General features: G+C 37.8%; 1 protein-coding gene across 1 annotated transcript; it reads right to left on the minus strand.

Annotated features, from left to right (window-relative positions):
* Window positions 1-2,981: 2,981 nt before the first annotated feature.
* DCN (decorin) lies at window positions 2,982-41,920 on the minus strand. Its single transcript, XM_084205610.1, has 8 exons — window positions 41,766-41,920; window positions 37,440-37,675; window positions 22,245-22,357; window positions 12,320-12,533; window positions 12,019-12,132; window positions 10,783-10,876; window positions 5,850-5,988; window positions 2,982-4,481 (listed from the first exon to the last, which is right to left on the minus strand). Exons 2-8 carry the CDS (start codon window positions 37,645-37,647, stop codon window positions 4,287-4,289), a joined length of 1,077 nt encoding a protein of 358 aa, XP_084061736.1. The 5' UTR covers window positions 37,648-37,675; window positions 41,766-41,920; the 3' UTR covers window positions 2,982-4,286.
* Between the last annotated feature and the right edge of the window lie 30,169 nt (window positions 41,921-72,089).

The raw sequence follows: 72,089 nt of genomic DNA on the forward strand, positions 1-72,089 counted from the left end.
TATAGTTAGAACAATAAAATTTCTCATAATTTTTTCCTGTTCTTTCTCCACCAGAATTAGGTCCAATTCAAGCAGGCAGTAACAGAGCATTAACATTCTTCTGGTCTGCTGACCTAAGACACCCACATTGAGGTAATCTCCAAAGCTTTCAAGCAGCATAATGTACACACTGAGAAAGAAAACTGCCTGACAAAGCAGTTATGAAGAAACCACTTCTTTAAATCTGAGAAAGGAAAGCGTGGTGTTTAACAGGCAGGGTTAACAGCCTTCAGCAGTGCCTGGATCCAGACTGATCCTCTCAGGCACTTATGGCACAGTAAGAGCCCTGAACTTCCAGAGCAGGAAGCAGGGCAGGAGGCCAAAGGCTGGTTTGTGTCACTGAAAATGCAGCCATTGATGAGTCTAGCTGCTTGAGTGTTTGTGTTGAGTGTAATCCAAACAGCTAAACAGTTTTTGTGCCTTTTCGGGACACCCGCAGAAACTTTGTTCTTTTGCAGATGGAGCTGCTGGAGCATTTTTAAGATAATGTTTTATGCTAAAAATTATCAACTATTTTTAATTTCACAATTTCATTTTGAAGATGAGGCAGTTAATATTGGAACCTCTATCTCACAGCCCATATTTCCCCTTCAGTGCTCTGCAAATTGTCACTAACATGACTCTTTAATTTATTTTCCTTTTTCTTGAATGAACTATTTTCAGCTATATTAGGGCAACTCTTAAAAAAAAAAAAGCAACCCAGAAAACATGTTTCTGAAGCAAAACTGACTTCAGAGCAATGTGTGCATCCAGAGAGAATGAGCAGAAACACATCCTTGCTCAAAGCAAGTGTACTTGATTGTGGGTGTACAAAAAGACTCTTGATTTCACAGCTCTGCACTTCTGACTCAATAAAAAAAGAAAACCAAAACAACAGAGTATGTGAATTTGAGTAGCCTCTTCTCATAAAGATTCATAAACCTTTTTCCTTTTGGTTTTCTCTAGTTAACAGTAACTTTGTTACTGTCCCTCAGTGACACTAGATGGCACTTCAGAGTAGCGGTGGGATCAGAGAGTCTCTAATCTTTTTTAGTTGTTTTGTGTATGATATTAGAAATACATTGAGTTAATGCTTGCTTTGAACAAACACAATTTTTCAGCTTTTCCTATTTTTTACACGTGAGTGAGCGTGAAGTAAAAAATTTCCTCTGTTTTCAAAAATAGCTAACATAAACAGAAATAGATTATAACAGAGAGGTTCATTAGCAGCTCACCCCACCCCCCAAAAAAAAAAAACAAAAAACCCAACCAACCTCCCCCCCAAAAAACAAAAAGCCCCCCAAAACCAAATTATGGGCCAAAGACCTATTACCAGACCCTGTGCTTAGATAATTTTAGAAACAGTTTGTGGAGGCAATTGAAAAAATGTGTGGTCTTGGAAATGAGAGCACTACACTGATACCAAGGATTTAAGAGCTGGTCCTTTCCTGGAAATGAAATTAGATTTAGTGTCATTTATACATCAGGAATTGAGTATATGATGACTGTCCATAACCTGTGCCCTGTAGGTGAAACCAGACTAAAAGATGGCCACACCCTTGTTGGCAGTCAGGGATAAGATGCTTTAGGCTACACCAGGGAACAAGGGTATTAATTATTCTCTATGTGTTTGAGTCCAGCAGTTGTGACCATTTACTGTCTTCATACTTTACAAAGAAGTTGAGGATGCACTGCAAGGCCCAAAGTCTTCCTACTTTAATTCTCTTATTTCTTTCCACCCAATTGTTTATAGATTGTTTGTGTTTGTTCTTTTTCTTTTTTTTTCCTTTTTTTTTCTTTACTTGTTTTGTTTTTAAGGGGAAGAACCATCTGTTCTTTATTTCTATGAAGGGCAGTTTTGAAAGTATTGGGCTTCCCACTGCTTCGAAGTCTCTGCAGATGCTGTGAGTGGATAGAATCCCATCAGTCAAATATTATTGGTGTGGCTGCACAACTTGTGGAAAACCAAATGTGTTTACCTTTCAAATTTGTCATGATCTTGCTTAGGTCTCTTGTTACAGGATTTGCTCATTTTGTTTCATTGAGAAAGACTGGGAATCAGGAAAGTCCTGCTATCTTTGCAGCCTTTGGTTGTTAGAAGGGAATGTATTTTATGAGAAATAACTTATGCCTTAGCAGCCAGCAGCAAGCTTGATAGGGGACATATCATGGGTATTACAGAGGAGGACCAGACTCTGATATTTTCCTCTGGACTTGTTGAAGTTTGTTCTAATTTGAAAGAAAAGCCCTAGTATGTGAGATGTTAAAACTATGGATGGAGAAATGGAGAGTTCGTGGGTATGTTCACATGATGCTTTATGTAATTGTTGTTATTTTTTGGGTGAATATCTTTCTGTAACTATGTACATACAAACTCTGTGGAATTTTTCAGGCTAAGACAATGCCTTTGTTCTTGCTTGAAATGCCAGTGCTTACTTTTCTGCATGAAGTCTCTGCTCAACAGCTGATATCCAACCAAGAACCAAAAGGAAAAAAAGCCCATAACTGATGATTTTCTGGAGTGTTTTCCCTCCTGTGACAGAAAGATATCATATACTGTTTGTTTTATTTAAAAATAACTCTCTGAAAATGTGAAATCCAGAAGAAAAACAGATAGAAAGCAGAGAAATCATAGGCTACTTTATGAAGAAGATAGCTCAGAAGAGTGCAAACATGCTTTTTTCTGTGTAGTGGTTATAGTGAGTCATAATTGTTTCCAATTATTTACTACTGAATAAATGACAGCTATAAAAAGACTATATTTGTTTGCTCCTGAAAAAATACCTATGAGAGTCAGGCGTGAAAATGTTCCTTGAGGCAAAACAATTTCACACAACTTATTCTTACTTTAGCATCACCATGACAAAGATGCTCAATTTTCAAGACTTATTTAAGGTTCTGACACACTTATGTTATTCTATCAAAACAGAAGAAGAATGACAAACACTTTGGAGTTTGCCTGTATTACATTATTCTTTAATATAAATGACATATAAGTTTTACAAATTAGAGAGATTGACTTTGGAGTATTAAGAGTCTGCAGAAGATTCTTTTCAGGTGATGTTTTTATTGAGTATATGTTTAGCTTTGAAGATTGACAGTAGATATGTGCAGCCTACCTTTGATGTGCTTGCTACCCGCTGGTATGGGTTGATGAATCCCAATTTACAGAGGGCTCCAAATCACTCTAAATAGATACATCTACAAATGATGTCCCAACAATATCCACAATAGCAGTTATTTCACTTCATATATTTCTATACTTATGGTTTTGCTTTTATAGTTGAAATTCCACAGATTTGTTGGACAGAGGAGCCTGCGTAGCTCTACTTCACAATTCCTTTTTTTAAAAACCAAAACCAGTAAAGGATGCTGATAAATGTACAATGAAGAATAAGTGAAAAGTGAACTGCTATGGGTTTTTGTTTAGATAAATACATGGACTGATAACAGTTACTAAATCCTTATACCATACACTGCAAGGCAGTACAATCATAAAAACTGCTCTTGTGACTAAGGTGAGAAGGATTTGCTCTAGAGAAATTTAGTCATTGAGCTCCAGATATAGGTTACAAGTTTTTTACTGCAGACTACTCAATATTTTATTTATTAGGATGATGTTAGGCTAATTCTGAATAGCATTGCTCTAGAAGAATGGCAAACTTTAAAGAACTATGTGTACAATACAAATTTATTTTATTTTTTCAAAAATAATGACATTAGCAACAACTTTATTTGCCTCTGCTAAATAGATACATTCAGAATTATCTTATAGTGGATATTTTTAAACCTCCAGGGCTTGAAATAAATTTAAAGGAGGTAACTCTTACCTTCTCAAGTCTCAAGATGATTTGAGAGTCTTTTTTCCCCTCTGCTATTTTTCTCTGTGTGTGGTTATAAAAATAACCTCGATCACTGTCTTTTTTTTTTTTTTTAATAAATCATAACTTGACAAATATTTACTCCGAATTTCATATACAGTGGAATCTGAAAACCTGTGGCATTCAGCAAACTGAAAAATGCCACAGAAAGCATGCTGGAAAAGAAGGCTGAAATAAGTCAGTTTAAAGCACAGTGGGCAATTCTTACTGATGGTTTGCTCGCTCTTGTACATCTGTAATGACTCATTTATTCTACATCAATGGATCATCTCCACTTAGAAGTGAAGTTTCTGGCATTTGGCGTTAACTGTTAGCAACGTTTTTTTGGACAGGCCTATGAGGACAGACACTTTAGCTGGAACACGACCGACCCCCATCCCTGGACATCTATTTGTAATTCCCAATCTGTACTGCGGAGCGTTCGTGGATACACCGGAAGGCAGAGGGCTGGATTTCCCAGTACTGCACGGGGTTGCTGAAGAGGCTCACGCCGGAATAGCTGGCCTTTTTGGTGTTGTAGCCAAGAGGGCAGAAGTCGTTGATGCCAATGGAAGCAATTTTGTTGTTGTGAAGATAGACCACCTGAAAAGCATACAAGTACTGAATGAGAAAATTGAGCTAAATTACAGCAAGTAAGAGAAATTATTTCATATTAAACGTTTCATATGCATTTTGGCAATATTTTACAAACATGTCTTCTTTCCAAACAAGTCCTTGTGTCACTATAGGACATGAAGAAACACAAGCGCAACCGCTGCTCCCAAGGTGAAGAAAAAGGGTAGTTTATTTTCTAACTTTAACACTTATACATTTCTAAAAGTGACAGTGGATTGGAGAGGGAAGGTGCCACCTCTCCAATGACACTGGACAACCTAACAGTCTATCAAATTTCTCTTCTTCTATAAAATAATGCAAAACAATGAGTTATTTACAGAAAGTGTGTGAGAAAATTTGTTACAAGAATGTAAACATCAGAAGGCTTAGAAAATCTTAAAAAATCAGGGCGACACCCTTGACTCTGTTTACCTTTTGAAATACCTAGCATACACTCAATTTACATAATTTCTACAGAAAGTGCACAAATTGTGCAAGGCAATCTAATAATGTTGCTGTCAGCTGGTGGAACTGCAACCAAAGGAGGAGCCAAAGACATGAAATTATGAATACAGCACTGTGGCTCTGGAGCATGTGCTGTATACACAGAATATATTTGATGCTAATTGGTTTCTCTCCAGCTCTAATATTTTCATTCTCATGAGTGCAACTATACAAGACTCAGAGCCAAAGTAACCACTAATGACAATTTAAAGTAGCTGATGAATATTATCTAGCTCCAGATTCACCACTTCTGGAGAATTTTTCCAAGCAACATGCAGGGAGTAATTTACATTTGGGAGTCTTCATCCTTTGGGAGCTTTCTTTCCTGTAAAATCTGGATGAAGACAAATTTGAATTGCTCCCAAGAGGCAATATTTCTAGCTATCTGGTCAAAAGGACCTCAAACATACTGGTGATGTGAAATGCCTATTTTGTCTATTTGCCCTCCTGATCGGGCTATTTTGTGAGATAACAAAGGAAAGGTTAGTGGGAAAGGTTGTAAAACTTCATTTAGTAGAAATGAAAAAAAATCAACAGAAGAAATTATTTTAGAAATTATTTTTTGAGTAAAGAGGAAAACAAAGTACACAAATAATCCCATCTTTTTTGTGGCCCTTCAGACATACAAAGACAATGAATTTACACCTCCAGATCTGTACACCTCCATAACCATTTCCACAAAAAAATCGGAATAAGAGTCTTCCTGTTGTATTCAACATTTTCTTGATAATTCAAGCATTTATGAAACTTGCATCAAGTTAAAAATACTGTGAACATTTCTGTTCAAGACTGAATAAACACACAAATACCATTAGGAACTATTTCTCTCTGAGACAGTATGGTAAACTTTACCTGTATATATTTGTGATCACCCAGTCCACTGGGTACTCTGACAAGTTCATTGTTGTTCAAGTGGAGCTCCCTCAGATGAGGCACATTGTTAAGAGAGCCATTCTCAACTGAAGAAATACTGTTGAAACTGAGACCCAGTCTGAAAAAGTTAAAAAAGAAAAAAAAACAACAAAAAAAGTGTTAAACTTGCCTACATAACTATCTTTCTTGGGCTGATTGCTACTCTACACTGCTGCTGCAGAACAGACCTGGCTAATTTTCAGAATTGTATGTGAGCTTGGTAGAGCTAGGTGAAATAAAAACAATTACGTAAGTTTGACACGTGATGTGAAAAATCACAATTATCATTGTATCATTGAACTTGTGCTTACAAAACTGCATCCTTTGATGAGCTGTGTGACTCATCCTGGTGCAGATACCCACTGAGCCCCTCCATAGGCACCAGTTTTTTGTTAGAAGCTGAAACACTGAATAAATGATATTTGTAACTTAAGGAGTACTGTTTGAAGCTTTTTGTCAAATTACATTACCCATGTTACCAAAATGGTTAAACTTAAAACTCCACCACATCCTTCTAAGATAGTTAAATAGTTACAGCCATGCTCCATGCTGGAAACAGGAGCTCTGTCATGCTTCATGATCCATTTGGTAGGACATAGAAGTGGGACTTACACATTTCTCCCAAGTTCTAATACAGAGTTTTCATCCTTCCTGCTTTACACATCCACATACTAGGTTTATAGCACAATTTAAGTTCCATTTCGACAGCCTGTTTCTATCTGTGTTTTTCTGTGTTGATAGTATTTTGGTTTGCAATTATTAAACTACAAAAATTTTTCAAGACACTGCCATAATTTACAGTGCTCTGTGTTGCAGTGAAGAAACCAGTGACAATATTTCAGGAGAAGTCATCATCAGGAGTATTGTAATTATAGGATATTTCTATAAAGGCTTAAATTAGCTAATCTATTTTGCTCTGGCTTTCTTTAAGCATTTTTTTGTTTAATATTGAGGGGGCAAATGCTCTGAGATTTCTTAATGGCTTAATCAATAAGAGAATTTAATACAGGTAATAAGAAACCTCATGTTAAAATAATTTGCTATGGAGGAGTAGTTTTAAAGAAAGCCTTCTTCACAGTTACCTAATAACCTGTAATTCTTTGTGGCTTGCAGCAGTTTCAGAAGTCAGGGCCTGAAACTAGAACAAAATCACAGGACTGAAAATCCTTACTTGATCTTTATGTCTGAGAGGTTTCCTGGTATTAATTAGTATTACTTATAATGCAAATAGTCTTATCCTACTAATTTGAATATGGCAATGCTATCAAACTATTAAACGACAAAGGAGACTTTAATGAGAGCTCCCATTTACATCAACATGAATTTACGTCACTTAGAAATCAATTCACAGAGTCCCATCTCCTAGCTAGAATTTGATAATGAAAGATTTTCATTAAAAGTTATTAGAATGAACTTTCTTTTGAATAGGGTATACAAGGATTTAGGAAAGCTTGGGGAATTGGATCCTACTCAGCAATTCAGTCTGAAGTTCTACAGAATGCTTACAATAGACTTCAGTGATGTGTACTCATAGTGAATGTCTTTGAAAAGATTGGAAAAAAAAAACCTCCATGTTTTGTCAGAGGGCTATAAATTCTTGTTTGACACCTATCTAAATATGTTCTCTCTACATATGCAGGTCTACAAGAAGATGTATCAAACCTGGGAGACCAGTACCAAGAAAACCAGTTCTGACTCTCATATTAGTCTATTGAAGAAAATAGTCCCTTTGCACAGTCTTTTAGGGAAAGAATGAAATTATAGGGTCTGTAGTGAATTGGACCTAAATCCCAGAAGGAGTGAAATGATATGTAATTACATCTCCTCTAAATGTCTTACAAAAACTCTCAGTCACTTGGGGCTATGCTTGCAGATGAAGTAAGTCAATATTATTGTGTAAAACAGAGGGTGATTTGGAAAGAATATGGTCTCCATCAGCCTTCCCATAGGAAAAGAAAGGAAGAATTCGAAAAACCATTCTTGCTTCATACATTTGATATATTACTTCCTTTTTCATTAGTGATTAAGTAACATTTTCCCAGCATCTCAGTAAATCTCATCCAAGTGTTCTAAAACATTGAAGAGCATCATCAAAAACATATCTCAAAATTGAAGACAATCTCAAATTATTTTCCCCCTTTTTTCTCTGACATTCCTGCTGAATCATTTCCGCTATGTTTTTGATAGAAACTTCATGATGCTCAACACTGTTATTGTCATTATGGGTTTAGAATCATAGAATCATTAGGGTTGGAAAAGACCTCTGAGACCACCAAGCCCAAACATTAATGCAGCCCCACCACATTCACCTCTAACCCATGTCCCCAGGTGGCACATCCACGTGTCTTTTGAACACTTGCAGGGAAGCTGATTCTATCACTTCCCTGGGTAGCCTGTTGAAGTGCCTGACTACCCTTTCAGTAAAGAATTTTTTCCTAATATCTAATCTAAAACTCCCTTTGTTTGGTTCAATTTCCACTGTATGGAGCTAGACCATTTCAGTAAGTTTTATTAGAATATAGACGTTGGTAATATCAAACGTGTAATGTGAATGTCCTCTTGGAACTGATTCCTGCATGTAATCAGCAAAGTCTTTTTTGGGTTTACTTTTAGAAGATTATTGGGTTTTCACTGAATCACTAAATGAAGGCTTTGGAAAAACTTAGGAGTAATTTTACAAGGAAAACAAACAAACAAAAAGGACATATATTGTACATCTGCTAGAATGCAAGAAAACTCAAAAGAGAATGAAAAATAGATGTACACCAAGCTCTTGCATGAAACGTTTTACAGTTTAAAATTCCTTAATACAGAAAAAAATTCCTTTAACAGCCAGAAAAATTACCTGTTTCTCAAAGTTTATCTGTGCTTTAGAGCAGCTATTAGACTGTCAAGCTTGAGTAGGCTTGAACAAGGTTATCTGACCTTGTCCTAATATCTCTGAAAACTTAGTCATATAAACAAAGCTGGGGTTCTTTATGGTAGGCTAGAGTTCTTCCATAGCTCCCTCCTTTCCTCATCTGTCTGTTTTGTTCTGTGCAATGTGCTCCTTGTTCAGCAATCCGTGCTCTTCCTTACCTCTCACCTGTGCAAAAGAGCATCTCTGACTGTGCTTAGGTTGCCTGCCTAAGCACAGGGCAGAGAGTGCTTCAAGACGTGGAGCCTGCTCTGAGCAGCTCCACATCTCCACATCTTGGTCAACAGAGTATCTTGTTGTTCCATACAGTACACAATAAAAGCAGCCCAAGCTCAGATATTTTTAGGTCTCCATTGGCACCTGCTGTTTAAAACTTTATGTCTTAAGGCAGACTTCCCACAATGTTGTCCATGTGACGCTGCCTGCGGTGTTTTCCAAGTGTGAATGAGAAAAACAGAAAAACTGTCATCTGCAGGACAGCTCACATGCCCCACAACCCCCACCTCCAGTAATAAAAACTACTCTCTACCTGAGTAGTTATCATCTTGTTTTGGTTTTGGAAGTTTTCTTAATTTCTCTGAAGAATACTATAATCTATTCTAAGCCTCTGTAACAAAAAATAAGTGTTTCATAGTCCTCTAATCCATATTTATAGTATTTTTATTTTTTCATTAAAATCTAGGACAGATTTCTTTTTGAGTCTGTGATAAAGTATTACCATGAAACATAATATGAAGTGTCTTAGTTTATAAGAACTGGAAAGGTGTTCTAAACTTTATATCTTGGAATTTTCAGATTAAAAAAAAGTATTAGGTTACTATACACTTCATTGCATTGAACTGCTGTCCAAGCAACTATAAATAGTTGTAAAGTTAACTCCCATTACTCAGTAATCTTTTTCTGATTTCTGTTTTCTACCCTCATTATGACAAGCAGAATGATGAAGATGAAAATCCATTAATCCAGTAATCTGTTTAAAAGTCTGATTATCAGTCTTTTTAAAAACCATTTTCATAGTATTTTTTTGAATATTAAATTATAAAAATTATCTGTAGTAAAGGACAATTTTTCTCTGCTACATGATTTTTGATGTGAATTCAAAAATCGTCCTTTATGATGGCTTTTTGGGAATTGTTCTTTTTATTTAGACTTAGAGAAACTTATTCAACAGCACAGTCACAGATTAGCAAAGTCACTCTGACAGTAACAATTTTCAATTAAATTTTATGATTTTTTTTTTCTTAATCATGTTCCTGGACTCATTGCAGACTTGCCTTTCTTGAGAAACAAAGGAACCACTGTTGAAAGAAGTTTTGGTTCCCATGTACTTTTTTCCTCATTTTCCAGGCAAACTGCATGAGCACTGCTGTGTTCTAAGAAAACTGGATAAACCAAAGATGAACATGAAATGAAAGCAACATGATACAATTTTAAAAGTCTAATTGTTCTTGCTTGTTTGTTTGGGTTTTTGTTTTGTTTTGTTCTGGTTTTTTTTGTGTACGTGTGTTTCATTCTCTTTTCTTTTCTTTTCTTTTCTTTTCTTTTCTTTTCTTTTCTTTTCTTTTCTTTTCTTTTCTTTTCTTTTCTTTTCTTTTCTTTTCTTTTCTTTTCTTTTCTTTTCTTTTCTTTTCTTTTCTTTTCTTTTCTTTTCTTTTCTTTTCTTTTCCTTTCTCTTCTTTTCTTTTTCTTTTCATTTTTTGTAAATCAAATAAACAGTTGTCCTGAGCATATAGCACCCATAATTGAAAACAGATGAAAAGTTTTGTCAGGCATATAAAAAAAAAGTGTTTGTTCTCTTCAATCTTTACAAAATTCCTCAGAAGCCTTTCCTACTAAGTTATGATTATTTCAATGATTCCAATACTCCTGAAGGCCAGACTTATGTTTTATAATTGTGTGTGTGGTGATTGCAATTTCAACTAATATTTTATGTGAAAAGAAGAAATTAATTCTTACTTTGCCAAGTTAGTGAGTCCAGAGAGACTTTCAGCATCAATCTTGCTGATTTTGTTGCCATCAAGGTGAAGCTCAGTAAGGGATGGAGGAAGGCCTGAAAGAGAGAACACCATTAAATTACTTTTGGTTAAACTGGATTCTTCCATTTTAAAAAATATTTGTACTATAACAAGGCTTTTTTACAGTTGACAAAATATTTTTTTCTAAACATGCCCATGAACTATTCACTAAATGAAATAAAGAACTTTCAAAATCAGGGAAACTGAAAACAGATAGTAACAATTTATTTAGCATGAAATAAGACCAAGCTCCTAGTGGAGCAGTTAACTCTTGGAAAATACCCAAATTAAATTCTTCTCATTTATTAATTCTACCCTTCATGATTATGTAAATGGGATGTAGAAAAATCTCTCATTTTAGCCAGACTTTCCATATATGCGTCAGCTAGATATTTAACAATAAACAGCAGTAAAAAACGCAGCTGTAAGTATGAGGCAAAATAATTTTAATGTCATTTTAGTTAGGGTACATATTAGTTTACAAATTCTGTTTATCAGGGAAAAAAAGAGAGTAAACACATTTTACCTATCTGAGGTCCCTCAAAAGAACATCCAAAACAGGAAATATGGGAAGAAAAGCAATAAAAATCAGTATTATCTCTCGAAAAGTTTTCAGCCATTTCAAAACAATCTATTGACTGAAGTATGAATAAATTGAATATAATTTCCTCTGCATTGGAATCACTCTTGTTTGTTTGTTTTGTTTTTAATAAATTACAATGAAATTGTTCTTATTTTGTAGGAATTTGCAATAGTACTTTGAAAAATAGCAAAGGTTTCTGTTTTGTTATAGGGACACTATTTTTGGCTTCAAACCCACAGACTTGTGGAGGGCTGATTTTATGCTTGTACAACTTCAGCTAATTCTACATGAGTTTACAGCTGTGTAATGTTAGTCAGGCTCAATAACCAGGCTTGGAGGCTGAAAATGTTCTTCCATTTTATATTTCAGCTGTGAGACGAGAAAAGCAAAATAACATAAAATGACATTTCACAGTGCACCTCTCATGAAGCTTCTTGTAACCAAAAGCCAAAGTTTTCCAAACTAATAAAAGTCATCTGGTTTAAAACCAGATACTTTAAGGAGAGACTCAAAAAGCTTCCGTAACATTTTTTCCCAACCGAGTAGAAGTTACCACATTAGACAAATGTCTGAACTACTGATGGAATTTCTTACCCTTTGGGATGCTTGTGATGTTGGTGTCTGCGATACGGATGTAGGAGAGCCTCTTCATCCCCTGGAAAGCTCCGTTCTCAATGCCTGAACTCTTGATTGGGTTGGTGCCTAGCTCTGCCAACAAAACATGGTTGTGAGCTGTGCTGCAGTGCAGGTACTTAGATTCTTCAGGTCAAAGCTAATTTGGAGGTACAATTTATTGGGGCATTTGTTGCCCTTCTACTAGAATCACTGATCAAGCTACAAATAGCATCTTGAAAAAACACTCAGTTGTGTTTGTTATAATTTCTCATGCTCATACCTAAGACAATCACTTGGTTCAGCCCGTTAAAGACAGCTTTCCTCAACTTGGAGATCTCATTCTCATGAGCCCGTATCTCCTGGAGAGACTTCGGCATGTTTTCTGGGAGTTCCTTCAGGTTGTTCTTGGACAGGTAAAGTCTTTCCAGTTTCTTCAGAGGAGCAAAAGCTAATGGGCTTATTTTGCTGATTTTATTGTTGACAAGGATCAATGCCTGTGGAGTAATAATCAAGGAGATCTCAGATGATCACAAGGGAAATTATTTTTGTGGTGAGACATTTAAAAATTATTATTATTATTATTCTCTAGTGCCTTTCGAGGTCTTCTAATGGCAAATTTGGTGAACTGAAGAAAATACAATGTAGTACTAAAAAAAATTATAAACTTCTGAAACAATGAAAAATAAGTCCTATAGAACAAATGCAAGTGTTACTATATTGCTGGGACTGCAATGCAGCTTCTGTTAGCATCCATAATTTATGTTCAAGAATAAGTACAATTGTTCCCGTTGAAAGCTGTGAAGAACAGGACAGTCACAAAAAAATACAATTTTTATTTAGGTATTTTTTTCCTGATTTTGTTTATCCTAAGGATACTGTGTTATACCTTACCCATCATCACATAACCCTTCTAACCAGTTTCTCCTGAACAGGAAATTCTATTACTCAATAGAGTGAAGGCACAGCCCAGCTTAATAAAAATATGCATAACTCCACCTCATTCCTCTTAGTTTATCAAACAGCACTTACTAGATTTCTGACAAATGGCGACTTTTAATTTGAGATATAAGCTATCTTTTTGGTAAGCAAAACTTTGTATGGAAGGGGAACAATCTGAAGCATCAGGCTCCAAATCCTGCCATTGGGAATCATGGACCATACTTACTTTGTCTTCTTTGTTAGTGCCTAATCAATCCATTGTGATATCTAGACTCAGGGTAACACTATCTCTCTATACAGCCAGGGGAGAAAGACCTCTATGAAAGCACTGTTATCTGTAACAGGTGTTCTCTGCATGCCTCTAAAATTTTACATTACTTTTGAATCTCATAGATTAATTAACTGGGACACAAAAAGGGAGAAGGTCTCATTACTGTCAGGTCATAACACAGCAATGGAGATTATTTCAGATATCATAAATACTTGAATGACTCATCATTCCATCTGTTTGCTACTGATATCTACATATCAGATTTACAGCACTTCATGATTTTGCAGTGGACTATGTAGATGGGCCATATAAATATTGATATAATATCCATTTATATTTATTAATAGGACATCTTTTTTCACCACCTCTATTGTGCTAGTTGCAGAAACAGAAGACAAAGATTGTTATAAATACTATAGAGGACATCAGAGCATTTTCATACACTCTCAATATTTTCAGAATTACACTTTAGTCTGTTTCTTGGAGGAAAATGGTGAGTCTGACTTATTCCATAATCAGTTAAGTATTAAAACAGTGACAAGACTATCAGCCTCTGTGACAGCACCTCTCCATCATGGAAACTGGGAAGAGGAGTGGGCAGATGAAAATGTGATGTGTTTTTCCCCTGATGGACTCCTTTGCAGATCAGCCTGAGGAAAGCCAGCAGTGTGTACTGGACACGGTTTCATTGGGTGCACGTAAAGCTGAACATATCTGGTTTCAATTTTGTATGCTAGCTAGAAATAACTCATATGCAAGAGGAGGTAGAAGAGGTCACCCACAGTTCAGCAGAGTATTTCCCTAACAATAAGCCCATCCCAAAGTAAATATGTTGGTCAATGGAGGCCCTGCCACCAACTCTCTTTTATTTCGGCCTGTATGATAAAATCTGATGTGAGAACACATGGATATACACTGGGAGTGGTTTTCTGATTCAGAAATTGCCAGAATTGTGATACAGATGTAGATTCTGCCCATAGTGAAATTCAGCTACCTGTAGAGTATTAGGACATGGATAACAACCCAGTTAAAAGTGGTACAGTTGAAATTATACGGATTAGTCTCTTATATTGTTTTTATTTCAATAATCAAATGTGCTAATCATTAATTTCACCATGTATTTTTTTCATACATCTCTAAGTCAACACTCAATGAGTTTGGGGTCATGTTATGAGTGTCTGAACTTTTTATCCTGTATCTTGTTTTGTACTGAGTAACCATTTGTTTCAGCTAAAAGTCTGTCTTTTTGGATTTATTTTAACTATGTTATCTTTTAAATTAAAAAAAAAAATTGGGCAACAGTAATCACAGTTGATGACTTGGTGTCAAATATTTCTTGATGGAAATAGGCAGGAATACATTCAGCTAGGCACTATAAATATTCTCTGAGTAGCTGATTGTTATATCTCTTCAGAGTGTAACTGATACCCCTGACCAAACCCAGAAGTTATCTAGGTACCTAGAATTATGCTTTTCCAATGCTTTCTCCTGAATATATTAATGTTATCTTGGAGAAACGCACAGATTTTTTTTTTTTTATTCAAACACTCAAGGAGTCTGTCACTTAGAAATGATGGCATTCTATCAAAGGTATGTATAAAGCCACTAATTTCACAGTGGGAACATGTGTTTGGTGGTGGGAAAGTAACACGAGTCAGAATTTACAACTTTTTCTGTACCAGAATATTATTTCCCACTTCAAGCCCTCTCTGCAAGTCCCTGCTCCCAGTATTTTAAACCTGCATTATTTTTCCATTGTTGCACAGCTGTAAAGAAGGAAAAATAAACCCACACACTACAGTTTGTAAGGGACATTTTACTGTCTCCCAGAGCAACAACAAGTGATGAGGATAACACACCAGTACAGCACCTGGCAAGCCATGGCCCTGGATTCTTTTCCCACTTCACAATGCCTCTATTATATCCCTTACTTAAAGAACTAAGTTGTTAGCCTTGCAGCAATGCTGTTTACTTTCCTCAGAATGTGTCCCGTATGGTTTGCATGTAACAAAAGCTAAACCAAACCAAAATAAAATAAAATTAAAATCTCAGGGGATTTAGAGGTCAATGAAAACAGGAACTAGGGGACAAAAATCTAGGGAAAACATCTGCAGGCAGTGTTACAGAGGAATGGATTCTAGGCAAAAACAGGTCACAGGACCAGCTATCCAGAATAAAGCCCAGATGGTATGATGGGACATCACATTCAGTGTGTTAAAGGTCATGAAATTTTTGTACAGGGCAAGAAGCGCTTGGAGAGAAAAATAAGGATGGTTCTGAAAGTGCTCAAGAGTGCTGGAGCCCTAGGTTGCAATGCTGCTAGTGTGAAATAATTTGGCAGAAATGACATCCTAGAAAACAAAGTCACATGAACTGATGCCCTTATTTGAAAATCTACCTTCTTCTACACTTTCACTTTTAATGGAGGAAAAAGGATATTTCATTTAGAATAAATATATTCCCTAAACTCTAACTTCCCCTGCCCCAAAAAGTTGAAGCACATCATGAATTCACAGTAAAAGAGATTGAGCAAACAAATGCACAGCTTTCAACATGACCTGGTATGCATACAAGAAATATATAGCCTTAAGTAAAAGAAAGAAAGAAAGAAAGAAAGAAAGAAAGATAAGAAAGAAAGAAAGAAAGAAAGAAAGAAAGAAAGAAAGAAAGAAAGAAAGAAAGAAAGAAAGAAAGAAAGAAAGAAAGAAAGAAAGAAAGAAAGAAAGAAAGAAAGAAAGAAAGAAAGAAAGAAAGAAAGAAAGAAAGAAAGAAAGAAAGAAGAGGCAAAAATACATCAATTATTAATACATCAGTTTGTTATGCTTAGACATTTCATAGCAATTTCCCATGGATAAGAGAAAATTCAACTTCCATCCTCATTTTTCTGAGATAAAGCTTTTTTCCTTTGTCATAATAAAGCATGTAAAATGCACAGTAAACATTGACTCAGTTATAATATTGCACCACCTTATCATGACCAGGAGTTTAAGTGGTGTTCAGAGAGGAAAAAAATTTAAGCTTTGCTCCAAAGATGACTTTCTCTTTTAGTGAAACACCTCTGGTATTTCTGTAGTCAGGAGAAAAAATAAAAACCACTGAATGGCAGGAATAGATGCTGGCTACATTAAAGTCAGTGGGAGTCTGGCCATTTAGCTCCCTCTGACCTGATTTCTACATCAAATATTTATTCCCAACACAAAAAGGAGGATTCACAATTCAGGAAAATTTTGGAACCCTTGTTGGCAGGCTTTTGTCAAAATACACCCTGACAAACTGCAGAGGCAGTGTGTGGCAGGCAGGTTGGAATTAGCATAGGGTTGTTCTTCTTGTGGTTACTAAAACTTCCAATTTTTGCCCTGTCTAGGGGTGGGGAACAGGGAATTAAATTTTCTGGTGCAATTTCATTAGATGAGAATCTCAGGAGACTGTTCTGAGGCGTTTCAATCCCCATTCATCTTAATTTAGTATAGTTAGAAGTGAGTGCCTTGCCAAAACCAGAATTAAAATGGAAAATTACCAGCAAACTTTCATCAGCCATATTACATAGTGATACACCTGTTTTGCCAGCTGGGGATGGAACTCTTATCTAACATCAATTCTTTACTGATGCATGCATCCTTCAGGGTTTAAACTGAAAAGCCAATCCCTGACCCAATGGAATTTCTTTAATTTCCTGGGTTATGTATTACATTATTACCTGGTTTTTATTACAGTTCTGCTAGGAACAGTTATATCTCAAGATTTTTAACCTCAGGAGCCAGGCATCCCAATAAAAATAATAATGAAATTCATCCCTTTTGTTTACCTTACATTTTCAGTTAAGTCATACATATAACCTGAACATAGAGGGAAGGCTTTCTTCAAAATTATTAAGGATGCATGTACATTTATGGAATAACTAAAAAACCAAATAACCCAACAACAAAACAAACAAACAAACAAAACCCCCAAAAACCAGAACTTGACATTTTTCTCTAACCATCCAAATCTAGGATCAAGAGGACATAGCTAAGAAAAGCAAGGAAAAAGGGATGAGATGGAAGCAATAGAGATGAATGAATTGTGAAGGAAGGAGGTGTCAGGGCACTGGAGAAGCAGCCTGTCAGTACACACAGCAGAAGCCTGTGGAAAGCACTTTGATCACATGCACAGGATCTATCTTCAGGATCTTGTTGAATAATCTCACAAAGCAAAGGAGCCTGCTGCAGACCTGGTTTGCCTGCCTTTGAGCTCTCACTGGTACCTCTCATGCAGCATGACTTGCACAGATGATGAGGAAACAGGAAGTTCTGCACTTTCCTTTTTCTTTCAACCCTGTTCTTGTCTACTGTGGCAAGAAGTTTTTGGTCATTCAATATATTTATTACAGCTGATCTAATTTTTTAATTGTTATATTCTATAAAAATTTCTTCTTTTTTCATTAGCCTAGAATGCTGACTCTCTCCAGAATTTTAAGGACCTCAAAATATTTGGTCCTATTTTTTTCTCACATGAAAAATTCTTTACCCATTGTACAAGAAGAATGTTTTCTGTTCCTATGATCTGTTTTGTACTTGCCTGTGTGGAAAATCTCACTGTTAAGGACAACGCAAAGATGAGCATGAGGAAATGAAAATTCTCTAAGGGAGTGCTGTATTTCAGAAAGATTAACGTTTTGTTGCCCCCCTGAATATTTTTTAGAAACCTAAAGCTGCAGCTCAGTCCTGCCACTGATGATACTAGGAACTGGGTTCAGAGGTGGAACCTGACAGAGATATCTGTCTTTGTTTTTTCACAGTAGGATGGTGATTACTGATTCTTCTTTCTGTGATTTACAGAGACTAGGTGCTCACTTCTTTTTATGCCTGGGAAAAGGGAACTGAAGCTGTAATGAGTAATCAGAAGGCTGGATTATTTAATTACATTTTTTGATCTCGGGGGTTTTCTGTATCTCTGAAAGATCTTCCTAGACTTTTCTTCAGGTTTGGTTTGTTTTGTTTGGGTGTTTTGGGGTTTTTATTTTGTTTGCTTGGTTTTTTTTTTAAAAAAAGGATGGCATGAAATTTTCTACTGCCATAAGTTATTTTTGCCATAAGTTATTTTTCCACTTGCTGTTACTACAAAGAGAGTTTCAGTTTCTCTGCCTGCACATTTTGAGTGGATATGGCCATAACTTTAAGTTCCAAGTCTAAATCTTTTATCTCTTAGATCTTTTCCTTCAGTTTAAACAAAGTTGGGTTTAGCATTTTTGTATGTACAGCCACAGCTTTGAACAGCTCTGCTAACTTCAATTAGGTAATGTTCCATTTGATTTCAGGCCAACAGTGCAGTCATCTTCTTTCACTATACTAGCACTCTGCCAATTGAAAAATTCTTGTTGGAGAAGCATGCAGTCACTATTCTGTTGTTTGTGCTGTTCTTACAGTGATCTAATACAGAGCAGCTTCTTTCACCTCTTTTTCCAGGTGCAGGCATCCTGCTGGTTTGCTTTGGCTTTGCCACACAGCCTGCAACTCCATGTGCTGTTTGTGTAGGCTCCTCCTTCACTCTGCATGAGAGCTTACTCATGCAGTATTTTGGATTCTTTATTGTGTCCATGGGGTCAAAGTACTGAACTCCATCCAGAAATGTCAGTCTGCCTGGAAAATTCTTACTGTTTCATAGAAATAGAGACTTTTTTCCTGGCTTTTCCAATAGATTTCCTGTCTGACTTTTTTGCCACAGGTCTAAGTCATAAGCAAGTTTTTTTACATAATATCAGACAGTTTTCTGAAAATGTGAAACTCAGTCCTCAGCCCATTAAAAAGTCTTCAATTTCTCCCCCATTCTCTCAATCCCTGTGCTAAATAAACAAAACCAAAACCACACAAACAAACAATCTTTCATTTTCAAATAGAGTCAATTCTCACAGAGTTTTAATAGTACAACATTAATAGCTTAGCCACTTTTTCCTGGATAATTTAAAGCTATGAAAATATCAAGCACACTGTAACTGTTGACTCTGATGTTTCTTGGCAGAACTCTATTATTTGCAGGTAAATATTCCTTTAGCTGTGTCCTCTTCTAAATGTTTGCCATATTTCCACAGCTGCAAATTTTAGCTGTGCTTGGGAAATCTACTTAGGAAAATTTTCAATACTAAGAATATTTTGGTAGGTTCTAATTTCTCTTTCATCCTCCAGTGCTGTGTACACCAGTGTGGTGCAGCATAAGCAGTTACATTTGTGCTGAAAGAGAAGCCATGAACAAGTTAGAGGTAAATCCTTTCTTTTCTTGCTACTTGTTCTGGGTTTTAATACCAGTCAAACCTTAGGTTCAACCCGGCTTGTTCATGAAAATCACTTCTAAAACCAATACACTTGTGGTAGGTGACAGCTGCAAGTATTAGGAAGGTATTTTAATGGAGTCTTTAAAAGTAACAAACTGTATAAGCTGCTCATTTTTTTTCAAGAGCTATGAAAATTGGGGGTTAAGGAATTGTTCCCTTAGGTGATCCTTCATGCAAGAGGTTAAGTCCAGTTTCCAATTTTAGATTTTGTAACAATACTGCTGTTAATTTTAGTAAATCTTCTTGTTTTAGTAGAGTACAAGAAAGTTTAATAAAGTCTAATAAATTTTTGAACTTCACACTATCAAATGTGACATTAACCCAAGCCATGTTTCTCTGGAAATAAGATTTAAAAGAACAAACATTTTTTATAAGTACCTCACACACTCATATGTCTTTAAAATAAATGAGATAATAGAGCTCTGTCAACAACAATGCTTTTGAGTTTTACTTTCTAAAAACAATACTCCCTCTGAAAAATATTTAATTGAAAGTTGGGGAATGGGAATCGTTCCCAGATATTACACAGGAATATTCCTGCTGAGAGCAAAGATGGTGCCTAGTTACATAAATATACTGCATGACTAAATTATTTTTTTGGAGAGGAGATCATAGAATCATAGAGTGGTTTGGGTTGGAAGGGGACCTTGAGAGAATCATTATTTGTTCTTGAGCAAATCCAGGAGAATTGCAGTTTTGAAGGTTACATGTTAAAATTTTTGCTAATCTATGACTTCCAGTGGTCCCTAAGCAAGTCCTGGGTACTTTTGTGAGTAAGCCAAACAAATAATTTCTTCCCTGAGGAGTTACTTATTTAATTCACTATTAAATTGTATCTGTTGTAAAAAAAGAAAAAGGAAAAACAAAACAAAAAAAAAAAATAAAGAAAACCCCTTAGAGTTAACTTCAATGAGATAAAATAAGTTCACAACAGCATAGCTCACAGCAGGATGTGTAATTGAGACCTGGACCAAATGCCAAGTGGGTAGAAGTCACTGGGAGCAGTGATTTTCATCTGCAATACCATGTTCTGACTCATTTAATACGTTGTCATGAAGAAGGATTGCCAAAAGATTAATTTCACTGATAAGAATTTTGTCTCTTTTAGCACCTCATATATAATCTTCTCTGAAAACACAGGACTTCTTTCCAAGGTGGAAGAAAACCAAAGTAAATGGGCAGGAATAGCAGTGTCAAATCTGTCCTGTAGCCAAAGAAGGGAATTGAAAAAAAAATCTTGGGAACAAATTATCTCATTCTTAAAACTAGACTACTGAAATGCTATGTGGAAGAACATGTTTTGTTGTCTTTAGAGGTTATCTATGGAGCTGGATCCACTACAGACACCTATGCTAAAATTAGATGAGATACACCTCATCAAGATTCACCCATGCAGATCCCTTCACTATGGACAGTCTGGCATTCATATTTTTTTTAAAAATTATCTTCTTGATGTTGCATTTAAGCAAATATTTAAGATGGACTTTGGAAGAAATTAAAAGAGAGTAAAATCTTATAGTTTTTTTCCAAGTATGAGAGGTTGAATGTAGATTCTTGTTTGAAAGAAACAGTGATGCTTTGGGTGATGATATTGGCAGCAGTTATGGATAAAAAATTGGGAGTTGTCTTCTTGTTTGTGGAAGGAATAGAATAGAATAGAATAGAATAGAATAGAATAGAATAGAATAGAATAGAATAGAATAGAATAGAATAGAATAGAATAGAATAGAAATAGGCTGTAAAGAGCCAGGCAAGAAAAGTCAAATAAGATGCTGTTTATATTAATAAAGGATCAAATGGAGGAATACACAGAAAAAAAAGAGTTGTTGAAAGCCCAGAAAGTAATATTTTCAGGCATATGCCTGAATTAGGATATTACTTTCAAAGAGAGAAAATAGCCTTTTTCTGCTCTATAAAGAAAAATATTCCAAAAAAGTTTAGGCAAAAGTATGAGGTGTGTATTTTAAAATGTTGATAAAACCTATAGAAAGGGAGGAGGACCTCAGACAGAGAAAAAAAATAGAAAGAGAGAGGAAGGTAGCTGTCTGATGGAAACTTGGAAAAGAAGAGGAAACCAGAAAAAAAAATAGTCACAGAAACCAGGAAGGAAAATATTTCAGCAAAGAGGAAACCAGACAGAAGTGTTAGAAGAGACTGGCAGGTAAAGAAGGATGAGGATGGAGCTTTGCTAGGAGAAGGTGATTGCAAAAACACAATTTCATTGTAGTGCAGGGGGCAGAAGAGTAATTTGGAAAGGTTCTTGAATTAAAATTAGTACAGAATGTCTGCTGGCAAACGTGGCACATAGAAATGTCTGTGAGCTCAGAGGTAGGAGGGGAAAGAGTACAGTAAGAAGTGAGTGAGGTGGCAGGGTTGAGATGGAAATAACCAAGTAACTGTGCCAAAGAGACTGAGAACATAAATAAATATGTGAGAGAAGCTATGGTGGAGATCAGGGGACTGAACGGACAGGGGACAGGTATGAAGAGGTGAAAAGAGGTGGAAACTTTGGTGTAGTTTGACAAGAAAGCTTGCAGGAGAGAAATGGGGATAGAAATCAATAGGCTGGGCTGGTGGAGGAAGATCACAAATTATTTGATCAATTTTTCATAAAAAATGCATTACCAGGCCAAAGTCACATTTTCTCCCCATTTTTGTTGGTAAATACCAGTTCATTTCCACACTTACATGAAGGTTCTTCAGGTTCTTGAAATCTCCTTCTTTAATTTCAGTGATTTTGTTGTTCTGTAAGTCCAACAGGGTTGTGTCTGGGGGAAGGTCTTTTGGCACCTTTTCCAGACCTAGTGACAGTGGAAAGAACAATTAACTTTGAAAGAAACTTTCAAAAGGGACAGTGCCTTTCTTAGCAGCATTTTTCTTTCAGTAAACACCATTTCTAGAACTAATTTCCTGAAGCAGCTTATGAAGACTTATTTGAAACTGTTTCTGTCTCCAGCCAGTCAAAGAGAGTCTTATTTTGCTAAGTTGAACCAACATTTATTTATTCACATTTCCATTATGCCTTTTCTGAGAAAATAACCGAGGTATGGCTTGAAGCAAAGGATTTAGTTTGGGGAAATAATTTCTAACATGTTTTATTCCACTGAATTGTGTGAATAAAGACTCCTTTTGGACAGAGATATAGTATTTATTATTTTCATTGGGTGTTAGCTTTTGTAGACAGAGAACCTTGCCTGCTTTTAAAAGGCACTAGGCTTTTTAAAGGAAGTAAAATAGTTGATTATAATAATTTCCAGAAAAAATACAGTATGTTTGACAGTAACTGAGTAAATTGCAGTAAAGTCCACCTTAAAAAAAACCCCAAACTACCAATCCACCTCCCCCCTTTTCTTTGAACCGAAACTATGTCCAAGTTTTCTGGAGAACAAATCTCTTGGTTTCACTACAACTGCCAAAAGAACATCAGACAGTTTAAATTAAAGACTCTCTTTGGGACTATTTTCTGAATAGCTGATATGTAAGTCTGATGAAGTCATGGAAATGAAATTATTTAGTGTTAAATAACACTTGCTTTACCCAGCTTTCCTTTCATACTGTGACTTGGAATAAAACAAACCTTTTACAGTCATTCTGATTTACCACAAAATTAAAATGTTCTTTCCTAACTAGCTGCTTTTTTTTTTTTTTTTAAGAGAATGTGAAATGCTAAATGAATAGTTGGTAGGAAAAAATTTCTGGACACTAATAATGTCTCTATATGGGCATGTATCAGAAGTGAACTTCCCTGGGTAAAATTGTCTTTTACCAGTAAATGTTTTAACTAGTATTCCTGAAGCTATATTTGAACTCTTCTGGGAAAGGTCTCTCTGCAAGTATTTCCAGTGTCTCCCCAGAACGATGGTGAACTACCCAATATTCTTCTCAGAGGAAAGATATATACCTATATATGTTATTTTTTTAAACCTGCATACTAATCCCAGCATGGCATTGCAAACACAGTGGGATATGCTTCCCAGAGATAAACTGCTTTGCCCACCATGGCTGTTGAGATTCCATGCCTGGAGATACTCCAAAGTTGTCTGGATACAGCCCCAAGCAACCCCCTAAGCAGGGGAGTGGTCTAGATGGCCTGAAGAGCTGATGCCAAAATTCAACAATTCTGTGATGCTGTGGTACTTATTGCTCATCAAAAATGTGTTCTCACTCACTGAATGTTTGTTTCTCTGTCAAAATCTTGCTGTGTGTAGCAAAACTCCTGCTCTTTCAATCCATTCTTACAATATATATATGTATATGTAAAGAGGAAAGTATGGTAAGATAAAAAAAAATTAAAATATTGTGATCAGATTTTTATTAAAACTGAGGGCAATAAAAATTTACCTGAGTTTTAAATACACCAGAATTCAAAGGTTTTAAAAAGCAGAATCATGCAGCCTGGGATGAACTAGTAAAAGCTTCATAAACTGACACCAGCCAAAACTCACATCTCATCCTGTTTACCTTACTGATGTTCAGTGCACAAATATTTGATACAGATTAAGATTGTTCATATTACTAAAATAACTTTTCCTCATTTAGGCATGGACTTGGTTCTTACTTAAACAGTTGCAAAACCCTCATTACTGCCAGAAGTGTAGTTCTAGAGTTCCAAATATATAAGAATATGATACTGTATAATTTGCATGTTGGTTGTCTTTGGACAGTTTCTGTCTTCAGTGAACAGGACTGATCTCAGCAACTAAAAAATTCTTTCCCAAAAAACACTGCTTTTTCAAGACCATATTTTTGTTATAACTTCCTACACTCTAGCAACTTGTCTAGTGTTCTTCACATATTAAAAAAAAAAAAAAAAACAACAAAAAACAAAACCAAACAAACCTGAAGGGTTTAATTGCTTATATTCAAAGTAGCATTATTATGCTCTGGTTGCCAGCATGTTTGTATTAGTAGGCTGGTACCTCTCATAGGTGTTATGCAGACAATAGGGTGCAGGAGCTATGCAGCCATGCTTTATGGGATGCCCCTGGAACACACTTTGTAAGAGCACTTGGGGAACACTTGGCTTGCCACTGAAGGGATAATTTGCCAGAGACTAAACTTTGCACTCAGTTTCCAGCTGTAATTTTCAGTTTCTAAAAGCTTAAGTGTTATTCATTAGTATGGTAGAACTGATAATTTCTCAGAGCTATAAAGTTAGACTTTCAATGTTTCATATTATAAAGATAAGACAAATATGATAATCAGAAATCCATTACTGAAAATTATTTATAACACCATTTTCCTGTCCTGTACTAGAAACTAGAAGGATGTACAATACAATAATTAACTCTGCGTGCAGATTATAATTATCATCACTTGTAGACTTGAACTTTTTATTACCTATCCCACATAGACCGTAATGCATTTCCTGAAGCTGTTTTTTAAAATGTTTTCAAAACCAGCTGTATTTCTTTTTTTTTAATTGACTTGTGTGGGTTTTGAAGAGCAAAGTGTAGGTGAGTAGAGGATGCACACCAGCTACTGAGGAGACCTTGCATTATCAGTGAAAGCAATTGAATACATCCTCCAGCTGAAGCCTACATCATCTAAAGCTCTCCAGTGGAGGAAGAGTTTATAAATGGGTGAACCTGGACACTGACCTGCAAAATCAGCATTTAAATAATTCAGGACTAAACTGCATTTGGGGTGCAAACCAGATCCACATCTACCTTGGCTTGTGCTTCAGCCTGCAGTTCCAGGTCTCCGTAAAAGTGGATGAACCTCCAGAAAGATCCATGTGGGAGGAGCATTGGTGTACTGCAAACTCATCCCTGTGCTGCAGGCTCCCAGCCTGGAGGGTAAAGCTTCAAACCTTTCTGTCAGCATCAGCCAGTTCAGATGAATGAGAGAGCCTGGACTGATGTGACAGCGTGGCAGAGTTTAAACCGAACGGAGAAAATTGTAATCCCACCGGAAGCTCAGATGGCTCCTGGGATAGAATTATCCTGTCCCAGGAAGATTGTTTTGGTTCTTCTGTCTGGGAGACAGAAGTTTAGAGGGCAATTGTGGGCTGTCCTTGCTTCTCATTTCTGAGAGTCTCAGGAGATGCCCGTGTGCTTCTGAAGCCGTGTTGGACAGTGTGATCACACACCCACCCACAGATGACTCCGGGTGAAATTTATGTGATGCCAGCCAAAAGGAAAACTGGTGTCAGAAAATATCAACTGAGTTTCCTCTCCATCATTTTAAGAACAGTATACACAGATATTCCAGCTTTTGGCTCTGATGTTTTAATACATTAAAACTTGCTGCTTGAAAAGCCATATGAAAATCTCTCATAGCAGTCTGAGTTTTTATGTCAATAATCAGTGCTACACAGTTTGGTATTCAACTCCCTGGAAGAATTTCAGGCTTCTAGTTCCTAAAATTAACTTATAACTGATTAAAAATTTAGATTCATTGCCTTTTTGACGCTAAATTGAAAATACATATATACATATATCTATGTATTTTATACCTATTTATACATATAAAATACATATATCTTCTTTTAAATTTTGGTTGAATAAATTGAAGTTATTGTGAAAGTTGATAAATGAATTTTAAAAAATTTATTCACAAGTAAGATGAAATTATATAGCTCCACCCTTCCAAAATTCTTGTTTACACTGAGATTAAGAGCTTAAAGATTCTGGAAATAAAAGATATTTAATTAACCAGTTCATGTATCTTAGTCAAAATACCCTTTTAATTTGCACTAAAATATTTCTTTGGGAGAAATCATTACTTCCTTACAGAAGCTTAACAGCCATCACTTCCTGTAGCCCAGCTCAGATCTCTAATATCCCTTATGAATCTTTTTAAGCAGAAATTTCCTACTGTTCTGCATTGTCAACCTGGAGCAAACACCCCAGTATACATTTACCTGTGTAAAAATACATGCACGTGAAGAACACAATAAGCCACAGAACTACAAAATGGCAAAAAAAATTGTGCAAGGAAGTTTGAATATTTCCTTTTCTTAGGATAAGATGAGCTTTCATTTTTCATGACAGAATTTGTACACTTCCTTGATACTCAACAGATTTTTGAGATAACATGCACCATCACAATTTGTTCAATAAAATCCAGAATAATTGGATTGTTAACCAATTTTTTTCTCACACAAGAAAGACTCATCCACAGTCACCTTTGGTGGGGAGATGTTAGATGGACCAGGAATCCCTGCTTAGTGGGAGGATGGAGAAGGCAACTTTGCAGAAATCAAGCTTGTCTCTGTAGCACCTCATCCTTGTAGCCTTTTGTCATCATTTCTTAAGCGAATGGCAGTGTCAGGCTGTTTAGCTGTGATTGCCTCACCTCCTGGAGAGGGCAGAAGGCTGGTGGGTCTGGAGATTTTATGAGATGGGAAATGAGGCAGAGAAGGGCCAAGACTGGTATAATTCACCCTTGTTGGCTAGCCATCTCCTGTGTAGCACTGCACCAGCCCAGCTAGCACAGGCTGCTCTTTAGCTGGCCAAACAGGTGTAGGAGATGCAGCAAGAACTTAGGAATAGTGTGAGGATGTTATGGGTTTTGGTGTACACAGCAGGCTTTATTATTTCTGCAGCTGAAGGAATAACTTGCTCAGCTACAGGAGCTGAGATCAAGCGCCCATGGAATCTTTCAAACCACAAAGGAGAAGGGAGAATTTTGAACCCTCCTGGCTATGCAGAGGTTTCAGTCCACTGCTCCAGCTTCTCGGCAGCGAGAGCCACAAGTCAGTCTGCATCTTGGCATGGAGCCACATTTCTGCTGAAGCCATACGACTGTGCAAAAAAGGAATGCAAGATTTATGGGGCCAGCGAGGGAGACCAAGCAAGTCTGAGTCTGCAGCCCAGAGATGAGGACGCTTTCCTGACAACTGCATCTTTCCCACACTGAGACCACAAAGTCTAAGACACAAATATGTGAACAGTGACAGTGATAAACAATTTTTACAATTTTGTGGTTTGATTTTTTTGGTGTCTTTGGGGTATTTTGGGAGATTTTTCCTCCACCTCTCCATTTTGCAAGCAGCAGGGATGGGGTTTATTCCTCTGAATAAACCTTTGCTTTCCCAGCTGGAGAGCAGGGGCCAAAAGGCAGAGAGACATCTGAAGGCTGTAGCTCAGATACATGTGTTACTACATTGCAACACTTAGGATTATTATCACAGGGGCCATAAAATGGGGCTCGTTTCAAGGCTCTCTCAGTTTCCGCAAGCAGCTGCTGCCAGCTGAGGAATTTGGACTGAGCTCTGTGTAATTCCCAGCCGTGATCATCAGTGGCTGCACTCCCAGTGGAGGCAGCCTCTCCAGCAGCTGCCTGGGCTGCCTCTGCTCTCTGCTGAGTGCTCTCCTTGCTCCTAGCCCAGCTCTGCTGCATCCTCCCAGGGGTGAATGACCTGAGCAATGCCCCGAGTGGACTCTGGGGCAAACGAGGCAAAAGACAAGTTTACAGGGTCAGGACACTTAGTCATAGAAAAATAACTGGATCCAAGGACTGCTTTCTGGAAGGATGGCAAGGAACTGCTTTGAATGCTTTGACTTAGAAAAGTTTACTGATACTTTCCCAGGCAATGTGCTACAGTATTTTCTGGAAACTTGTTCTCTATTGTGTGGGATTTGCAAATAGGAGTAATTTCATTATTTGCATCCATGAAATAAGAAACAATTGTCTTTTTCTACAGACAAGTGTCCATGGCCTCCTTCTCTCTTCCACTTTCAAACTAAAAGTTTCTTCTCTACTTTCTCCACTCTTGCTATTAAATCAGCAGTAATATTTTTTTTTTTTCTAACAGATATAAAAACCACTATGGAATGCATAAGGTTCTTAAAATATATCTTCCTGAAGATGATTCACAACCATTTTTTTAGATACTTTTCCTGTTTGGCAGTCTGAAAGTCTCATAAGATGCATTTTAGGCTTATTTTTATCAGAGATTTTTGGTTTTGTATATGTCTGACCCTTCCCATAGGAAAGAACAAGAAACCAAACTCCATTCCCTGCTGAGATGGCCTCGCACAAGGGTAGACCTACTGACCTATCACAACATGGAGTACTTTTTCCCCCCAAACACTTATAACATTTCTTCCCAGAACAGAGTGAGAAACACAGAAAAATGGAAATGAATTCACACACACTGCAATCAAATGCATAGTTCTTCACTATGATAGTGCTAATAATTATAAAAGCTGTAGCAAAGGTATAAAAGTGAATGCATGGCTTTCTCTGCTCTTTTCCACCTCCACCCACTCTGAGTAGTGAACACATATTTCAAAGCATAACGAATATTGCAAGACACAGCTGTTATGAATTATTTTTCAGTGCTAGTCACATTTTTGGTACAGATAGAGTTATTCTCCTGGCTCCAAAAGTTAATACCTAAGAGTAATGATACATTTTTGAAGCTAAAATTCACGCAACTCCTACTTCTGACTTTTAATTACAATGGTCTCAAATGTATATGCCTTCTGAAGAACACTAGAATTTTAGATAGGCAGAAAAACATTCTGAAATAATCTTTAGACTTCGGGGATTAAGACATTAAGTGAAACAAAAATCAAGCATGATGAGTTTTCTAGTTAACTCCTAGAATCATCAGCTTTACATTTCCCACTGCTGTGGCTGCAGACACAAAGCATCCCATCAGAGAGCAGCGACTGACCCGTGTGGTTCATGCAATCTGCCAGCACCGTGTGTGTAATGGCTTTACTCAAAGTGGATGCAACGCAGATGTGCTACCCACGAGTACTCATGCAGTAAGGTGAAACATTTATTCCTTCAGTAGGCATAAGAGAGCATTTCAGTGACTCTGAAAAGTGAGCATTATGTAGCAAATTGTGTTTCGAATGACCCTTTGGAGTAATGCAATTTGATGTTTACCTCTGCTGCAGTTTAAGTTAGCAACAGGGAACAGATGACAATTTGAGGATAGTTCCCCCAACTTTTACTTTGGGATTTACCAGAATTGGCCCTAACATAATGCAATAAAGAATCATTTGGGGGAGGCCTTCTCTGGTTTCAAGTAAACTTACCCCTTCCTGTTCTGACCACACGGTCATTACACAACCCTAGTTTATAACCTGAGGGCAGAGATATGTTCCTGGTTATTTCAGGTACTTCTAAACATAACACAGCCATTTTTCATAAATGTTTTAGAATTGCTGTCACGAAATTATAAAATGGAAGAAGCTGCTGTGGTCATGTCTGGACACAGTGAATAACAAATAAATTTTGGAAGAGAATTTCCTGACTGAATCAGGAAATCTACGGACCTGCTAGTTCCTTCTTTTCTACTAAAGGGTGTATATATACCCTTGACACTCTTAGACATATTTGCTTTGTAATTTCTTTTAGTTTTTCAGAAATTTAGTCATAGGGCTTCCCCAGGTCTTCTGTAACTCTACCAGTCATCTCCAGCCCTGAAGATGTAAATTCTCTGCCACTGAGTGAAAGAATAAAGAAAAGAAAGTAAATTTTATCCCCTAATTCTGAAAATAGTTTATTCAATTATTTGCCTTTGCTCCTATAGCACCAACATCTCTTAGGCAGAGATATTCAGCAATGAGTTTGATTATTGCACCACTATGGACACTTTTCTGCCATGTCTTGGATGCTCCCTCACAAGAATATGCATGCAGAGAGTATATAAATTCTTTAAATACTGCTTTTCCCCTTTTTTGATTCCTGCTGACTGCATATGAGGTTTGCAGTAGAGTTGCCTATATAGCAAATGGAACCTTACTAAAATCAGGGTAATTTGTAGAGAGCTGTTTGAATCTCATAATTGGCTCCACAAGTTGAAAAAACGGCAACACAAATCTTTTGGGTTTTTTTCCTCCCAAAAAATCCATGCAGGCATGGTCCTTGAGATCCTTGTGTTTTGGTGTTTATTTTTTCCACCTCTGTCTTTGCAGAGAAGCCCAACAGCAAATTCTACTCTTTATTCTGCCTGGGGAAGAGGAGACTGAGGGGAGACCTCATGGCAATTTACAACTTCCTCATGATGGGAAGAGGAGGGGCAGGCACTGATCTCTGCTCTGTGGTGCCCAGTGACAAGACCCAAGGGAATGGCCTGAAGTTGTGTCAGGGGAAGTTTAAATTGGATATTAGAAAAAGGTTCCTCACACAGAAGGTGTTTGAGCACTGGCACAGGCTCTGCAGAGAAGGGGCCACAGCACCAAGCCCGACAGAGCTCGAGAATAACTTGGCAATACTCTCAGGGACTTGGGGCTGTTCTGTGCCAGGCCAGGAGCTGGACTTTGATGATCCTGTTGAGTCCCTTCCAACTCAGAATATCCTGTGATTCTGTGATTATCTATCTACTTTGTTTTCATAGTGTAAAGGACAACAGTGCTCTGTGTGAGCATATTAAATACAATACAGTCAGAGACATATAATTGCAGCATTTGTCAATAATTTTTTTTTTTTTTGTCAGGGCAGACGTGGAAAACAGGATGAATAAATTTTAAAAAATGACAATATGGTTTGAAGAATACAGTTTTTGATTTGAACTTTAGGAAAAGACTAAAATACATTCAGAAAAATATTTTATTTTCCTGTAACCTAATTATCTTCTTTTGGACCACTTCCTTTTAATCAAAGTTTCAGGCCATGTGTAAAGCAAAATATAGACCACTGATTCCAAATTTTATAAGGCTGGGACACTCCAATCTGGATTTGAAACTGGTCTTTTGAAAATCTGCCTAAAATTAGATTTACAAAATACCATGGTAACTGGACTGTGTGAACAGAGTTTTTCTGGAGAGCTGGGTGCTGATACCAGAAGTTTCTTGCTGCTATCATTGGTTATCATTCACACAGGGTCTGATTTCCTAGGTCTCCTCCCTGTTGCTATGGGTTCTCAGTGTACACTGGGAAGGAGCTTTTGGACTCTTTATCTCTTCCTTGGCTGGGAACCCTCCACAATTAAATACCAGAGGCTTTTTGTTGTGAAAACACAGGTATTTTCAAAATAGCTGTATCTCTAACCAAGTAACACTCCCTACAAAGGTGTTAAGAACATAACTCACATACCTGTCACACCTGTTATTCCATAACACTAGGTCATGATGAATGATTATTTAGCATGTTTTGAGCATTATAATCACCTATAATCACTTCTAATTTACTCACATTTTACCAGCTATCTATTAGCTATTTATTATTGCAATGAGAGATTTTAGAAATGAAAATTGTGACAGAGCAAGCCAGAAAACAGTCACTTCTTGTATCACTTAGACTTGGCAGTCTGCATTTCCATTCCTGCCACCCAGCTTTCATAAATGGCATTTCCAAGTCTGAAGCAAGCAAACAAATCTAAAAAAACTTGGACCAAAAAAGAAAACATACAAAGCTCGTCACTGTTACCTTGGAGTAAGCAGTAAATAAGGAAGGGATGTACTTGGAATGGCTTAATTTTCATCTAGGATCATGTTTATCAGCTGAAACTGGAACATCAGTAATTCAGGTGGTGGTGCAAGAAGGCCTGTCTTTTACTGCCACACTGGCAAAAGATAATGGCTTTTTGTTAATATAAAGTAGTCTACATCCAGGCCAAATTTTTTTTCTTGACAATTTTTCAAGAGCATTTTCTAATTATTGGGTTCTCCATTTAATATTTTTTCAGAATGTTCTGAGCACAGGGCTTTAATTCATGTTTTTTAAATTCCAAAATTGTATCAAAGCAGAGTATATACAAAAAAAATTAATAATCCATGCCAAATTTATCACTAAACAAAGATGTCAATATGGAAACCCATTTTTCCTTGCCTGAATTTTAAAAATATTCATTTAGTTCAGATTAATTTTCATTAATCTGAAAGTAAGAGGTATAACCTCCATTGGTCATTGCCCTGTCTTGGCAGTTTGGTTCTCCAAGAAGGATGTTTCCATCACTGACATCCACCTTAGACAGGATGAACCCCTCCATGAGCAGCCTAACTCACCCTATGCCTGTGAAAGGAAAGCAGACCTCTCTTAGGTTCTTAACATTCTTAACATCCTATGATAATTCCTATAGATCCTCCAACCTGACCTCTAACAGTTTAGGAGTGTTCCAATTCACCCAGTCAGCATGTGGAATGCCCAATGGCTTGTGCTTGCTGACAGCCTAAGTTATGTTGAGCTAAAGAAGGTCAGTTTTAAGGCCAGGGTCTTGTGATGGAGATGCTATTCTCAGTATAAACTGCAGAATACTTTCCCAGATTTCATGGCTCCTTTTTTAATAATTATAACTTGGTAAATGATCCAGTTCTATGAAGCCAGGGGATTTCATGAGAGTATCAGCTTCTATTAAACATAAAAGGAGGTAGACTTTAATCTGTATTGTAAGAAGAAAAAAAAATAAAAACACATAAAAAATGAAATAACTTGTCCTAACTTGAAATAACTTGTCCACTGTCCTCAGTGACAATGTAAATTCACAAAAACTTTTTTATTTAAAAATTGTGTTTTATTTAAAAATTGTGTTTGTTGATGCCTGGCCACTTAAGGATCCGTGCTTTCTTTATTGCATATTTATTTACCTATAGGATTTTGAGCTGAACATTTAGCTTTAAAGATTATGTTTCAAACCCAGGTATATTGCAAAGATCATTTCCTTTATAGTGAAAAATGAGGTTCTCACATGAAGTCAAAATCAGAAAATGGGTGTTCAGATATTTCTGTAAGATTTCATACAGTGACATAAATTATGTTTTGCCCACAAATAAGTTGCCATGTTACGATGGTTCAAGTGTTGAAGAGCCATCAGTTGATATATTGAGACACTCTATGTGTTCAGATAAACTGCCTCATGTTACCAGATAATAATTACTGATAATACTTTACATATCTGAGAACCTTTCATCTCCTGATCTCAAAGTTCTTTTCAAACACACCCTCCAGCATCCATGCTGAGCTCTAATATACTCTTCTTTATATAAGATGAAGAAACCCTGCATTTCTGAGCTGTGGGCAAAATTTGAATTTTAGCTGTAATACCATTTGAACTTTGTTTGCTGACATGTTTCTCTCACACACCTTTAGGAAACCACAGAACCTCCATGGACACTCCCAGTGACACAGATGGAGAGACCTCCAGTATGTCCTGCAACTCTCCAAGGAGGGCAATCTCGTTGCATCCTGTATAGAGACCCTGCTCGTTTAGAAGGGGCTGCCAGACTTATCTGAAGGTGAAAGAAAGCTCTGAGTGTGCTTATGAAGCATTCTGCATCTGCTGCAGGGATGAGTAATCACACATGCATCTTCCTGCCTACCAGGGTGCTCTGGGATGAACTTTACTTGAGACTCCCTTTGGGAGGATGAGACTTTAAATGGAACTGTTAATCCTCGCTTGGCTTTCTGAGAGGTGTTTGCCTGCCCAGCTGACTGCACATCTTCCCTGTAGATATTACTTCAGAGCAGGAAAAGTGGCCTCTGGGCAGCTACATCAGTTAATAGAGCACCTGTACTGTGCTGTAATAAGGAAGATGTCTGTGATTCCTATGGAAAGCCTGGATATAGCATAGCAATGCCTCATGCTGAAGCATGATCAAAAAGTGAACCTGTGGCTCCCTTTTAACAACAGGAGGTAGATTAATAAAAGGCAGCACTCTTACAAAGATAGCACAGTGCCCTTCCTTGATAAGATCCTCCAACCTGTTTGCAAAGGTAATACATCTAATGAAATGTGGGCAATGGGGTTCTGCTTTTGGTCCATCAGTAACCAAAACTTAGAGAGAATTCTTTTTCAGGATGTGAGAAGGCAGCATTATCCTTCTTGTCAACTCAGCTCTTGGCTGGGAGGAAAAATAAATTAATTTGTAGGTGTGTGTTTAGGAGGATGTGACTGAAGTTTAAGACTATAGGAATGCAAAAATTCAGCTGACAAGAGTGTAATTGGACCACTGGGCATTTTTGTTCACTGTTTTTATTGAACTTGGATTTTATTTTTTTTGTTATTCCCATCCAGTGCTCATGAGAAAAGGAGCAAACCTGATCTCCGGACTTTGGATTCAATAGTTGTCCTGTGGTTTATTCACATAATCCTGTGTCAGATGGTTGTTTTTTCCTTATGAAGTAAGAATCTACAAATAGCAAATGCCCATTTAGGCACAAAAGAAACAGGCTGAGGAAGAGGAAACGTCTCCATATGTTGCCCAAGTTAGGGTCCTCCGGTTGCCTTGCTTGGCATGTCCACTGCATCTATGGGCTCATGGCTGTAAACACTCCTTCCATGCCAGAGAGTGAGTAGGGGAAAGAATCTTGATTCAGGTTTCAACTTTCCTTTGTGAGAATTTATTTAGGAAGGTCTTAATATGTCCTTGTAAGGACCCTTATTATTGACTGAAAATTTTCTTCAGCTAGAACCCATGGGACTAGATGACTAAATCTGATAATTTTGGAGGATGGATGTAGCTAATTTGGTTGGGTTGGAAAAGCCCAGAGCTGAAGGGAGAGTCAGGCCAGGAGCACAGGTTAATAGGGAGACAGAACTGTCCCTGCTAGTTTTGTGCCTTCTGTGTGCAAACTGTGCTCCTGATCCCTGAAACATGAGCGTCCTTCATCCCACAGCTCAGGAGCACACGAGGTCACCTCCACAGCTGGCAGCAAATGGCTAAAAAGGCTAGCAACTGCCTTTTCTCAAGTCAGGAGGTAAATATGACTTTGCCTGGGTGTGTCACACAGAAGTGAATTCAGAAGAGCAGAGGGCAGGTTTGCCTGTGAGCAGGTGACACACAGCTCTCCTGTCCCTGCTTGCAGGGCAGCCAGCACGCCTGTGTCCTCATGAGCCTCCCAGCTGGGCCATGTCCCATCAGGGGCTGGGACAAAGATGGGTGAAACTTAATGCCAAGGCTGGCACTGCTTGATAAATACTTCCTTCAGCTCTGCCAGGGAAATATTAGTTATTTATTTTCACGGCTGCATATTTTGAGCCCAGGGAGATCTCTTTTCCTTTGTACCCAAAGGCTGGATGTTATCAGCCCAGCTGATCCAAAAGCACAATCTTTTCATTGCACGATATGCAGCATGTGGGTTTAAAGAAACCTCAAAATATATCCCTTTCTTTTCACCCCACTTGAGATTATCTGGGAAACCCTGACCTGGGGCATTAATTGTTGTATTTCTGAATCTCCTTGTCAGTATGGGACTCTACTAACCCAGAAATATCTTATGCAATGTGTGTGTGAAGTGCATGACCACAGGAAGGAGCAAAGGGTCCCTGTGTGAATGTCTCTACTTTTTCACCAAGTGAAAGCTCATTACATTCTGCAGAATTGAAGCAGACTGAGAACAAGTTCTCGAAATAACTTAAATTCCATCAGCATTACTAAGTGTAACAACAATAAAACCTAAGACTTCCATGGCATGTGGGGCAACCTCCTCCCCACTCCATGTTTGTTCTCTCTGGCACCTAAATGGTGAAAAAAAACATCTTTCAAGAGGGACAGTACTGTGGCAGTTTTGTGAAACTGTGGCTAGGTTAGCCCACTCTGTTTTGTGCAGCTTGGCTTGCATTGTTCACTGGGTCTTTGCCAAACATATCCGTTGCATAATTATGTGGCTCAGTTTAATAAATTCACAGAAGTTTCTAGGGGTGTAGCTAAAGTTTCCCCTCCTTTCTGTAATTATACAACCCCCAACACAATGAGACACAGGTTCTAATTGGTGGATTTGTGCTTTGATTTACAGTAATTATCAAAGCCAACATCATAACAAGAAAATAGAAACACCCAACTATACATTTAAAGAGCTAGGAGGACTAAAAGAAAAAAGCTCTATAAAATCATGATGAGTTATTTGTCTGTTTTCTTGTGAGCAAAACCAACTCTAATTGATTTTCTGCACTGTACACTAACTAAGACTGAATTACACTGGTTTAAACTAAGAGCAGTCTCACTGAAGTCAGCTTCATTACTTGAGGCTTTTCTGCATGGAAAAGCCAAAGGATGGCAGACATGGCTTCATATCCTGCTACTCTGACTGTGCACACAAGCCCCTCCCTTACATAAGGGAGTAAAAAAGTTTGTGAGAAATATTCTCATGGTTTCAGCTCATATAGTGGCTCAGAAAGATTTTTAATAAGGAATTCCATGCTGTGTTCATTATTCTGGTGTGTTTCCAAGCTCTTTACTCCAAAGAGCTGGTTCCAGGATATATGATTCAGTTGATTATTTCATGCTCATGTATTCCTGTTGAAATGGCATGACATCTGTGTTGAGGTACTAGACAGTAAGATTGAAGGTGTTGGACATTGGACTACAAAATTTAGAACCTTTTAAAATATTTCCATTCCCACATCTGACCTCACTGCATTTATTTAGTATTAATCCAAAGGAATACTTTGAAAAGTTATTTTCTCTGCAAGAGAAATCTGTGGCCAATGAAATGCACACATTCAAAATATACATTTTAAAAAAATCAAACATTCTCCATGGTCACAAGAATGCCCATCTTGCCAGGGCTTTGTGGCCTACTTTGTAGAGTAAATTCTGGTTAAGCGCAGCTGTAGCATATTTCTTTGAAAAAAGCCAGTCAGGGAGTGACAGTCCATGGCTGTGGATGCCATGGGACAGGGAGAAAGAAACGGCAAGCGTTTGTCACAGCAGCCTGTGCAAAATTTTAGGGAGCAGGAAAGATGTGATAGCCCGTTGACTGTAAATTTGCAGATGCCGTTTTTCTACCTTATTTTTCTGTTCCTCTCAAGGACAGGGTGTGAGAAAGGTGTTTCTGTTAGTTAGCCAATAGAATAGAATCTATTGCACCACTCTACGAAACCGCGCGGTTTTTTCGAATAACGCCTTCTTCTTCGCCTTTGCTACCATCCTGCCTGTTCCTGTCCCGACCTCACATGGCACGTGGCAGCCTCCCCGTCCCAGCTGCTGGCCTGTGACCAGAGCGTGAGCACGGGGGCTCTGCAGGAGCTCTTGGGCTTACCGAGGTCGGAGCACTGCACCACGCGGAGATGGCACTGGCAGCGGAAGGGGCAGACGGGCCCGAAGCCGGAGATGACGGGATCATCCGTGGGAGCCATGTCAGCCGAGCCCTCGTCCTCCAGCATGAAGTCAAAGAGGCCCTGCTGGTGGAACGGCTTGGCCAAGCATGCTGGCAGCAGGAGCACAAGGAGCAGAGCCAGCCTCCTCATGGCTCAGTTCATGGACACCCAGCGGAACCTAGGATCCAAAGCAGCGGGTTAACAACAACAGCAGCAGTTTCCCATAGCTGCACAGTTCCTCCTGAAGGAGGTCCAGCACATCCACCAATTGCAGAACTGCTCCTTTCAATAAAAGAAACCTGAATTGTAAAAATGGGACAGTTATGTGATAGGAGTCTGGTAATTCCTTGTCAAAAGGCCTTTTTTTTTTGCCTTTTTTTTTTTTTTTTTTTTTTGCAGAGCAGTTTGAAGGCAACTGTAAACACATCTGTTTACATATTTAGAGTCATATTTTTTAGGAACAGGCAGTGTTGTCAACTTTGTTATGCAAAAGAGTCAAAGCAATAAGCCACATTTTCCATGTGCTGTTTTCTGCCAACGTAACAGTCTATTTGATTTCATTAGCATTTATTTCATAGCAATGGGTTTGACCCTGGGGACAAACCTGAGGTTCCCAAACTCACTGTAATTCAGTATTTCATGTCTTGAGAAATATTTTTAAGTGTCGACTCGCTGTGTGTTATAAATTATAGCCTAGTAAAACTGACTGAGAAAGAGTAGGCTTTAGTGACAGGGTGGAAAGTGAGGGGAAGGTCTTTAGTTGTTTAAATGCACTATACTTCTTTCCTAGTTCAAACAGCACAATAAAATGGAATACAATGTTGTGTTATATTGAATATTCTTGGCTTTCTTTCTAAACTTTGACATCCACCCTGAGAATCCTCTGCTTTGCACTGCATATGCATTGAATTGGTGCTTGCAGTGTTGTGTGCACACTTTCTAATAGGACTTCAGGGCTTCATTCTGCAGACTTTCATGGTCAGGAGCAACTTTATACAAGTAAGTATTGCCAAAGATATTAACAAGAAAAGCTGATTAAACACATGTTCTCAGGACTTAGGCCTAGATCTATTTCAACACACTCTAGCTTGTGCTACCTGTCTTGTTGTCTATTAAGAAGAAATTACACAACTGATTGCAGGTTTTGTATCAAGGCTGTAAAGAACAGTTAATTTTCTGAATATGATTTTCTTTTACTGTGTATTTTATAAAATGAAGTTCATATTTTACTGATTTTAATTGATTGTAAAAACCCACCAAAAAAACCAACAACAAAAAAAACCCAAAAAAACCCAAAAACAACCAAACAAACAAACACCCACCCCAAAAACACCAAAACCAAATCTGCCTTCAAATTGCCAAGTGACACAAAGACAAACTTGTCATCTATATAGAAGCTTTTTCTTAAAATGGATGGCATAGTCCTAAATAAAGATGCTGCTCTTTGTAATGAAAGCAAAAATGTCCACTTGCATCTTCAGGTCACCATCTTAGAAACACCTTGCCTGGGTGCTGGCTGGGATCATTTCTTTTTCTAGAAGAAGTTATCTAAGAGCTTGGGGTGTGGTAGAGCATTTTTTAGCTCCATATTCATTGTTGGATAAAAACCTGGGAGAGGCAGGAGGGGAGGACTGTCTCCCTCTCTACTTTGACATATGGAACCTACCAGCTAGATGACAAGAGTGAATAGATGTTAGGTGAGAATGGTTTACTGAAGCCTGCCTTTCTAACATACTACCACCAGGTACTCTAAGAGGAATGGTTAGTGTTAAGAAAAAAGTTAAATATATGAAAAAAGCCATGAGACTGGGTTTACATACAATTTCTATTGTGTCTGAGTTCATTTTCCTTTATGAATTTCTACCTACAGGTGCCAATAATACAGTTCTCCAGAAACCTTTAGGTCTCTTTCTTGAGAAGATGATTAGGTTGCCTAATAAAATATGCTGGTGTCTTAAAATCATAGCCTATATTCCCGTGATCTACCTGGCAGGAAGACATGTATCTACTACCTTCAGACATCCCAAAGACTTCAAAGTCAAATCCCATGGAGTAAAACACTGTTTATGTTGTCTCTTTCAGGGACATATTTGTTTTCTTAGTTGGACATGAAAGTACTTCTGTCCCTGGAACAGACAGCTTACTGCATGCACTCTGATCACAGACCCCCAACATCAGCTGGAGAGTTTTCAGTATGTCCTGTCAGCCAGTGCTGTGTAAACTCATGACATGTGGCAGGGGCAGGCTGTGTCCCCATGTGGATCATCCTCCTGTGCCTCCTCCTGCCCTGGCTCCCCACTGACACTGGGGCTGTGTCCCTTTCCCTCCAACACCCCTGCCAGTGCAGGCAGAGTGCACAGGGACATGTCAGGATGCCACAGCAAAGTGCTGTTAATGCATGGCACTGAGCTGTTACCAGGGTTTCATCTAAAACAGGATTTTTGAAAGAGTTATCATCATGTGCAAATTATTGTAAAATAACAATGCAATTTATTAATAATCTCAGATGAGAAGAAAAATTTGCTAAACCATCCCCATTCATCACAATAAGCTGCCTTGTGAAAATTACCAATAAAATATTACAACAGTAAAAATTATTTTTCAGAATATATATTAACAACAATAAAAATTGGGAATGCTGCACACTAATCCTTGAATGGCATTCAGGACCTTTAAAGACTTTTTCATGCATTAATAAGTTTTTAAAACATTTTAAAATATTAAAAACTTCTTAATTTCCTCTCAGGGTCACTGCTGAAGTACCGCCCATCCCAAGAATGCACAATCAGGATCTTATCCTGGAGTTTAATTACTACCATTCAGAAAAGCCAAAAAAGAAAAACAAATGCAAAGGCACTTTGGAAGTGTCTTCACACTTTGCTTCTTATTCACATTAATATTGATGACTTCATTTATCTCAGTTAAACCCTGTAGCAGGCCTTTCCTTAGGTCCCTGCTTTGTAAAAACTTTAATGAAATCAGAAAGAGCTGGCTATAAAGGAAAACTGTAGGACAACAAAGGATATCAAGTATATAATCTGAGGATACAGCAGAGAAAACAGCAGACACAAGCTACATATTAATCAGGATATATGAACAGATATCTTCATGTATATATGCATCCATTCTGCAGACACATGTATCTGTTCCTATTGTTTGCATGTGTAATTGAACATAAACAAAAGAAAAGATATACACAAAACTGTGCTACCAAGAAATGTTTACACTTCACTTACAAAAAAAAAGTAGAGAGGACAAAAAAAATCTGAATTCTCTGACACAATATTTATGTCTGCAGGATATAACTGTTTTAAATTCCTTTAATTATGTGTTTACAATGAAGAAGAGTTTTCCACAAGCAGAGGAAACTATACCATAGGCTTGGCCACATTTCCTTTTAAAATGCCACTGAAAATATGCTCCATCAGTTCACGTCACCACTGTATTGGTGGTCTTCTTGTCAGTTTACCTTAATATTAAGGTTAAATTATTAGTTCACCTACTGTCAGAAATCTCCCAAAATTCCTCAAAGACAAGCTAAACAATATTTTCCAGTTTCAAAAAATTCCCCTCCATTTTATGTTTTGCCCATTTTGTGCAACAAAGTCTATATATGCAAACATAGGAGTAAGAAGTTTTAGAGAACAAAACTCTGTTAACAGGAGTTTCAACTGCATGAATTTTCTTTTTTACTATTTCATTCATAAGAACCTTCTTTAATCATGATTCCCCTGTTTGTACCTTGTAACACAGCACTTTCTAACATTACAAAGGCATACACAGAGCCCGTTTAACATACTGCTACGCTTTTTTTTTTTTTTCTCTAAAATTGAAATTATATTCATCAGTGTCTGAAAAATACATGAAGAAACACAGGAGAAAGAAATCACAGAGTGCAGTTTAAAGCAGAAATGTAAGCATACACACATTTTTTACACTCTCTATATCACCGATTCTAAACACTGGACTGCAGAGAATATACTGCTGTAAAAGTTTACAGCAAAGAAAAAGAAAGGACTACAGCAGGGCTTATACAAATCAAAACAAGAGACAGAATAGTCAAATAAACAGTAGGAAATCTGCACAGTCTTTGAGAATGTATTCTCATGTTTCCAAGAAACAAAAGTGCTGCATAGAAAACTTAACACTACTAAACATTTAGAAGGATTTTTAACTTTCTTCTCTTAAAATTCAAATAGTTCTTGCCATAGACTTGCCCGAAGTTTTATTAGTGCAGCATAGTTCAGGAGAATTACTAAAAACCGTACCTTTTAATCCAGGGATTTGCAACAGGAGCTCTCAAAGCTGAGATGTAATTAAACTAAATATTCAACCCAGGCAGAAGGCTTTGCAGGTGTGGAAAGGAGGAGGGGGTAAATTCAGCTCAGTGACTGTCACTTGGTGGAAAACCCTCCTGCTTCTATTCCATAGCACAGTTAAAAAATGTTTCTCTCAATGAACACAATCCAGGCTGACACCCACATTAGATCATATGGTAATGATATGTCTCCTGTATTGCAGCCAGAAACTTTATCAGCTCTTTTGCTTTCTTTTCCTCCTTTTTCCTTTTCATTTGCTTTATTTCTCTTTCATCTGTTTACAATCCGAAACTACTTGCACATTATAAGACAGATTCTTAGCTGTAATTCATCCTACTTACTTTATTTACGTCCCTACAACATATATTTAGGAAAGTTTTCTTGGTTTTAACTACCGGGGGTTTTACGATTCATTAATGAAAAAAATGTTTAGCTCTCTCTCTTGTTTATAGTATTTGGAAATCAAGGAAATGATGTAAAATTAATCTTTGAGTTAGGGAAACTAGAGATTAATATCAGAAGAAAAGGGTTAGCTTTTAGTAAAACTGTTTAAACAGATATCAACCTGCCTTTGCTTGTGCTATAATCATTGTCAAACTAAGCAGCATATAGTTTAATATATTATTATCTTGTCTAATAATAGAGTTTGCATGTATTTTTTCGAATGACAGCATGGTTTTGATATATATGAAAATCATGTTTTCATTAGTAAAATGATTCTAACATTTGTGGTTAGAGCTGCTTTATATAAACTTTGCTTTTTTTTTTTTTCTTCCCTGCCTTCTCACCAGGACAGCAAAACAGGGGAAATTAGCTTTAACTGTTTGGGTTTTGTGTTGGTGGTTTTTCGTGTGTTTTAATTTTTTTAGTAGGGTTTTTTTTGGTTAGTTAAGTTTTTTTAAGAGACAGAAGAGATTTTTTTAAAACATGGGACGAAAAATGCATCTGACTTATTGTTTAGACTTATATTTTATTTTAGTAATTTCTGGTTTTTTGTAAATGTCACTGGAAGCCAAAATGCAGTTTCTTTATTCCTACATAATTTTGAAAGTCTAGTGAACTGAAATGAGAGAAAATACAATAATTGCTATTCATTTAGTAAACCAAACACATTGTGAACATGTGTAGCTTCACTGTGCTGTTAGCTGTCCTATCTAAATACTGAAGGCTTGTGTCTCTGTGTTTTGACTTGCATCCTTTTTATTTCTGCCCCTAGGCAAAGACCAGGTGCAAATCTGAAATTAAAGCCTGTAAAATGATGCTTAAAAGAAGTCAGAATTTTTTAGAAACATAATAGACTCTTGAAAGTTTAGCTGTCCTTCTCATTTAAATTCAAGAAGAGCCCTTATAATAGATCTTAAAATTGTTCTCCTTTGGTTGAAGAAAGCATGGTAGAATAATTGTCTGTTAGTTTTGGTCTCTGTAGAACAAAGGTGTAATCAGACATCTTACATTACAGATTCCTTATATAGCTCACTTTAAAAGTTAAGGATCAGATATTCTCCCCTAGTCCTTAAGCTAACTTCATTGTCCTGCTTCTCCACTGGATTCAAGAGTGCTAATGGTTTTTGTTGTGACATTTTCCTATGTATGATTAGTGTGTTCCAAGCTTTCATGCTTACAACAAAGCCTTATCTTTGTCCAGAAGTGTCGCCATGAGGCTTGCTGAAATCTTGGCTGCATCTTAGTAATGTCAGTTATTTGAACCTTGGTCACCAGCTGCATCTGGTGTTTAAAAACATTTCAAAGCAAGATTTTGATGAGGAACAGGTCAGGGTAAACTTGTTGTCAGTTTGCTTCACAAAACCCATTCATATCCTTTTGCAGCAAAGCCTTAATACATTTGTCCTGATATCTGTCATGGGGTTGAAAGGTGTTGTAATTGAATGCCTCAGTAATTTCTTTGGAGATGGGGCGGGGATGAACAGCCATCTCTCCTTCTCCTTGTCTTAGGCATTATTAGGATTCAAACCAAAATATGAAGATATGGGTGGGAACAGGTGGAGCACAGGGTGTCTGCTGGATGGACTAGGGGCTCTGGTTTTTTTCATGAAGTGCATTCCAAGAAGTTCAGAGCGGAAAAGATGTAATGAGCTTTAGGAACAATGAAAATATTTATGCTCCCTGTTGATACCCAGAAGAGGGAGAGTTGTTGTGTGTTAGGTGTCCAGCCCTTCCTGAAATGATTAGAGGAGTTAGGTGGAACAGAGCAACTGAATGGGAGAGGACTTAGGACATTGACTATTGATGTAATATCCTATTAATTGTTTTGAATCAAGGAATCACTGAATCGTTTGAGTTGGAGAAGACCTCCAAGGTCATTGAGACTAAACTTTGATCACCACCTTGTCAACTAGACCATGGCCCTAAGTGACAAGTCCAGTCTTTTCTTGAACACCTCCAGGGATAGTGAGTCCATCACCTCTCTGGCCAGCCCTTTCCCATGACTAACCACCCTTTCCATGAATAAATTCTTCCCAATGTCCAACCTGAACATGCCCCGATGCAGCTTGAGGCTATTTCCTCTTATCCCACTGCAGGTTCCCTGGGAGAAGAGACCAACCCCCACCTGGCTAGATCCTCCCATCAGTTTGTTGTAGAGAATGCTAAGGTCACCCCTGAGCCTCCTTTTCTCCAGGTTAAACAATCCCAGCTCCATCATCTGCTCCTCTTAGGACTTACTCTCTGGACCCCTCACTAGCTTCATTGCCCTTCTCTGCACACACAATATTTTCATGCTTTCATGGGAATGTGGGTCCCTTCTGATACAAGCATTCCTTTAATCCTACTTTTTGCCCCCTGCTGTGTCACACAGAAAATAAACCATAAAAAAAAACCACCAGCCAAAGAACAATATTAAGTGATTATGTAATTTTATGCCCCTTGATCATACAAAGGTCCTAGTGTCAATCAGCTATCCTTCCCAATCTGACCTACTTTAACTACTGCTTATTCAATATAAAATATCATCATTAGAACAGTCTTGGTTTCTATGTGATTATATTACTCCAATTTAAAAAAACTTTTAGGGCTACATGCTGCTCCAAATACTGATTCCCAGAAAGTTAGAGGCAACTGCATGTTAATGTTATTTATATAACAATATTTTTATTAAATTTTGATGGATAGCATCTGCTTCACTTGCTCTTAGCTTATTTTGTGGGCCTTTCAAAGGGCAGTGGTGGGAAAGAAGGCAGGAAGCCTGCCTGCTGGTGAGTGCTTTACCTGGGTCCAGTGGAAGTCTCTGCAGCAAAGAGATGAACACTGCCCTGTAAGGAGAAAGCATTTCCTGGGGAAATTGTTCCTGGAGCATGGGGCTGAGCTGGAAGAGAGGCATGTCCAGCAGGCACTCAGTGCTGCCAGAACAGGTTGAAGACTCCTCAGAGGAACTGACTTTCTTTCCCTGGGGGTAGAAAGGAAGGCTTTTTTAAAGGAGTCTGGGAAAAATTGGGTAACATTTATTGCAATCCAGAAAGTTCTGGAATGAAACCAGAGCAGGAGGACAGGATCTGTTCTGCAGGAACATGGTGTCCTATGTCCCAGAGATACAGATTCTTACTAATTCTAGGTTTTCACTAGAGAAGAAGGCATTTTCTTGGGTTGTCTTCTAATAAATCCCAGCTTTGATGATCAAAGACTGGTTAGCACTGTTGTGGTAGTTGTGGTAAAGAAGGGCAGGCAAGTCTGCCTCAAAGTCCTCATAAAACAGAGAGTTAAGTGCCAGTCCCCATCAGGTAAGTGCCAATCCCCATCAGGAAGGGATAAAAAGAGATGTCCTTCTTGGCTGCCCCATGGGAGCCCTCTCCTCTCCACCTCCTTGGTATCTCACACCTGGGCTTTTATGAACAGCTTCCTAGCATTTCATCTTCCACATTCACTAGATACCTAGATACAAGACACTGTCTCTTCTTTCTACACTAGGCATAATAATTTCTTCCCATTAAGTGTAATAAACTGTTCTTCACAGTTATCAGTGGAGTTCCTTTACTAAAAATGTGAGCAAATATGCACCCCAGCTTAGTAAACACTGATCCAGGTAAATATTGACCCAGGCACAGCCTAACAAGGCAGTTAAAGAGAAGAAATGTAATTTCTGGATATTCTGAGTATGAAAGTTTCCTTCAGTGCTCTGTGACCTCAGAAATTATCAGGCTGAACCCCTTCACATTTCTGCAGATCAAAAGGGCTAATGTATCAGAGTTTGGATGCGTGCTGCCAGTAACATTTTATTTATGCTTCCGTGAAAAGCAATACTTGTACAACTGTTTGAACAAAATGCAGTCACACTTCAAAAGACAGAGCTCTCTCTTTGGAGGACCAGTGTGATCAGATCCTTCACTTTGGTCTCTTTTCTTTGGAAAGGCCTATCTGCTCCTATACTTGACACTGGCTTTCATTTCCACTCTTCTCCTCAATCAAATAACGCTGTCCAGGTCTTTCTAGCAGCTGTCAAAGTTAACTACGTTTTGATGTAGCCTTACTGCTCACTAGGATTTCAAACACTCTGAAGGTAACTTCTACCCTTGAGGAGGAAACATTTCCTGCCTAATGCTCATGATTTTGTAGTGTAGATGTACATTTTCAGATTGATCTTACCTCTGTCCCTCAAAAATGCAGAAAATAGATAAAATTAGACTTTGTATGAGTCCTACCAGCTCCTAGCCCTGCTACAAGCAAAGAAATGAGGGAAAAATAAAAGTGATCGTGCAGCAAAGATCCCAGAACTTCACCTTGACTTTACTTCTTTGCTTTTAATTAAAGAAATTGAAAATGCAGGCAAAAACATTTGCTCTCACACACGTTGATAGACAGAATATCAGTACTCAGGTGCTCCATTTGCTGTGCTTCCGTGACAGACAGCATTAAATTTTGTCCCTGCCTGGTTTCTAGGTGAGCATCAGTAGCCTTCTGTCCTCCAGAAAATTTCTTGTATGAAAGAAAGAGTGTGCTGACATCAGCAAAGGTTCCAGGAATCTACAAGTCCCTGAGAATGACACTTTCCCAGAAAAGAGAATCATTTTGGGAGTGTGGGCTGTGAAAAAGGAAGTGGTGACAGAAGAGAAGAGAGGATTAGTTTAGGTAAGAGGAGATTAATTTTCTTTCCAGTGAACAGCTTTTTCATCAGATTTTGGCCTTTCTCTATAGTTTGCAATATCTTGAGTTGCAGTCCAACTTTTTCCAAGGTTCAGATGAAAAATACAAACCTTAATTCTCATTTTGACGGCCCTTAGAACATGCTCTGGATAAGCTTCGTCATCCCAGCTGAATTACACAATGCCCTAGAAAAGGATGACAGTAATTCATGCAAATGTTGTAACTGTATTCCTTGCATGTACTCTTTTAGTCATGGGTTACAAACCAGCATTCGGAATGAGGCACATCCTGTGCAGCTCTGAACAGCCCATTCCCAGATTATGAAAAACACGTGAATACGAGAGTCAGCCTGGATTTCCAATTTAGTCATCACAGAGACAAAACTTGTTCAGGGGGAGCTAGTGACTGCTTTACTGAGGAAAGTCCAGAAAAAGGAGGGTAATAGGAAAAAAAATGACATTTACATAAGGCTTTGTGTCTTTTTCTCTGTATGAAAATGCTCATTTTTGGCAATCTGTTGAGGATAAAAATTCTAACTTCAGCTAAACATAAAAATGGTGACTTTGAAAATATAAGCAATGTCATCACAAAACTTACCAGAATGGACAGTGTGTTGTCATTAAATAGGAAAGAAAGGTGAAATGGAGGTTTATAAAATAATTCAGTAGAAGCTTTCAAATTGATTTTTATAATATAAAGACTTAAAAATAAAAGTCTTGGGTAGTTTGGGGAGAGTCTTTAAAATATCCATTGTATCATCTTAAGCAATTGAGGAGTCATTCACTTTAACTTGCCTTAACCACATATGAGCTTTTCTTTGACTACTATTTAAAGTGCATATATATATTTCACTTTTATTCTTGTAAATAAGCTCTTCAAAGGATTTTGCTGACTAAGAAATTGCTCTGATGTTCCTCAACAGAAATATTCCATTGCCAACCTTGATAAAACATTGTAAGGTTTACTAAATGAAACAGAGTTTAATTCTACAAGGAAAAACTTTAAATGTGATGGCAATTCCTTCAGTTACTGAATTACAGCTGAATGTTAATTGGTAATCAGAAATAAAACGAAGGCTATCCTTTTTCTAGACCTTTTTCTACATTACTCATTGTTTTATTTCCTTCTTTACAATTTGTTTCTCAGTTACCTTCAGGAATATTTTGCTCCAAAAAGACCGGCTACATTTTAATTTAGAGATAGCACACATCCGTTGTGTTCCAACTGAATAGAAGTTAAACTACACTTATTATGAATATTCTTGTTTTGCATTTATTTGTCTCACTTTTGGTTGGTTTTTTTTTAGATCTGCATATGTAATAGATGAATTTATGAGCATGCTGGGACTCAGCCCCAGAAGACACAAATCATACGATTCTTATTGAAATTGCAACATCCTGTGTTTTATGCCATTTCAGAACCTAGCCACTGATTTTCTTGACTCATCTTCATTAAAATACATGAGGAACACAAACTCTTAAAAGTCGAAGTAAAGATTTGTAAAAGTGACTAACAGTTTTTTGAAATACTTCTGATAAATTTGGATTTTCAAAGTGCAGTTTCTGAAAATCAGGTGTTGCATAATGCACTGGAGGATGGACACAGAAAACAGCCAGGCTTCCACGCCATCCAACAGCTTTTCAGTGTATTGTACCAGTTAGAAACTACATACTAAATTTAAGGATCAATATATTGTACTTTAATTGTAAAAATTACGTAGGATGTTTCAAAATGAATGTGTCAGCTTTTTATTGGAAGATGGAAAGCTTGCGTCTGAAGAAGCCACATGTGCCTGCAAGGAAAAATCTATTCAAAGGCTGTTCTCCACTTATAAAACAAAACCCACTCCAAAATGGATCTTGAGACTTGGATGGGTTACAACAGTTTTTTCTGAAAATGCTGTTCAGTGTGCTCCTGCGCACTGTATCTCCTTCAGAATGTTTGAATAAGCTTCGCGAGAGGAAATGCCTATCTTTCAGTCACAATTAGAAAATTCATCTCTCTGGGGAGTTCAGGCAGTTTCTAACCCACTTTTAGCCTGCAATGCCATTCATTCTGGTGTCAATTTTAAATGAGAAAGAGTTGCCAAAAGAAACAATGGAATTAAGTCAGAGAAAATAGACAATTATACAAATTATTAGGAGTGAGAAAAGCAGGTTTTAAAAATACATCCAAGAAAAGGCTAGTAGCTTGTAAACCCAGTAGAACCTTTTTGGCCTCACAAAATCCTTATTTTTGTGGCTTTATTTTGTCTGTTTTTCCCAGAAGCCCCACTATGGCTGTAGGTTAGGCCATGTTTTAGCCTGACAGACACCTGATATTTAGTGTGAAATGCCTAACTAAGAATCCCCATCTACTGTCAAGGGAATATCCAGGATGGAAGCATATATGGTTTAGAATGCCTCCATTTTGCAACCCTCTCTTCCTTCCTGTTTCCCAAAGATGCTGCATTCCCCCAGCTTTGACAGAATAAATATCTGTTTTATGGACTGCAGCAGGCTGGCAGGGACAGGCTAGGGTTACTTAGGTTTTGGATTACTTTAATACATCTTTATATACTCTGAGGTGCTAAATCTGAGCCAACTGGGATCTCTTCTCCACTTTGTTATAACTGTTCCCAGGACACACAGGAGATAGCATTGCCAGCCTGAGAGGCTCCAAGACCTGATTAGTCTGTTGAGCCCAGGTATCCAATGCCAACAAAACATTGCTCTGTGTGTAGATCTTAATGTCACCCTTGTCACCATGGCACGCAGCCTTATTTCTGAATATGGTGACTCCCATCCACAAATGTTGCTGCTCAGCCACTTTATATGAATTTAGTACAGAGTTATGGAGCTGGCACCATCTGAAATTCTCCCCTTTTTTCCCTGCAAGTCTCCCTATGGCCTCTCCATTCTTGTGTTCATTGAAAGAGTTTGGTGCTATTTTCCAAATCAAGCAGCTTCTTTGTATGGTTTCTTTTTCAAATACTGAACTGGTAATTTACAACAGTGTGTTTCAGATTAAAGGAGAACAATATTAGTGATGCCAAAAAAGTATGAAATGTAATTGTCAAATACACTGGAGACAGCAAAATTGCTTTTGTAGTTCTTAAAAGTATTTGAATCTTGAAAGAAAGTTCAGCCTGTTTTAGATTACAATTTTTTAATGGCTTTTCTTAAAAGGTATATCTCAGTATATTTTATTTCTAAAAGCCAAAGCCATAATATGACTTTCTCTTTGTAATAAAAGATCAGTGGCTGTAGATGACGAAAATTCACATTGTTGTATTTCAGGTCAGAACCTTTTAAAATTATACTAGATATCTTTAATCAATGAAAAAAAGAGTCAAATTACAGCTTTGTGATGAAAGTTTGTACAGTATTGTACCAGTCTGAGAATTCCTGGGCCTATTCTGAAAAATGTGAATTTTACCTTTTACATACTCTAGTTTTTAACCAAGACATAAGGGTATATTTTCATCTTGTCTGGTTAAGATGTGACATGCATTTAGGGATTTGCCAGTTTGTAGACTAAATGAGAAGGAATTGTGTTTTTGGTGGCTTGTGTTGGGTGCTAAGTGGGACTATAAAAAATATTCTGCTGACCCTATGACTCCTGTGACCATGAACTCTTGACTTAGGGCAGCTGGCAATTTAATAGTAAATTAGTACAAAATGTGACTTAATTAAATACAGCATTTGTAGACATTCAGAGTACCTAACTCTCTTTTATTCCTTGGTTTCATCTTGTTTATATAAAGCTGGTGAACAGAAGTGACTGATGTGACATGTGCAACAGCTTTACCAATCTTTGACCTACAGTGTGCCCTTTTCCCAGACTTTCCAGGCTTATTTTGTGTGTAAAAGCTTGATTTTAGTTTAGATCTACTGCTTATTGAATTTTGGATTTTTGTGTTAGCTTTTCAGAAGTCCAAGACCCATAAACACTTGACTACATAAGATACAGATCTCTGTGCATCCTTTTCTTCTTTCCATCTCTTTGCTCTTGGAGAACAATATACTCCATATAGGCAGTAACTGGGAGAAAGGATATTTTCTATCACCATGAAAAATGGTTTTACATCAACATGTATTTTGCTTTAGAAGCTGTAGAATTAAACTTTTTTATCTGAATATAATTTTCTTTGTCTTTATAATCATGTATCTCTTTGAAGGTAAAAAGACACAAAACAATCAGAGAAGAAATCTGATTTTCCAAATTGTGTGTTGAAAAAGTACAATAATATTTAATAGAATCAAAATTGATATTGTATAGTATTCTTACATCAACCAACACAATCAAATGGAAAATCAATGAAAAATTCCATTCTTACTACTGAACACTTTTCTATATCCTGTTCCACGTAAAATTTCTGTGGAAAGAATTTCATTCAATGCTTGGTTCTCCTGGATTCTAAGTAACTCCTATACAAGCACATTTATTTTATTCCTGTCTAACTCAGTTACTCAGCCCTACTGATGGCTAGCAAAGCTTTCCCAATGTATCCCAAACATGAGTATCTGCTGCAAATTAAGCCAATTACACTTTGTTCTACTTTCTGTGAGACATGTCATGGCAGTCTTCTTCATAGCAACATTTTGTGCACTTGAAGTGTCATCACTTCCTTCTTGTTCTCCAAACTGTTAATTCTCTATTTTGTTTGCTATATTTTTCATCCAAATGTTCTGATTTTTTCATTTAATCTTTTATTTATGATTTTTAATGTCTCTTTCAATCTAAACCATTTATGATTCTCCCTCAGATTCTCTTATTTAAACCTTAAAATGGGGTACTGGAAGACTGCTGCAAAGTCTCCACAGGCACTTCTCTTCAGTGAACACTAGCAGAACCCAGCGAATCAGTTCTGATCAGATTTGAGCCAAGCTCCACTGTGTGTGTCTTGGAGGCAGAGGAAATGATCAGCAGCAAAAAATGTACATATGGTGGGGAGGTTATTTCTGAACACTTCTGCATTCAACAGCAAATGAATGACACTAGACATCCACTTTAAAATATCTGGAGTAAGAGTTTTTTCTGAGACTTCACAATAAATAAGTCATTCACAAAGATTACTGTTCTCCTTGAGGATTGCAGGCTTGGATTTCTTCCGTGTGTCTGGTGTAAATATTGCAGAATAAAATTTAATATAAGGCTATGTCCAACCTATTATAACTGGGTATACAGCAGTAATTTAAATTGAACTGATTCAGTCCTTTTTAGCCTTGCAGAGATTATTTTTAAATGCTTAACGGCAAGCACATATTATTTCAGAGAAGTCTTGTGGTTTGTTTAATTTGGTCAAAAAAGATATTCCTATCTGTTAATGCGTCTGAAGTTAAAAATTCTGGAGTAAATTTGCAATGCCACAGAGCCTGAGTTTTCCTTTTCATTGGTACAATGAAAACGTGGATGCGGATTTTACAGCAATCCATTTCACATGGACCAGTTACTGGGGGAACATAATAATGCTGGGACAAACAATTATGGGATCTTTAGGAATGAAAGAATAGCCAGGCAACCTTGAAATTTCAACTCAACAGGACTGTAGAATCATATAAAGACAGCACAGGTTTTTTTCTGGCAGTGAAGAGAATGTTTGCAATCCAGATATTTACTTGTGAAAGCCCTTCTTGGAGGGTGGGTGTGGAAAAGGCAAAGTAGTTGTGTTCATTACATTTTGTAGTAAATGTCACTAAACATAAGGCAGTCCAGTAACCAAAAATATATATGCCTTGAAAATGTTCTGCTTTAGCACATAGTGCCATAAATACCGAGTGGTACCTAGGATTAAGAATCTCTTTTGAAAAAAATACATCACACAGATAATTGAATGGGAATAAATTAAAATGTTAAATAAATTAAAGGAGGAAATCAGAAGATAAAACAGAAAAGGGGGAAGGAGAGTGCTAGATGGAGAAAGATTAAAAACCTATTGTTCACCAGACTGAGTCACTTGAAGTTTTCCTCCCCTGAAACATATATTTTTCTGATATCTTCTCCCATTATTCACCAATGAGACTTTAATAATATGTACACTTGAACATTCCCACAGGGTAATACTTTCTACTTTCTCTCACACTGACAAATTTCTCTGATCACTCCTAAAAAAAGTAACCTATATTGTTACAAGGCAAATTCTGTGTTCCAAGTTTCTTAATTAAAAAGTGGACTTCCTAAAAATCTGTAAAGGACAGATAACTGTCAGAGTGGAATGAGCACTGGAATAATGTCATTAAGTGCTAGACTCCTTTCAAGCCTGCATGTGGTACAGAGGCCACTAAAAGCAACCTGCCTGCTCTCTGACCTTGGCTGGACATTTCAGTGGGCTGTCGAAGTTTTTGGGTTTCTCAGAGTAAGATAAGAACAGAAGAGTAAGAGGCTCCCAGAGGCATGTTGGAAAGCTTCTGTGGCCTATGTAGGATGGGGCCCAAGTGAGGCAGAAGTCTCACAGACATTCAAAAATTAGCAAGCAAATCTGTTTACAAGATAGGCATTGCATTTTTATTTTATTTTTTTTTAATAAGGCTTTTTCCTCAAATATTTATTTCACATATTTAACAACTTTAATTTGGTTTATTTAACAAATAATTCTGCTCTTTGGAGTAAGTTAGTCACTAAGTGATTTTTTTTCTCCAAACTCCTCCAGTTTTGCACATAATTTAAAAGAAAATATTTTTATTCCACAAGCCACAGGAAGTTCAAAATGCTTATTTAGAAGAGGGCAATGAACGCTTCCCAGTATGATGTAAAAGTAAAATAAATGCTATGCTCAGTCACATATTGTTCAGACAGACACAAAACAGATTATATGAGAGGCTGGGAGAAAACACCCTGCATTAATAGGCTGAGAAATTAAAATAGTTTGAATAGTACTATTATAGTCCATTTGCTCACATTATTATAGTGCATCTGCTCAAGGCTATTTTCATTATTCTCCAGATACATGTCTTTTGCCCTATGGCAGAACACTGAAACACTTTTTTTCTCACAAATAGTTTGAAGGAAAATTTTTGGGTGAGTGTGATATTCTGAGTAAGAAATACAGTAATATAGAGATTTTTTTTTTGCAACTTCTTTTTAGTAAAGATAAATTACAATAGGAAAGACTTAGAAACACATTTCCCAAAATAAGTGTCAATGATCAGAAATAATCATACTCTTCCAAACCCAAGCTCCTTAACCACATTCTTCTTCTTGTATTTTAAAGATTCTTTTCACAAATTTTGTGTGAGTGTTTAAGTTTAAAGGATGTAGCAAACTCCTACATCTTATTGCACACAAGAGACTTTATTTCAGTTGGTTTTGGATAGGACCATAAATAAATAGGTCAATTTTGCACATCAGCTCAGTTGTGATTGTTCTGTGTGATGTGAGAAAATGTAGTCCTTCTGAAAAGAGACCCCACATCTGGATAAAACATATATTTTGGGAATTGTATTAGAAAATTTAAGCTACTATGAAATCACGTATGACTAAAACGTTAGCAGAAGAGTGAGCAGATATTTCATGTACTGAAAAATGTTGGCTTGCGTGTGCTTTAATAAAGATTTGTATTTTTATTTTTGCAGAACATGTTTAGAAGGGCCATTAATTTCACTAATATGGATTTAGCCCAGATTGCATTTTTCTCTACTAATAATTAAGACAACGTTTCACATCTCCCAGCTCCAGTAACCAGCACATTATCCTTCCTTAGCCTGACATTCTTCATGTAGGGAATATCTTTGAAATAGCATGTAATATACTGCTGAGTGTTCATGATGGTGAATTTCATTTTATTACCATGGGCAGAGTACCAGGCACTTATGGTGAAAATACGTTTAGTAAATTATCCAGACAGAATGCACAGGCTTCTTGGCAGCATTACTCGTTTTCTTATTGCTTTTCAGTGTACTAGGAATACTTCTAAACATCAAGTAGAAAAAGTTTTTATGCCAGCAAACATATTTCAGCCACCTAAAACTTGAAACAATAGAAAATTTAAGGTTGGAGACTTTGTTGGGTTTTGACTGGAAGTGTTTCTTTTCAGATATTTATCTAGTTACATGAAAACAAGGCTTATTTGTCATTTCAGTTCTCTAGAAGCTATGGTACAAATATTATTATTAGAATTATATATATTTAAGTGAAATTTGAAAGGCTGATTTTTATGTTCCATCCATGCAATCTTTTAGAAATATGTATTTTGCATTTAGCAGCACTCATGGAAATACAGGGATATTGACAAAAGAAGCAACTAGAAAACAGCAAAAGTCACTAAACTTGAGTAACATTCTTGGCATATGACTTGTCTTTCAAAGATGGATCATTTCTGCCTTTGAATTGTTCTCTCTCAGTGATTTTAAAATATATTGACAGTTGTTGCAATTTCTGCAGAAGGCAGCATTCAGTAGTTGATTTGAACCAACTTCCATGTGTATATAAGTTAAGCAAAACCAAACAGAAAAAATAAGGAAAATAATTTGCAGCATGTTTGAATATTTAAAAATATTTTGCCCCTATATGCACCTAAATGTAGTGCTAAGTCAGAATTCAGTCTTGGTTAAATAACTTATAATTCCCATAGGTGTGTGCAATTTCCAGCTCATGTTTTTTCAGACAGACATTTCTATAGACAGGTGCTGAATCTTAGGAACAACTTCACATTTTCTAAATATGCTTACAGCTGTTTGAGATTTTGGATATGATTCATGGAGACAGGCAACCCCTAGGATCCCACAGATAAATTATTGCTTGCATTAGTCTGAGTTAAAATTATACCTTATAAGATGGTCATAAATATTAGTCAATCCACACACTGTAAAATTAGGTAACATACTGGTTTTGACATGCACATTCATATTTCTTGATCCACCCTGTAGATATGCCCAAGTGTGGACACAAAATGAAGTTGAAATTATTAGCTGGGAACAATTTTCTTCCTCTAAACACTAAAACATAACCCACATATTATTAGATATATTGTCTGAAATAGCCCAGTACTGGTTTGCTCATTACTGAAGAAGCCTGCTGAACCATATCTGTTCATATCTGAAAATTAGGGCATTTTTCTGGGGCTTGCTAGCCCCTTGATTTCCTAGCAGCTGAGCACCCAGTTGAATGGATGGTTTCTCTTTATTTTACTTAAAAGCCATTGAATCATTCTTCAGATTGCTGTGACCACATCAGCGTAGGTTTAAAAAAATAGAAGGCTGCAAACTATTAATGATTTCATGAAATATATGGTTTTCCTGCTGATAAATGTTAGGCACAGTAAGATACCTGTTTTAACACCTTTGGCACTGCAAAAATGCTGCTTTCAAAAACATCCTTTGGAAGTGTTCTGCAGCTAATTCTACTGGACCTTCATGAACATCATTTGTAAACAGACCAAAAAGCAAAGTGTTTGAGTTACTAAAAAGTGTTAGGGCTTGATAACTAAAATCATATTAGCATTCTATATGCTTCCTTAAAATTAATTAAAGAACAGACAGCTGACAAGCTAAGTGTAAAGATAAAAAATTGTGAATGATTAACAGAAAGCAAATTATATGCAGTTTTATGCATCTCAGCTACAGAGAGTCATAAAATACCACTTGTGCTATGACAGTTCCTTAAATATTTAGTAGAATAAACCAAATTATGCATAAGAGAATATGACTACAAGTACAACTGCAGTCAGGAAACTGTATAACTGAAAAAAAAAAGAATTTAAATTGAAACCAGAAGCATGGAGATGTCCTATTGTCCTTTTTTTCTGGTGGGGGTCTGTTTTTTCATAAGTGATTATCAGCAGGGAACCTTGGCCTCTCCATGGGTGTAGGAGTCTGCCCCAACTTGTCAGTTTCGGGCCAGTTGCCAAAGAAAGTGTGCTTTTCCTCATTAATGACAAACACTTTTGCTACTGATTAGTGATTTGGAGCTCTGTCACTAATAAAAAATTTTCTGATTCCGCCTTTTCCAATGTGTACACAGACAGCTTTCCATTGTTTTGTGCTGCTATGAGAAATGGGACAACTTAAATTGTCAACTACAGTTGACAAAAGGAAAAGAGAAATTAGACATGAAAAAATTCAAATCAAAATAGGAAGAGGACTGAAAGTTACTTCAATTTCTTATAATCACAGTGGTTTGTGTTGGAAGAGACCTTTAACAGCATCTCATTTCAAGTCCCCTGCCATGGGCAGAGGCACCTTCCATGGACTGAGTTTTCCAAAGTCCCATCTAACCCGGCCTTGAAGACTTTCAGGAATGGGGCAGCTGCAGCTCCTCTGGTTAACCTGTTCCATTGTCTCATCACCCTCGCAGCAAACAATTTCTTCCTAACATCTAGGAAGCCGGACTTTTCCAGTTTGAAGCCGTGTCACTTCTTCTTGTGTCACTACATGCTCTTGTAAAGAGTCCCTCTCCACCTCCCTTGTACTCTCCCTTCAGGTACTGGAAGGCCACAATTAGGTCACCCTAAGCATTCTCTTCTCCAGGCTAAAAAATCACAATTCTCTCCGCTTCTCCTCACAGGAGAGGTGCTCCATCCCTCTCATCATCTTGGTGGCCTCCTCTGGACTTGTTCCCACAAGTCAATGTCCCTGTGCTGGTACCCCCGAGCTGGATGCAGCCCTGCAGGTGGGGTCTCACAGGAGCAGAGCAGAGGGGCAGAATCCCCTCCCTCCCCTGCTGCCCACGCTGCTTTGGATGCAGCCCAGGACACCTTTGGCTTTCTGGGCTGTGAGTGCCATTGCTGGGTCATGTCCAGCCTCTCATCCCCCTGCACCCCCAAGTCCTTCTCACAGGGCTGCTCTCCATCTGTCCATCCCTCAGCCTGGATTGATACCAGGGGCTGCCCCAGGTGCAGCACCATTCACTCACTCTTATTAAACCTCATGAGATTCCATGGGCCCATTTCTGGAGCCTGTCCAGGTCCCTCTGGATGGCATCCCATCCTTCAGGTGTGTCAATCACAGCACTCAGCTTGGTGTCATCAGCAAATCTGCTGAGGGTGCACTCGATCCCTTAGTCTATGTCCTTAATGAAGATACTGAATAACACTGGTCCCAGTACATTCCCCTGAGGGACAACGCTTGTCACTGATATCCATCTCTCTGAGCCACTGATCACCACCCTCTGGGTACAGCTATCCATCTGCTTTCTTATCCACCCAAGAGGCCACTCATAAAATCCATTGCCCTCCAATTTAGAGGGAGGGATGTTGGGTGGGATGATATCAAAGGCTTTAGAGAAATCCAGATAAAAGGCATCCTCATCCTCTCCCTTGTGCACTGTTGGAGTCACTCAGTCACAGAATATCACTGGGCTGGTCAGACAGGACTTGCCCTTGGTGAAGCTGTGCTGGCTGTCTTGAATCACTTTCTGGAAGCTGAGAAGAGTACAAATGCATACTGCCTCTTTAAGTCCAACATTTTTCCTTGTTTCAGGTAAGGTGAAGCATCTATAGTAGTTGATGTGGCAAAACAGTTCTTGGTGTTGTGCTGAGTTCCAAATAAGTCTAGTGATCAGAGGTTCAAATTCTTCCTTATCCAGAGAGGAGTTAAGATAATAAAGGAGTTAAGATAATAGTACTATCCAAACACAAGTTTGGGCCTCAAAGGGAAACTGAAGCTGCATTCCTGTGGGAAAAGAAAAAAAACAACCAATCAAACTTATTAAAAATACTTCTGTCACAGAAAAAGTGCCTCTTTCAGAGTAAGGCCAAGAGCATTTTAGAGCCTATAGGAGAAAGGGAATGCCAGCAGCAGTGAGAGCCACTCTACAAACCCCCTAATGCATCATTTTGGAGAACCAGCTTTGGTTTCCTTCCCAAATATTTCAGATTTCACATCTAATTTCACAACTCTTCCTTTTTTATTTTCAGAAAACAAAACCACTATTTTTTTAAAAAAACATCTGAACTGAGGACAAAATGGAAGCTTTAATTATGAATGTTCTGCCTGTTTTTTGGTTTGAAATACTTCTTGATGAAATATAAAGACATTTTGTACCTCAATAACGAGTAATATATACATTGTTTTGAATGACTTAGATATCAGAGGATTGTCTGAGCATCTTTAATTTGAAGAGCATATGTGAAAACATTCTCTAAGGAGTAATACCATATCTTTAGGCATAAAGGTCCTTTAAAATGAAACTTTCAGCTAATTCCTGCATATTAAAGGCAGTCAGATCTCAAGAGTCAGTACATATGAAGGCAGAAAGTCCAACAAAAACAGCAGAATAGGCACAAGTTCTTTTTAAACCAAGTATTATCCAAAGCCAAAGGAAAAGTATACTGCTCTCACTACTTATGCAGCATTTCAACTCTTAAAAAAGCAAAATAGTACTGTGGTTTAAACGCTGTACTATCATCAAACAGCTGGGTTTGCAGGATTCTTTCTACTGGAGATAAAGAGGGAGGTATCTGCTGCTTGTTTTTAGGAACTCCCTTTTTTCTGCTGTTTGCCTATGTACAGTTGCTGAACTGCAAGTTCTCCAAAGGAATGAAGTTTTTGATAGAAAGCCATTGAAAAATAAAGTCATGGTTAATATAACAAGTGAAAATAAAAAAAAAAAAATAAAAAAAAAAAAAAGCCCCAAATTTGGTACAAAGGCAAAAAAAATGATAAATTAAGAATTCCTATTCAATTGGTTTCAAGCTAGCAAAATTTATTCTTCTCAAGCCTGAATTTTAGCTCACTATACTGTAGAACTTGTTCCAAGACCGGGCAATTGTGGTGAAAGGGATCAAATCACTGGCACAGAAACAGATTTTTTACCCTCCAGCCAATCCAGGAACCTGGTACTGTGACATGAAGAGGAGGAGGAAGAAGAGTAGAAGGGGTAAGATGAAGTAGCTGCCATGTGGCAGTGTCATCCTCCAGGAGTGTGAACAATTAGAGGTGTTAGTGGAGAAGTGGTCCTCTAAAGGCACCAGGAGCCCTCTGCTGCATTATGCTGAGCCTCACAGACCCATATTCAAAAATTGTATTAAATGTGGGCAATTGTTAGATGGTAACAGACAATTTCCAAGGTTCTAAGCTCTTGCTGCTGCCAGTCGACTTCACAAGGCTTGTGGATGGTTAAGTGAGAAGTTTCACCACACTAAGAAAAAATCAGTTGTGCTTAGAAAAAAAACAAAACTAAAATTCCCTCTAGAAATGCTGTCTACTTTCACACATACCCGTATGGGAATGGTTACAAGAGATGTGCTTGAAGAACATTTGCCACATAAAAAATTTTGCATTTCAGTGCCAAATATCTTTACTCTGTCTTTAAAACCCCATGAAAATATTTCCAAACAATGGTGCAGAGCAGTGTACAGGAAAAACAGAGGAGAGAAAATAAAGAAAATATTCCCAAACAGGGACACAAGCACACATTATTTTACTTCTTGAACTTTTAATAAATCAAAACTTTTTATACTACTAAATACAATTTTCCTGTCCTGTCAGCTAGAAGCGCCATTCTTGCTAAGTGGATTGTAGGAGTGGGGAATCAGTTTGCTCTACAGTATTCAGTCTTCTTGCATTTACTAACTTGTTTGATTACTTTCTTAACATGTTCTACCAAAACCAGTTCTCTAAAATCACCAGCTTTAGCTTCAAATACTACTTTAAAATGCAAATGTTTGAAAATCTTTCCAGTCTACTTCTACCGCCTTTTGATCAGAAGGGGAATTTTGAAATATATTTCCAAGTATTCAAAAATGAAATTTTTCATGAGAATTAAGTGAAGAAAATATGAGGACACACGCTGTTGTTGCTGAAACTAATAAAATACCAGAATTTCTCTCTTTTTTCTTTTTTTTTTTTGGCTCTTCAAAGCATTTTGCCACTCATAAGGATACTATCCACACATATCTGAAGAGATTTGGGCAAAGCTGCATGATATCAACTGCATAATTTCTACAGAGCTCTTGCATCCTAAACTAATTATTCCCATTTGAATTATTTCTGAGTACATTTTTGCCATGGTATCATTTTTTCCACTTGTGTAGCTGTGTGACTACAGAGACATAAGTAACAGGCACACTGCTGACACCATTAAATCACATTATAATAATCACATTTTAAAATGTACTGCGAACTACCTTTGCGAGCAGTAGAGTAGAGGACAAAACGCCATTTCAATTCCTACTTCTAATCTCAATACTAATGTATCGAATCAGAGTGATAGGACCACTGATCTGGGGGTGTTCCTTCACAGAAAGTTGCAAGACCCTGATGGGTCCCAGCTCAGATATTCTATGATCCTCTCAAATACACCAACTGTAAGCTGTTACAGCAGTGGGGCACTGCATTGCTTTTCCATACCTCGGCAACACGGGCACTGTGTGACAGACGGGCCAGCCAATGAGCCCTATAAATCCCAACAGCATTTCCTGGCTCTTTTGGTGAATATAACCCTCCCTTGAAAACTGAGAGGATCACTAGAGTGTTCTGTAGGAGTGAAGTCACCACCAAACCCAGGTTTCCATGGTTAAAAAATATTTACATTTCATTTGCCTATATTCAAATACATATATAAACTTCTTCCCAACCAGTCAGAGATTCTGAAGTAATTTATAACTTTTTGTATTAACTCCCAGAAACTGCAAAAATACATATATTAAGAGAAGGGAAATGGTGAAAAGTGAACTTCCACATTAAGAAATATACTTGGAAAATAGTATTTTCTATTATTTCATCACATCTAACTGCACTGGCCATCCAATAAGACATACAAAGTGATTCTGGAACTGAGAAAAATAAAAAAAGATGTATTTCTTGTGTATTGATTCCAATGTGTTAACAATGGAGAATGACTACACATTAACACTGACCTAGGAGGCAGCTCTGGAAGAACCACAGCTGCAGATTGCTGTAAAAACATCTACTCTAGACAGACAAGAAAGACTCCTGAATGGTTTGAAAACACAAACATTACCCCTGGAGTGGCAGCAGATCTCAGACTGGTGATAGTGTCAGAGAGTGTGGTGATACTTGGGAGGAAAACACTAAGTAAAAGCAAAGATAAGAAGAAAAGGAGCATTGAAAGGAACAGGGGATAATGAAACAGGGTCAGGGGAGAGGCAGCTGTGGCTCAGATGGAGGTGAGTTAATAGTAGTTACAGGTCCAAATATCCCCTAGGTTGGAATGTCTCCAATCCTCACAGGACCTCCTTGGGCTACAGTTGGAGCTGCCTTTGTAGCCAAAGTCTCTGGCTAGATCTTGTCTCTGAATTCCACCCTGGAGGATGGGTAGGAAAGGAAGAAGATATCCTGAATTTTAGGTTTCCCAAAATGCTCTTTTGCATGGTTCCAGGGTCAGAATGATACTTGGGAGTCGAAGAGTTAACAGCTGGGCCCTATCATATCCCTTCTCCTCCAGGGCAGCTGCCCATGCCATCTGGCAGAAATGTGGTTTATACCTCACACAAAGTCTCTCTCTCACCACACAGTCACTACAAGGCCTGTTTATTCCACTGTTGTAGCATATTCCCTCCTTTGCATTTTTCTGTTCCCACTCATTTATTCATAACAGATGATATCGTTGCAGGACAAATGTATGCTGAAGGTGTTTTCAGCCTTTGTAAAAGCTCTACAACATGTGCAGAAAGTCCATTATTAGCCTAGGTTTGTAAAAAGCCCTCCCTCCCTCTTTTATAGTTTCCTTTTGGGATCCTTCCATACAGCAAAGTCTACATACATCTAACCCAAATATTTAGGACCCCAAGCTCTCAAATGCAATCCATGCCTGCTCATTTTCTCTACAGAGAGTAAGGCTGTGATTAGACATGAAATAACTGTAGATAATAAATCTGCTCCCAAGGACTGAGTAATCTTATTACAAGTGGGAAATGATGGTTTACTCATCAACATGTGGAGTGCCTTAAAAGTGCTGTAATAGCCAAACTAATGTAGAGAGGCAGGGAAAGTCTGCTTGAAGAAAAGAAGGAACCTCTGGTGATGTTTTACATATGTAGAGACTTAATGTTGGAAATAAGAATAATGTATCTTATGTTAACCCTCAAAAATAGTCTAACTATAAAAATATTTGGGATGTGAGGCCTGCATAAGAGCTTCCCATTAACATAGCAGGTTTGTTTGATGTTCTTAATAGAGGCAAGAACATATGTTGCATGTTGTGGAAAGGAGATATAAATTCGCTTGGAAGTGCATTCTCTTTCTGCTTGGAAAACCTCGTGGTGAGGTGTCAGCCTGGTGTTACATGAAATGCCAAATTTGCTTCCAAAAGGGTGTTCCTTTGAGCTAGCTGTGGGTGTGCTAGTGTAATTCCTTGGGACAGAAGGAAATGTATGTGATTTTCCAGAGAGAGAATCAATTTTTCTCCTGAGCTCTTTTCTTCTTTGCATGATTCAATACAATGCCTATAATGAGAGCTGCTTCCACCGGGACAGAGGCTGTAATATCATTTGAACAGAACCTGTAATTGTTGACACTCAGCATGGTTTCAAGAACTTTGATTGCCAAACTAGAATGCTTAATTCTCACATTCTTTCTCTTTTCATCTGTGAAATGTGTGTGCAATTTTTTAATTCACACAATGAAATCTGAACAAAAATCAGGCCTTAAGCAGCCCTTTGTGCTTTTTTGCTGCTTTTCTTAAAAACAACTGGCTGTGGAGGAGTGTTTGCTTTCAGGGGTCAGAGGTGGTATTCATTCATCAACAGTTCAGGAACAGAAATGAACTTTTTTATTGGAAAATAAAACACCATGAACATCTCTCTCAGAGCTAAATTAAATGTTGGCTTTATACCTGTCAGTCTGCATCCTTCATTCAGTAATCACAAAGATGTTCTGAAAGGTGCTGGTATTTGAGCTAGTTTATAAGCTTTGAATATTTGAATTGTTCTTCATTCTGGCCAAATGGAAGAAACCCTTGAGATCCTTCCCAGAAAAAGATGACTGGCATCCTCAAAGCCAGAGCTCCAGATGTGTGCAGAGGTTGAGTAACACTGGGGAAATCCTCTCCACAAACCCATGAGTACAGAACTGAGGATTTTTTGGGTTGAAACTGGCTACTTTGTCAGAATGAGAAAGAAATTCAAAATATAGGCTCTACTCTTTGCAAAAATCAGTTTAATTTCATGAACTTTCAAGGTAAATATGAAACCTTTGTTGCTCTGTAGCAAAGAGGAAAGTTCTGAATTACTTTTAGCACAGCATTCATGTGTGATAAAAATATATATTAAAAGATAAAAATAGTGTAGCAGTGGTAAGGCAAGTACCAAAGAAAAATAATGACCAGAAAAATGAGTTGACAGTTTCAGCAAATGGAGATCAAATTAAGAATTGATCAAGGTAGTATTTAATAGTTTCCCATTAAACAAAGAATCAGGACACTAAAGCCAGGGAAGTAGACAAGACAATGTCACCACTGTGGCAGTCCTGGAGCTTGTCAATGACTCCAAAGGAAGCAGAAAATAGCAACCTGAGGGACAGAAGGTAAACTTTTAAGTTTCATCTCATGATGTAGACTAGCTGGTTGAGCTAATACTGTCCTGAGGCTGCTTACAGCATCCTGATGAGTGCAAAAATAGTTCAGAAATTTGGAAAAATTTGGAAGGTGTTTTATTTAGTGGTTTTTAAGAGCAGGCTGAACCAGTACAGAGTACAGAAGGAAATGCTGGCAATCACAAGTATGTACTCTCTTGTTTATGAAATAGAAAAGTATGCTATAAATAAATGTCTGAGAAGCCCTGGTGCTTACTGCTTCAATGCTTGAGCTGGGCTAGGCAATAAATAAATAAATATTGCTACTCTTTTCCAAGCTGGTGGGTAGAATGCTCTCACAATGTTTCCAGTATTTTATGCCTATGTCTTGGTCATAGACCACAAGTAAAACTTTTCCGTGAGCATTTTGGAATTTCCACTTCTGCACAAAAATTGGGAAATGCAGTCATCATTAGCACAGGAGGAAAAAAAAATGGAGTTTCAAGGAACTTCTACCAAACTCCTGCACCACAAAATTGTTTGAGACTTTATTTTGTTTTCACACAGTGTGTGTCTCCTATGGCACTGCTTAAGTTGTTATTGTGAATACAAGAGCACAGCACCATCCATAATGGTACAAACCTGAGGACTTCACAAGGGATCTGGAGCATCCATGAAAAGAAAGTGTCTGGGGCTGTTCCACAGAGGTCCCACTTCCCTTCTTAGTGTCAGGCAGTGTGGCATCTCATAGCACTGGCAGGTTCCAGGGGCTGCCCCTACACTACTTTCTTGAGACAGCATCATGGAAGCAGGTGGCTGGAAGGTGCCTCAAGAGGGCAGAAGTTCAGCTCATCCTCGTGTCTGGGAGCAGCTTCAAGCAAACCTACACTGTGAGATATCTGTGCATTTGAATGGACATATCTGCTTAAAGGCATTCTGCAATTTCTATAAGTAACCATACACATCCTCAATTGATGGCTGATCTAAATCTGTCTTGTTCCAAAATAAGCCAGTTTCTGCACATCTTTTCCCTGTGATCCAGAAACGTATTCAGTCACTGCTTTCCACGTAGCTGTCTTGGCATACCTGTTATCATTTGCTTTTTCAACTTTTCATTTCCAGACTAAACAAATCTCAGCTTTGCCACATAAGTCTTATTTTCTGACTGTCTGTTTAATAGAAGATCACAGACCAGCTTAGAGGCTTAACTTTGAAATCCAGGACTAAGCTTCTATTATCTACATGCTAGAAATAACAAGGTAATAAAAGACACTGCAAGACAAGTGACAGAAATTTCTGAAGGGAGGTTCATATCTTGATAGCATCTAAAAAGCTATGTGCAAAGGGATTTAGTGCTCTGAATAGCTTCAAATGGGTAAGTGGTGAAGATACCAGGGAACTTTGGAACCACCATGTTTACAATTGTGAAAAATAATCTCTCCTCCCAGATTCCTTTCTCTCTCTAGAGCTCTCCAGACAATTTCAACTGCATGAAGTAAGGGAAACTTATGTCTGAAAGCTGAAAAGATGCATGATCTCATAGGTTCCTACTCAATCTGTCCCAACGTTTCACATATTACAGGAAGTCTCTTGCTCAGCATTTACAAGAGATACTTTACACTTTGTGGCACAACTGCACTTGTTGTTTCACCAAGGGTGGTGTTTGTCATTGATCCTGCAACTACTGTCAGTAGTTAGTTGTACTGGCATTGCAGAGCATTTACTGTGTCATAGTGTCAATCGGGATGTGTAATTTTACCCATTGGAGATCACCTTTCACCCATTGTTTTGCTCTTGATATTGCCTAGAAACCATGAGCAGCAAGCAGCAAGCAAGTGTGTCTGTTCTGGAAAGAGCAGTTTCTCCCAGGTTGTAAGCACCCCCCACCGCTGTTAATTCTGTGCTTCTTCAGGGGTCTGTGCTAATCTATGCAGATATTAGAATAGTATAGAATAAATAGTAGCTATAGCAAATTAAAAAGCTCTGAAGAGAAGAGTAATTTGGGGCTAGGAGGTGTCTGTGCTAAGTGATGTACTCAAGATGTGCTGGATCCACTTACTACGCCCATTTTACAATATTAGTTTTTGCAGAGTAAATCTGATGATTTCAGTACAGTGATAATGAGCACAGTTGCTCACCTAGGAAGCAGATACAAAGAGGGTCTAGAGCTTTTCAGATCCAGGTACTGCACAGTTGCTTAGAAACACACCCAAGACATTGGGATGTATGGCAGCCTGGATGGAGTTTCTGACTGAGAGCAACCACATCTTATCTGCCAGCACTATCAAACAGCTGTTTACCTGATAGAATATCTGTACAACCCATACAAACACTTCCAGAAAATTTTCATTTTTGAAATATTGATATTGTAGGGGAAATAGAAATATATGTTCTCTCTTCCTTCTTCATCTTTCCTTCCCTCCCAACTAGTTACCTGCAATTTGTCTATTTTTTCAGTTGTTTTCTCCATCTCCCCCTCTCCTTCCTTTGCTCTATCTCTCCTTGAACAATTTACTCTGCCAAAACCAGCTAGCACATAACAGGAGATGGTTCTGTTCAGCATCCTCTGTTGCAGAAGATGCTAGAAATAACACATGTTTTGAAGTTTTCCTGGACTGTGGAGCTGTCATTCAAGCCGGTCATGTCTAGGACATCACTGCAGCTTTTCCAGTCAGTTTTCTTTTTTGCTTGGTTTATCTGATCCAAACACCCCCAAGGACTTTGCTCACAACACATCATCTAGGCCACCAGCATTCTTCCAGTTCTCCATGCCTTACCTTTAAATGACCTCCTTTTCTAATGATTAAATCCATATGATCTTTCTCTCTTTGTTTCTTACCTAGTCCAACTTCTGACAAAACTGGAGACAGGAGGAGGGCACTGTTGACCCTTGACCAGTTTCTGTAACCCAGAACACATCTGGGAAGGAAGAGCAGAGTGATCTCTGGTCCCAGCCGCATCTGACATTCCCCTACCTCCCTCACTTCCTTCCTTCCTCCTTCTGCTGCCCTGAATTCCTATCCCCCTCCTTTACCCTTTAGCTGCTCCCTGACTTTTAATTCCTTTTATCATTCTCTGTCTCTGTGCAGTTCCTCCTTCTTTCCCAAAGTTGCTGCTGGGTATTCATCCAACACTTCCCATCCATCTCGCGCTTTCTTTTCACAACCAGCTTCTAGTTAGCTGGCAGACTGATTACATTTCTTCCATGCACATATACCCCCCTTCAGCAGAGCTGCATTTCAGAGAAACGCCTGCAGAGGTTTCTCAAATTTCAGTCAAGAGCAAGGTTCAGATTTACATTGCTTGGGTGTGACATGGAATCAGCAACCAAAGTATGTTCCCTTGAGCAATTAAGTTCATATAACCCCTGGCTCGTGGGCAGATACTTGCTGGGATATTCTGCCTGCCAGTGCTCGCTTTGATTCATCTGGTGCCTTACAGCTAAGCATAACTCTCTGCAAAGACTAATCTCTTTCCCTTTTTTTTTCTGTTTTTTTTTTTTTTCTGAAGTTTTCTTTTTTTCCTTTTCTTTTTCAAAGTAAAAAAAAAAAAGGCTTTCCTGGTCCTGTTTTTCATGGAAGCAGCAGTTTTGCAATGAGCGTATAGGAGATCCTGGGATAGGATCCAGGCTTTGCTCTTAAGGCAGTTACATAGAGATTCATGTGAAGACACAGCAACAGGTTTCATGATGTTTTACTCAGAAAGTTGTATCGTAAGAAACTTTTGCTTATTGAACCAGGTCTGGACCACAAAGCCAATCTTGCATCATGAGAAATTCTAGACAAGACCAGAAAGAGTTTATGGTTTCACATTAAAAAAAAAAAACCCAACTTGCAGACGTAAGGAGTTCTCCACCTTAGTTACAACAAAACTGGCAATGTACTATAATAAAGCATTTGAGGGCTCTGGCAGTCACAAAGCAGAAACATAAATGCAGTTCTGCTCTTCTAACATAAGCACTATAAAAACAGTTCTACTGTAATGGGTAAAAGAGCTGTTAGATGAGAGCATCTTTGATTAAGAAGTCTTAGACCACATCAGACTACCCTATTGTCTCATAACAACTACTTTCAAAAAACTCACAACATGAGCTGGTTATGCCAAGTAGGACACTTTAGGATGATCTGCCACTATCACTGCCTTCCCTTTGTGACCTGGGACTGGGAAGACTGGCTTCAAGAGAGTCCTCTCTCCTTCTTCTTAATGACTCACAGATGACTTTGCTGGCATTTCCTGCAGCTCCTCCCAGAAGAAGTTTACAAAGTGTTTAGAGTTCAATTGTTGCTGAATCAGTGCATCTTCATTCAACAGGAAAAGAGAAACGCACTTCCATTATCATCTTGCACTGAGGTTAATTAAAAACAGCTCTTCAGCTGGCTGCAGCCTGTTTGCCAGTTGTATTTTGTCACGTTTTGCAGTGATATCTGAAAGCAGTGGTTCTGCTTGTGTGTTTGTGCACATATATATTTATGTATTCTGGGGCCTCATTCCCTCATGCCCTTTAATTCACCCAGCCATCCATATCAAGGACAACATATCCAGACAGCTTGGCACAGCAGATGTGATCTCATTTCTAAAAGAGCCAGGGAAACCTTGCTGCAAAATAGCAGGTCCTGATATTCTTATTTCACAGTTGTGCACCTCAACTACTTTCAGAAAGTCAACTACAGTATTAGATAGAGTATTCTTGAATACTTCCTGTTAAATGGCAATCCAGAAATAAAATTTTAAAAAATCAAAATTTTTACCACATATCTTTTTCAGAGCTATACTCTAAGACTTTTTTCAGAAATATCAAGCTTCCACAGTGCTGTGGTAGCTTTTTTCAGAGGTCCTGCAAAAGTATCAAAACCCCTGCTTGCACAGTTCCCTCACTGCCTTCTGTCTGGTTTCCTTGATTGTTGCTGGATATTTGAAAATGTCTGCTGAATCTCTAATTACAACTGCAGTAAACATTAAAGACTTCTGCAGTTAAATTGTTCACATAGCACTGATTTTGGTTTGATTTTGTTTTTAATTTGAAAACAACAAACGTTCAACAGCCAATTATACATACCTTAAATAGAGTTCAAAGCAGAAAAAGACCCTGATCACCGATGCTATTTGACTCCCTCTCAGCAGCCAAATCACAGAACTACAGATGCAGATAAAGAAAGGTTACCAGTAATCCACAAAAATGTTGAAACAAATGCTTGGTCAGCCCATCTGTCTAATATCTGTCTATAGTTCATGTCATAAAGTCTGCTGCTTGTTGTTTCTCCAGAGTGCTGGTTTTACACATGGGACAAGGGTGAAGGTTTCTTTAAAATGCAGACCCTCCTTTCAAAGACAATCCCACTGATTTTTCTGATTTTTGTCCTGAGAGGTGCTGATTAGCCCCTGTTTACCAGTGGGGAAAATCTTCCACCATCCAAGCTCATATGATGAAAGGTATGAAGAGCATTAAGGGAGTGGTTTCAAGAATGAAACTGCAAAAGATCAAAAGGACACCGTTTGGATTTGTCTTTAGTTGGGGCTTGACTTCTACTAACAAAGAACCTCTTTGATCTAGAATCTTTTATTACTGCAGAGAATAAATGCAAGGAAGAAAATATTAATTTTAATTATTTTTTCTCTCCCCTGCCCCAGGAAAGTGAACAATCCAAATTGTGATGTAGTTCTGGAAGTGAAAATGTGTGCTGTATGTCCAAGTTCCTTTTATAACCTATATTTCTAGCAACCAGCCACAAAAGTTATAAAAAGTAAAAAAAAACCCTAGGTTTGGGCTCATGCTAAAATGAAAGACTGATTCTCTAGAAATCCCTGATCATAGCAAACTGTGCCAAGTGTAATTTCGCATCCTTGCTGATTGTCCTCTTTCTCCAGTGCAGTCATTCATTTGCTCTATCACATGTTCCAAATTGTAAGAACAGTATAAATAACATTTATCAGAACACTTCTGGCCTGTGACTGTCAATGACTATTTGGGCTTCTCTGGAAGTTATGGAATTTTCTCTGGAAAATTCCATAGTTTTTTTCTTCTCTGTTCCAAAAGACATGACCTATTTTTATTTTCAAAAAGGAGCTGAACTGTTGTTCCTCTGATTGCAGAGGTTATTACTGTGTCACTCATGCTTCATTTTTCTGCTTGTGCAGAACTACCTGAAATGTGGAGTTTTTGGGGTTTTTTTGGTCAGGATTAGCTTTAACTGGACAGTAAATCTAAATAGGAGCTGCCTGATTTTCCATGGATTTGAGCAACACAAACATGTATTTGAGGCTTTGAATGGGATAGGGGTGAGGCAGTTCCTCTACTCCACCCACTTGATAAGTATGATTTATTACTATTTTTTTTCCAGTAAAGCTTCCACTACAGATCAGAAGGTATCCTGTTTTAGTTTCAGAAGTTCCAAGAAATTCAATCCATACCCTATAGCCTAGGTGAGACAGAAGTCAGCTTGCTCTAAAAACAGAGTAACAGATGCATGATGCTTCCACCAGGGCCTCAAAGGCATTATATTTTAAATTTTAAAAAAAGAGGAAAAAAAAAGCCCAGCTTTTAAAATAAAGTCATACAGGCTTTCTTCTCATACTAGGAATGAGCTGGATAAAAATCCAAAGAACTTGATTTTTTACACTTGGAAGAGCCAGTTGCTGTACAAAACCTCTTGCAATCCTCTGTCCAAATTTTAGTTCTTATTTACCCCTCTGCTGTCATTTCTGTGATAGCTCTCACCCTTCAATATGGTGTGATCTTTTCTGGATTAAAACTATTGGCCTGAAGACTTTCATGAAGTGGGTTTTTTGAGTGATGATCCTTGGTGTCATGTAATCTCTAATTCACACACAAATTAGCAAATAAGCAAAGGAAGAAGGAAATGTTATGTTTTTTAGGTGTAACAGGGGAATAAATAACATGTAGTTTCACTATGTCTGCTGTAGAGTTTGGACCAGCTGCTCCCAGAGTGGGAGCACAATGTTCAGGGCACCTTTGTCCCAGAGCAGGTAACAAGATGAAAGGGCACATCGGAGAGCAAACATACAGGAACTTCCATTTTTAAAACCATGACTGAGAAGGAGAAGTCTTGACAAATACTTAGTTCTAATTCACTCAATTTTGGTCCAGACACTGGCCAATTGTAGTACTCAATTTTCTTCTTTTTGTGGTTCTGACAGCCACAGACTCCCTCTGTAAATGCCAAACAGGAACTATGATGTAACTAATAAAGTCTGAGTTTTCATTCTTTCCATGCTGTTTATATAGTGGACTTTTGAATAAATTCAATTTAAAATAAAGCTCTGTGGATTGATCTTGGCACTTAATCACAGGATGTGAGCAAGAAGGAAGCTTCTACTTTGCATTTCTTTAGTTGCTGACTCCTACTTCCTAAAAACTGTTAATTTACTACTGCCAGTTCTATGAAGAAGATCTCTGAAAAAAAAAGTCTCTGTGCAAATTCGGGGGGAAATAGGCTTCTTTTCCTCACCATGATATTGAGAGACTCACTGTACATAAGAGAAAACCTAAAGTCTCTCCAGAGTTATAAGGAGCTCTGCAAAATCATTTAAAATTACATTAACCCATGGAATTCTTTTTGGCAGCAGTTTCTATGGAGGACTCTGAACAAAGAGAAAGGAAACATAAAGAACTTGGGGCAAGTTTTACTCAGTCATATTTGAGTTTAGACTTGCAGATTTTTGTGCTTTTCCAAATAGAGTTTGATGGCATCACTAATGTGCAGCATAACAGGAGACAGAGACCAGCTGCGCTTTGAGAGTTAATCTCATAAACTGCTTCCAGAGAAGGTCA

Source organism: Fringilla coelebs (assembly GCF_963513975.1).
Source record: "Fringilla coelebs genome assembly, chromosome: 5".
NCBI classification, from domain to species: domain Eukaryota; kingdom Metazoa; phylum Chordata; class Aves; order Passeriformes; family Fringillidae; genus Fringilla; species Fringilla coelebs.

Bases quoted from the DNA above. Each gene is read 5' to 3' on its own strand.
- DCN (XM_084205610.1), bottom strand. From the start codon at position 37,647: ATGAGGAGGCTGGCTCTGCTCCTTGTGCTCCTGCTGCCAGCATGCTTG. The intron at 12,534-22,244 runs GTAAGTGTGGAA...ATTACTCCACAG, and splicing joins AGAACCTGAAGAACCTTCAT to GCATTGATCCTTGTCAACAA. The intron at 4,482-5,849 runs GTAAAGTTTACC...TATGCTTTTCAG, and splicing joins GTGATCACAAATATATACAG to GTGGTCTATCTTCACAACAA.